This window comes from Pararge aegeria, chromosome 2 (genome assembly GCF_905163445.1).
Source record: "Pararge aegeria chromosome 2, ilParAegt1.1, whole genome shotgun sequence".
NCBI lineage: Eukaryota > Metazoa > Arthropoda > Insecta > Lepidoptera > Nymphalidae > Pararge > Pararge aegeria.
The window spans coordinates 4,019,702-4,083,375 of NC_053181.1; the positions used below are offsets into that span (position 1 = coordinate 4,019,702).

Below are 63,674 nucleotides of genomic sequence, written 5' to 3' on the forward strand. Positions count from 1 at the left end.
GTTATTAGTTATTATCATTGACTTTTGAGCCCAACAGAGCGAAGTACTCAAACTCGACATGACGCTCGAGTACTCTTAAACCGAGTATTAAACACTTCTTTTCTTTTTATTTTATGCATCAGTCAAACATATTAAGTATAATCCGATAACATAAAAAATCAACACAACTTATACGCAACCTTTTACTGTTGTAAAGGACAACACAATCCGTGTATACACACGCCCTATATACATCGACTCTTATTTAGGGCGCGTTCCCACGTCGCAGTTTAGTTTGCGGCTGATTGTTTTTTTGGAGTTGGTTTTGCTTTTAACTAAAATGGTCGCTGCAACGTCTGTCGGGAAGGAGTAAGTGTGGAAGCTCTGCGAAAGGTTGAGCAAGAAATCGGGGAGAATGTCATCGGGTACGTAATCACGGTTTTAAGATACTTTGGGGCTAGGTGGATAACAACTATGACTGCAAGTCCGTGCCTAAACCTAACCATGGGTGTAAACACCGAATACGGAAAGTTGCAAATAAGGGTGAATGTTATAACAACGTACTCGGGACGTCTCTTGAGTAGATCGAGGCAATTTAATCAGCCGCAAACCTATTGCACGCCTTTACCACTTTCTTAACTTAAAGCACTAAATATTGGCTGAAATATAAAGGCTAGCGCACACAGGGAAAGGAATTTCGCAGCGCTGCTCCTAAAAAATCTAGATAGGTTCTAGCACTTTACACATAGAAGTTGGTGAAGTTTTTCTCTATTAATAGTTACGGTTTGTCTCGGTGTGCGTTAACCTTTTCAATGCCTAACTTTTAAATGTAGTGAAAACGAATTATGTCAAAAAAAAAAGTTTTAAATTAATGCAATATTTAAATACAAAATTTTAACACTTTCAACTAAATATATATAGTAAATTCAATTGGATTCTAAAGGATTTTACTATTTAAACCAAATAATCTAAAATCTCTAAATCTACAGAAAGCTTGATATAATTGGTTTTCACAGTATATTAGCGATATATACAAATACCGATGTGTGTGTGTGTGTGTGTTTTCGTTCGATATTTTTTCGTTGATAGAGATACAATAAAACTCTACGTTAATAATAACTCTGATGTCATTTAACACGAGGCAGGTTTACATATCGACGAACCTAGGTACTAAAAGTCACAAACTGGGAGTTAATTGGCTTTCGACGACAGATAAAATAAAACTCTTAAATAATCATAATAATGATCTCTTTTAACTCAAGGCAGGTTTACATATCGACGAATCTACTAAATGTCACAAACTTTTCCCTAATCGTCTTTCCACGTCTATTTTTATATTTATCTAATGTAAAAGTTTCATCAATCAATGTTTAAATTAGAACAAAATGAAAATAAACTTCATTAAGTGTTTATTTTTAAACAAATGATAAGGTTTTAAACTAAGATTTTCGTGGTTAATCAACATTTCTTAAATATAGTTCAACGGGTATTTTGGATTTGTCGATATTTCGACTGTCGCTCGTTTGACCACGATCCATGCAACTGCGTCGAAATATAGACAAATCCAAAATATTATCGTGGTATGTACCCGTTGAACTACATTTAAGAAATGTTAAGGTATAAAAATGGCCAAGATGTAAAGGCATACTATATATATTTTCCATTTTTGCACATTTTATTTATTTATCATTTTATTTATCATTGTGGTAATAATTTGTTATAAGTAGTACAAGCGATTAGTAGATATTTTTCTTAATGTTATGGGCTTGATTCGTCGTTAAATCAACATGTGTATTATAAGCCTCGTTAATTCAGAGAACATAGCAAACATAACGTCGCTATGTAAACCCACGATTTCAGTATAATCAAACTCTATGCATGCACCAGTTGGTCAGCAAGCGCAGAACTTGCCTGCATTTGCTTCTCGATTGTTCTCACCATTAGCTATCTTGTGGTCGAGCGCAAACTTCTCGCCGTCTTTGTCGTTGCTTTGTAGTAATTTGTCGTTTAGAAGAATCTGAAATAAATAAAGTCACATGTACAAGACAATTCTCAGATGACTGTAAATGTGGGACTAATCTAATTAAACACAAAAACACAATAAATGCTATATTTCCGTCCATTATCCGAGGGAAATTGTTTTTATTTTATTGCTCAACTAAAAACAAAAGCTTTTGTTAAAAGTATGAGTGCATATATACATAAAATAGATTTTTTCCATCTAATCAGAAGGTAATCTGGTATGTCTATACTAATTCCGTTGTACACAGATCGAATTAGATTACCAATTCTAGAAATAGTTTTAATGCTACCGATGCTGTGATAAACTTAGAATTAAGAGCATACAGAATCCTTATTCAGCCATTATTTCATGAAGTGCATTGTGTCCAAAAACAGAGAAGACCCCCCGAACACGTCTCCCTTTTCACACAAACTTTTCCTGTTCTTCTCATTTTATGTTAAACGTTTAGAACAGAGGTAAAATAATTACTTTCGACTGCTAAATTAATGAAGTGACTAAATCCTTGTTCGAGAAACACGAGCTGTGTGTTGAAACTTCAATATACATTAATAAATAATTTATATACAACGACAACGCACACATCGCCATCTAGCCCCAAAGTAAGCGTAGCTTGTGTTACTCGGATGAGATGTTTGATGAATATTTTTAATAATATAAATAATTACTTATGATATACATATAAACACCCAGACACTGGAAAACATTCATGCTCATCACACAAACATTTTCCAGTTATGGGGATCGAACCCACGGCCTTGGACTCAGAAAGCAGGAACTGAAAACTGCGCCAATCGGCCGTGCGATATTAGTCCGAATATTAGTCGTGTACACGGATTCTGTATGTTCTTCTTCTGTAGTGTCAAAAATCAAATCAAAATCTTTTTTTGCCATATATTTAATTGTTTTCTTTGTGTAAAAGGAAAGCACCACTTTTAAAGTTGGCAATTCAGCTTAGTTGATAGATTTTGGTACAACTGAATTTTCACCATTGCTTTTCCACAGTAAATATTGTGTACATTGGTCAATAAGCTTAATAAATCCGTTACAACCAGAAAATAATGAAATAACCTTCCTTTACCCTCTAACGAATCAACCAATGTACTTGATTTTTGGCATAGAGTTAGTTCAAATAAAGGAGAGTAACAAACGCTACTTTTTATCGCAGTATAACAAATGGTTCCCAAGAGATTTGTTATAAACGCGGATGTCACAGCGATATATTTATTCTTTAAGCTCGACATTCAACGCTCGTTTTGTCAGAGAAATTCAAGGGCCTAATCGCTTGAATTTATCATCCATATATATTATGTTAATTTATTAATAGCAATCATTTGATTATCGCACAGTTTATGTATTACACAAAAGGTTGATATATGGCGTCTAATATTTAAATTAGTTTTTTTTTTTTAACAACAAATTGCCTACGTTCCGTTTAAGATGAATTGCTTTATTATCTGTGTGATTTATTCAACACAGTATGCTCATACTGGTGCATTTTGACTGAATCGGAGACAAGCAGAAAAATACTTTGAATTACAAATTATTGGAGATGCCTATTTCTATTTTTTATGAAGACTATCAAATGAAGTTTTTTTTTACCCAGAAGAGCTTTTTGTGGGCATCTTAGACCAGCGTGCGTCACTACATAAGAAAATAAAAAATGTTTTAATTGTGTCACTTTTGGGTGCTCCTTTTTATTTCAATAACTTTGTATTGTATTGAACATTAAAGGCAATCTTAAATACTTATAAATTATACTGAAATTTTATTAAAACACGTTCATAAATAAATAAAAATAAAATTTTTATTAAATACTCTTTATTAAATACTCTTTATTAAATACTCTTTATTATCACACAAAAAAAAATACAGAAGAAGATTAAAAAAAAACACAGAAGCAGTATATTTTCTGCGAGTAGTCAAGTAATAATCGGAATGCGCGATTTTGTTCACCTTCTAAGAGCTGTTTTAGTTTACGCTGCTAGTTTCGTATCTAACTAGAGTTTAATTACCACTTACTTATGTTACTTTCATTTCTGTTTCTTTTGAGCATAAATGACTTTAAACCTTATCTACCTATCTTCAACATGTAATAGCAATAGATACATATATGATAAATTTTGAACACTCAAACAACTACGATATACAAACGTGCAATAAGCGCACTCCGGCATAGCGTGCTTCGCGAAACTTTAGAGATTTGAGCTTCAAAAGCTAAAAGTGTAAAATTTTACCTTCTATTTGATTGCATAAAATGGAAATATCGAAACTTTTCCGTTCAATGTAAACCTTACTTTACAACATTTTAGGGTTGTCACTTCTAAATCTATACTAATATCGTAAAGCTGAAGATTTGTTTGGTTGAACGCGCTAATCTCAGGAACTAATTTTCGTGTTAGATAGTTAATTTATCGAGGAAGGCTATAGATGTCACGATATATACCATTCCGCAACGAACAATAAGCGCGGATCATAAATAAAATGTTGCAAAAAAAAAGGAAAAAAATATACCCGGCTAAGCTGCTTGTGAGCTTTGTGAGATGAATGTAGATATCACCTTACATTATTGTACAGAATTAGATATGAAATAAAAGCCTCTGACAGGTCTATGTCATGTTGAATAAAAAAAGTCTCCTTCAACAAAATGGTATAGTATTCGAACGATGTCGTTTAAACATTTAGAAGGCAATAAATAATTTTATCTGTCGCACTTAACGCATTTCTATGTAACTTAAGATAACTTTTTATCATCATCTTAATATTTTCAACAAGCATCTAAATTATTTCAAGGTTGAATCTATTTTATCTTAAAATAGATTTTTCACTCTCGTAAACAATTCGCCCCGTTCAAAGTAGGGCTATGCACTTTTGAAATTACGTCTGTCTGTTCGTAGTGATTCTACCACCGTGCACAATTTTGCAAGGCAAATTCTACCGAATGAAGCCGGCAAGAATCTTAGCAGTTGCCCTTTTACGAAATAAACATTTTCTAGTTTTACGTTCGTCAGTCCTTCTCGTGTGACATAAAAACTTTCGAAATTAATCAATTGTACGGTAAACCAAATGCTAAAAATGTATTTCAAAATTTAATTTTCATCATCGGCCCACTACGGGGCACGGGTTGAGAAGGGATAAAGGCCTCAGTCCACCACGCAGGCTCTGTGCGGATTGGTGGACTCCACATACATTTGAGTATTCCTCTCATTTATGCCTGAGAGTTCTACATAATGTATGTAGAACTCTCAGGCATAAATGAGAGGCTTACTGAATGAACTTAGAAAATTTTAGAGGCGCGTGCTGGAATTTAATTTCGGCCCCCCGAACGTGAAGTCGAGCTCCTACCCACTGCGCTATCATCGCTTTTAATTTTTTTTTAATTTGTATGTCTTAGTGATGTTTAGTATTTATGCAAAGCGAGGCTATGTTATTCTCTTCAAACTGCCCAGGATCTTATTTATTTATTTATTTATACACTTTATTTGTACACCATAAATAGGAAAAAAAAACAATGGACACAACAAAAATAAACTTAAAAAGTAAGATACAAAGGGCGGCCTTATCGATTAGTAGCGATCTCTTCCAAACAACCTCCCAAGGATCCTCTCAGTTTGTCTCGCATCGCGATACTATTCCTTATATAATCACAGTTTAAGTTTTGCCAGCCGATTGGCGCAGTGGGCAGCAACCCTGCTTTCTGTTCCCAAGGCCGTGGGTTCGATTCTCAGAACTGGAAAATGTTTTTCAGTGTCTGAGTATTCATGTGTATTATTCATAAAAATATTTATCAGCTATTCTAGTACCCATAACACAAGCTGCGCTTACTTTGGGGCTAGATGGCGATATGTGTATTGTAGTATATTTATTATATTACAAGCTTCTCTTCGGAATTGGGTCTAATGCTTCGCTCGTTAACAATTTTTAATCCTACAACGGTAACTATTTGAGGGGTCGGTATAGAAAATACATGTCTGACATGCATACCAAATATAAAAGCGGTCTGCGCGCGGTTTAGCTCGAAGGAATCGGAATAAAATTAGCCTGTGTTCTTTCCATGTTACATGCATACCAAATTTCATCCAAATCCGTTCAGCCGTTTTTGCATGATTCAGTAATAAACATCCACATTTTCACATTTATAATATTAATAGAATTATATTGTAAAGCGGGCGTTATCGTTATGAATTAACAAATTAATACACCTTTTGCACCGCAGATAGAATTTACAAAAGTAGTATGAACAATATAAATACAATAGAGGAAGATAGGCAGAGGGCACAATTTGGAGGCCTTATCGCTACATAGCCATCTCTTCCTGGCAACCAATGATTATCGCTTATAGCTAGTTGGAAGCATCTACAATAGGTCTTCTGGAAATATACAATATTTGTATTTGTATTGAAACGCCTAGTGAGATCGTGCCTTAAATTATTTCCCACATAATGACACTTAAGCTCGATTGACTATAAAATAAACTTAATACACAAAGGAGCTATTGTGCTCCTAATAAAAAGTAATCGACCGAATCCAGGTTTAACGTCGGTGTTACGAAATACCAACATTGAGAACTAAATCGCTTAGCGGCACGTATTTGTCGGTAGGGTGGTAACTTGCCACGTCACCAGACCAGTAAAGAGCAAAATTCAGAAATTATATATTCCCAAATGACCTGTGACGGGAACCGAACGTTCCGGGCTCATTTACTAAATTGTTCTTAAATTCACAGCGCTCACCTTTGCGTCGTGATCGAGGTCTTGCCGAGTTTTGAGTTTTAAGTTATACTAGCGAACCCGCGCGACTTCGCCCGCAAATGTGCCAACTAAAAAAATATTCTTATGTTGTCGCGGACTGTTTTATAGAACTTTAAAGAAACAACAATTCCGACATACTTACTACACACTTCCGTCGTTTGGCGTAACGTTTACCGTTCACGCATCGTACGCATCAGAATCTCTCAAAAAGGATATTTTTTGCAGTTTTTGCCCGATATTCCAATATAAATGAATCCTAGCTAGATCGATTTATCGCCCCCGAAACCCCCTGTATACTAAATTTCATGAAAATCGTTGGAGCCATTTAATTATATATATACAAGAATTGCTCGTTTAAAGATATAAGATAAGATTTTGGAATTCCATCTCTTAGAAGGCTACTTTAAAATTTATATTATACTCAGTAAAACTTTTTATAGTGATAAGAATGAATAAAATGTTTCCCTAAATGGTTTTAAAGTTTCATTGACAAAATTAAAAACTCCGTCCAAAGGGTCTTTTGATTTATACCTAAACATTTGTTTTCGAAAGTATTTTTTAAAGGAAGGTCATTTTTTACGAGTCAAATATGTAAATGTAACATAACAAATGTTGTTTATTTGCTCAGACCAGTGATGATGTTATTAGAAACGTCTAGAATCATTCTCAATGAGAATCCTCTAAACTGTACCTAGAGTAATTAAATTTCATCATTTTCATCATTCATCATCATCATCATTTCAAACGATCGACGTCCACTGCTGGACAAAGGTTGAAAGGATTTCCACAGTCCCGCGATTACTGCGACAAGACTTCACTGCGTATTGCCAGTGACCCCAACGTGTAATTTTCATAGGTCCGTGCTACAAGACCGCACATTGCCACTTTAGCTTATCTCTTACTATATCGGTAAGACACGACGCGACGGCTCAACACGCAAAAACAGTTATTCTATAATATTTTATATTCATGGGGAAGACTATTGTCAATTAGTTAGGATTTTTATGTGTATCACAAAAATGCATGTTTTAAAATAAGATCCCTATAAAATTTGAATATCCTTCGTTTTTTCTAACGACAAAGGTTGTTTGGAAGAGATCGCTTTAGCGATGAGACCACATTTGCAAGCCCCGTTTTCTATTCTAAGTTACTTCTATATATAATATGTGTTTACTTTATATAAAATGTATGCGTGCTATAGAGTTTTTAAACAATCATAGAACAAGAATTCACACATAATATGAATAAGTTAAGTCAATAAGTATAAGCTTGCCTGGTGGGAGGCTTTGACCGTGGTTAGTTACCAACCTACCAACAAAGACGTGCCTATAAGCGATTTCGTGTTCCGTTGCGATGTCGCGTGGTAACCGATTAGGGGTATAACTATCATCTCCTTAACCGGTTAGCCCGCTACCATCTTAGTCTGCGTAGAAACTTATCACCATGTGAAATTGCAGTCAAGGGCTAACTTATAGTGGAATAAAATAAAAAAGTATTTGTTTTTATACTAGTAACAATTACACAAGCTCGTCGAAAAGTTTCCAGTAATCTCTCCCACTGCCCGCTGAGTGCCTCTAACTTCTAAAGTAATACAGGACTGTTTTTGGTTTATACGAGTATTAACTATATTCTGTTAATTAAAGTGTGCATACCTGTTTCGACCGATCATAACCAATCTTTTGGACTCAAGTAGCAAATGGCAAGAAAGTGGGTTTGCATCGCATTTATTGTTTAAAACGAAAAAGCGGTTGTGTAGACCGCTTTTTCGTTTTAAACAATAAATGCGATGCTCCCGCGCAATAAATACCTGAGTTAGATTTTGAACTCTGCGTGAAAGTTCTATGGCGATGCAGCTTTCGCTGAGCTGTATTCTATTCAGTAGGGAAAGCAAAAATCTAATGGTTAAATTACCACTTTACACATATATTCTCAAACGCCACCTTACGGCATGTAGTATAGGTACTGTACAAATTAAAAAAAAACTATTTATTTATTTAAGCTCTAAAACGGTCTCTCATCGTACGAATGACGAGTTCTGAGTCCAACAGAGTGATATAAATTAGTAGGACGATGACGTATTGATATGGATATATAAGGATAGGTCGTGAATAATATCAAATTACGTATGCAGACGTTATCAATGCACATAAATCTGATAGATCAAATTAGTATAAAGATAAGAAAAAGTGTAATTATATAGACTGGATTACGTAATAAGAATCTACATTTAAATAAATTACTCGATAATTTGAGAATAATACGATATGCTGGGTAATTTATTAAGCGTGGGAATTTAACATTTTATTAAAACATCTACAAATCTATAAAATATTTAACGATTTGCCAATTATGCAGGTTACATATTTATATGGACAAAAGCAAGCAAACGGCCTTTCAATTTTTAACATCGTCATCTTATCCCACTGCTGAGAATAGACTTCTTCTCTCATAGGAGACAGAAATTTAGAACTTACACTCTCCAGCACGGCTTTCATGGACAGAAGACAAATATTATATTCACTGACATGGGATAGAATTAACGTGTCCACCAAAGCATGTACACAGGCAACAGGACACGTTTACCCACGTTTATTATAACACATATAATATTTGGATATTATTTCCACTCGTGCCTTCGCGGTATCCTTTCCCCGGTGAGCTAAACGGTCTCCTGCCCATAAAGGCTCGACGACACTACGTTTGGCAATCTTAAGAGAGAATCACGACGAGCACAAGTGATGATATTATCCAGTAGGGCTAGTATAGGGTATAGTACCACGAGATAGTTAACTCTAACTTTTACTCGACCATGATAACGTTACCATTATATAGCAAACTGTGCTCTCTCTCGAATCTAAACGCATTTACAGCCTATTTTTTATTTATAGCAAAAACAAAAAAGCCTTACCTTATTAACTAAAGATCGTGCTGCCTCTTCAATATTTATGTTTTCCTTTGCTGAAGTCTCAAACCATCCCGCGAAACCCTTTTCCCGACAGTATTCGTCCATTTTTGTGGGTGAATTCACTATTCCCTCTTTTTGCTGGTCACACTACGGAACAAAAAAAGATGGATGTCAAGATGTAATATTACCTTTTCCCTTAACTAGTGGTAATGAAACCTGCACCTGTCGGTTTACAAATATTACCAGAACCTAACATTTATGACAAAAATTATGAATGACCTATTATAATGCTTCAAAGGTTTAGCCGTGATAGCCTAATGGTTAGACTTCGACCTGCCTTACGGAGGAACGGAGTTTGATCCCCAGAGCACACATCTCTAACTTACGGGTTGCATTTTTAATTTAAACAATTTATTTGTTTATTTATTCAACGCATCACCAACAGAATCACACGTAATACATTAACGTATAACAAATACTCGTTAGCTATGCGAGTGCCTGGCAAAACGCAACGTGATTCGTTACGTACGCCGTATTCGTAACTAGTAATCTGAATGCTGAACACCAACAAATTGACATATTTAATATAAGTTTAGCTAAGTTCATAAATTATATTCAGAGTAGTTAACTAATAAGATAAAAAATATTTTGTATTATAGATCTGCAACTGAGATAATAATATATTATAGGTACAAGGGAATACGGAAACCCGAAAAACGTTCTAGATCTTTGCGGTGACTTGTTGGCTATTATGACCGCTGCAGTTTTAAGTGGGAGGTCTCCGGTTTGATGGGGGAGTTAATAATTTCTGGATTTTCTCTGGTCTTGTCTGGTGGGAGGCTACAACTGCAGCTAGTTACCACTCAACCGATAAAGAAGTGTCGCTAAGCGATTTATCGTCCCGTTACGATATCGCGTATAAACCGATTAATAGTAAGGGTTTAATAAATGTCTTATCCTTAACAGTTTAGCCCGTTACCATCTTAGACTGCATCATGACTTACCAGCCGGTGAGATTGCAGTTAAGGGCTAACTATATTATCCCTATGTTCTCAATATCCTAAAAACTCACACAAAGCGATTTGCATCTTAGGCTGGGGTTTAAAACGCCCTCCCGAGTTCTGTGTTTCTTAATTATTACAACCTGGGTATCTTTAAAACTAGAGTGAATAGACATCTTCTAGGCATGCGTGACCCATCTTAAGCCACATCTAAACTTTCCATCACTTTTTTTTTTATTTATTTCAGTTTTAATCACACATAATATACATCACAGGTCTTAATTTAAAGGTGTAAGCATAAACTCAAAGGAATTTTCCCGTACACCCAGCCGTTGATAAATTTTTGCTTTGTTAATGTAATAGATAAGTATATTAACATTCACAATTCTACAAAATCGCTAATTCACACTGCCATTTAGAATGAGCGTAGGCCGACAAAGATAAATGTAAAAACTTTTTGTTGACGTTCCATAATTGAAGAGTTATATACAGTCTCTTCTAGTTTAATTGTGGTCAAGCGCTAGTGTATTTAGGTTAAAAAAAAAACTTCAAGCGGAAAAAACAAGAAAATTCAGTCACCTTGTTCGCCAGTAATATACAGGGTATGGGCGATCCGTCGGGCAGCTGCACCTTGGTATCAAGGTCGTTTTTCCACTTGACCACCGCGTCAAAGGTCGCCACGCGGGACACGTCGAACACTATGAAAGCTCCAACGGCCTCTTTGTAGTAAACCCGGGTCATGTTGCCGAAGCGTTCTTGACCTATCAAACAAATGGAATGCTTGTCATCGAATAGTGGTTGAAATAAAAATAAACTGTAATAAGGGGGCTTTCATAAAATACGTGAGATGTTTAAGGGGGGAGGGGTCAAGTCAAATCTCATCTAATCTTACGTTGGAGAGAGGGTCTCGGCAAATATCACGCAATTTTTTCTCTGATTGAAACAAAAAAAAATTATACTATGTTGGTCCAATTGTCTTTTTACAATAAAAATCCAGCGCGTTTACGTAAGAAACCCACATTTTGAATAATCTCACGTGAGATCGGGGGATGGGGGAGGGGGTCGAATAAAATCTCAAGACATCTGAAAAGACATTTGAGGGAGGGACGGACAGAAAATTTTAAAAAACACCTCGCGTAATTTATGGACGCCCCCTAAGTCGCGAAGCGCAAGGTCCTTGAATTGCGACACCGCACCGGTACAACTCATAGTAGGGCAGCCCTCAACGCGGTGGACAGACGAAATCAAGCGAGTCGCTGGGAGTCGCTGGAAACAAGCAGCTTGGCACCACCAGTAAGTCGCGAAGCTGCAGTGGCAATGAGTAGAGCAAATAGCACAGTCCCAAGGTGCTGGAATCGCGACAACACACCGGTAAACTCATAGTAGGGCAGCCCTCAACGCGGTGGACAGACGAAATCAAGTGAGTCGCTGGGAGTCGCTGGAAACTTACGGCTTGGCACCATGGATTTTGGAACTCCCTACAAGCCTATATTGCTATTATAACCCATTGCTGGACCTACGATGATGAATACAAAACGGTGTGCCATAAAAAAGCTTGGCCATAAAATAGTTCTTAATTTCCGTGAGGTGGCCATTTACTTGGTCCGTCTATTAGAGAGTCGTTAGGATAAACGATGAAGAAGAAGACTCCTTGATTGACCTGACTTGAGTAGTAAGTCTGTCCTTTGTTCAAAGGTTACTCTCATCATCGTCATTATCATAGCGATCCAGTACAGGGCATGGGTCTCCTCCCACTATGAGAAGGGTTTAAGTTCCACCACGCTGGCTGGCATTGGTGGACTCGACGTTTGAGAACATTATGTAGAACTCTCAGGCATGCAGGTTTCTTCACGATGTTTTCCTTACCGACGAAGCAAGTGATAATTTTAATTACCTAAAACGCACATAACTTAGAAAAGTTAGAGGTGCGTGTTCAAACTCGGCCCCCCGAGAGTGAAGTCGAGCTCCTACCAACTGCGATATCACCGCTTCCCTGCGCTAATTTAATGCCAGAATATAAATCCTTCAAATCTTACACTTACACTAAGCCCACCAACCCGCATTGGGCAGCGTGGTGGGTCTAAGCTCTAAAACTCTCTGTCCTATGCGACAGGAGGCCTGTGCTCATCATTAGGGGACATTAATATACTAAGTGGGGAATGTAACATTTGTGTATATAACTCACCCCTAAGATGTGTTAATAAGAAACCATTAATAACAAGGACATGAACAATAGCAAATAAATAATCATCAAAGACATAAATATCCAAGAAAACACTAATCCCATGTCATCCATATTTTTATGGAAACAATTAATGTCGGATATGCTGTCAACCATTGACATTTTATCGTTGTTTATGACTAACAGGTGAGAACAAAAAGTATTTAAGTACTTCCTTAAATCATAACTGACATCTACAAAATGGCGGTGAAGTATTAATAGGTTGGGAATGATTATGCGTAACTGGTTTATTATGGTTATAATTGATGGACCAAGCAGGATAGCTTGATTGTAGGTCGAAAACTCCTCGCTATTCGCCCTAAAAAATGCCTTTGAGGCGTAGGTTTTAAGCCTCATGTGCCTGTAATTTTATCGGCAACCACTCCTCTCAGGCAGGAATACAGATATGCTGCATGAATGAATGAATGAATGAATGAATGTATGAATGATTAATTATTTTCTTCGCATTACTTATTTAGGTACAGTATGATGCTTACGGGCTCTTTTGTTACACAGTTATGATGTGGGGACTGATACTTGAACTAGATAAAACCTGTGTCTCAAACCACCAGGCTCGTTCCCTCGGATAAAATATGCTAAATGAGTAAGTTACTTAAATAAATAAATATGGCGCAAGTTTTTCTCCGAACGAGCTCTGTCGATATGACAGCTGAATGGTGCAGTTGGCAGCGACCCTGCTTTCTAAGTTCAAGGCCGTGGGTTCGATTCCCACAATTGGACAATGTTTGTGTGATGAACATAAATGTTTTTCAGTGTCTGGGTGTTTATATTCATCAGCTATCTTAGTACCCATATCGCAGGCTATGCTTACTTTAGGGCTAGATGGCGATGTGTGTATTGTTCTAGTACCTATTATTTATTTAATATTTATGAATGAATGAATACACTTCTATTGTACACCACATAAAAATACAAGAAAAAATTATTTAAAATAAACAACTAGTTTTATACAATAAGGCGGCCTTATCGCTACATAGCGATCTCTTCTAGGCAACCGATGGCGTAAAACACTGCCCAAGACGAGAGGTAGGTGGTGCATATAAATATATACATAAATACTATATATAAATTCAAGATTCATAAGCACTTTTGAAACGTCAAGTCTGTCTGTTTGTAGTGACTCTACCACCGATTCGGCAGGCAGATTCAACCGGCAAGAAAATCGGCGGTTGCTCTTATCCAACATCAACAATTTACATTTTACAATTTAAAATTTATTTTTCTATCTTATGATAAATGAAAGCGTATGAAGCCGTATGCTTCTAAGCAACCTTTTCATTAAGAAATTCATCAATTGTATAGTAACCTCGATGTAATAAATGTGTTTTAATATTCTTTATTAAACTTATGATTTGTTAGGTCCAAAATTACCTTAGGAATCATATTATAAAAGCGTATACTCAATCCCACAAATACAAATGTAGATATGCAGGTGTCACTAATTTATGACCATTTCTTCTTTTATGTATAATAAACTTCTGAACAATATTATATAAGCATACTAATAATTTATATAAATTTATATCTACTAGCGTACCCAGCCTGCTCCGCCGGGCTAGATTTTGCTTTATTTTTTTTAAACAATAAACTTACATCATTAAATTTTTAATTTAAGTCTTATAATATATTAAATCATTTATTTCTCTCCGTATTCATTCTCTTCTATTCACTTCTGGAGCGGGTGAAGATCATTATCTACACCCATGTACACCCAACAATAGAATATGATCATAGTAAATAAAAGCTGTATTTGACAGTTTGACAGTTCAAAAATAGGAGTGCTCCGATCGTCACCAAACTTTACAGGATTACTCGCCAGGTCAATCCGGCGATCAATTTCCCTGAAAGTTTCATTGAAATCGGTCCAGCCGTTTCGGAGCCTATACGGAACATACCCACACACTTTCTCTTTTATATATATAGATAGAGATACAATGAATATCAATAATATTTAAATATACGATGTTGATAAAGGAAAACTAACCTGCTATATCCCATAGCTGCAGTCGTATTATCGTATTCGCGTCCCAGTTAAGAACTTTAAGGGCGAAGTCGACTCCAATCGTCGCCCTGTAATGCTGGCTGAAGAACTGATGCACATATCGCTTAATGATGGAAGTCTTCCCTGTGCCCAGCTCCCCGATAACCAGGATCTTGTACAGGTGCTCCCTCCTCTCAGCGCTAGCTGTGGCGTGGGCCTATAACAAAAGGAAAACTGTTAGATAAGAATCTAGCTAATGAATTAGTGCATATCGGCTAAGCTTTTGAGAGAGCTGCTATAAGGGCTGGAAGCGTGCTTAAAGTTTCAAGGACACAAATTTATTTTATACTTTTTTTATTAACCTGATGTGTAACCTAACCTTTTTTTTGGGTACGCTGATGACAGCACCGTTACGGAGAGGTACTTGTCCAGCCCTAGGGCCAGTGCTAATGATATCCTTGAGCATAGAGAGTCCTTGGTGGAGCGTATTAACTTGACTCTAAAAGAGGTGTCTGATTGGGGTGACGCCAATTTGGTTAAGTTCAATGCTGCCAAGACGCAGTCGTGTTTATTTTCCGCAAAAAAGAGCCCTTTCACCTTGGCTCCCACTTTCCGGGGTGTATCCGTACCAATTAGCGACCATATTGAGCTCTTGGGTGTCAACATCTCATCCAATCTCAATTTTGGCAAATGCATCGAGTCCAAAGCCAAAGTGGCAGCTAAAAAACTTGGTATCCTCAATAAGGTTAGGCGGTACTTCACGCCAGGTCAACGCCTCGCACTGTACCAGGCTCAAGTGCGAACCTGCATGGAGTACTGTAGTCACCTGTGGGGTGGCTCTGCCAAGTACCAACTTGAAGCTTTGGATTCGGTGGATCGTCGCGCCAGGAGAATTATAGGCGACAATTCGTTAACGCAGGCGAAACTACATAGTCTCCAGCACCGACGCAATGTTGCCTGTTTATCGGTTTTTTACCGGATATACTTCGGTGAGTGTGCTCAGGAACTTCACAATCTTGTTCCCCCTTCCCCGTTTTACCACAGAACAGCGAGACACCGAGAGCGGTGGCATCCTTATGTGGTTGATATCCCATCAACACGCACGAAACGTTTTTTATCCACGTTTCTGATACGTGCCGCTAAGATGTGGAACGCCCTCCCGGTAACTGTGTTTCCTGCCACGTATAATTTAAGTACCTTCAAGGCTAGAGTGAATAGGCTTTTTCTAGGCAAGCGTGCTCCAACCTAGACCTCATCATTGCTTTCTAACGGGCATGATTGTCGTCAAACGCTGGCCTATCGTTAATAAAAAAAAAAAAAAAAAACCTATTAAGAAACTATGGGGTGTTTTAAGTTTGAAATATATGTGTCTGTGTGCGTCTGTCGGTAGCATCATATTTCCCGAACGGACGGATGAATCGATTTTGATTTTGTTATTATGTTTGAAAGATAAATGTCATAAATCGTTAGTGTTCATAACATTGTTTGATGGAAATCGGTTCAAGATGGCCACCACAACAAAATGGCGAATTAACGTAAGTGTCAAATGAGAAGAGTTGACTAGTTTAATGTACACTATATGAAACGTCGGGGGTTTTTTGAATACTTATTTATTGATATCCTCAATTTATTACAACACAGTTACGGAAATCGACAGGAAAAGAAATAGAAAAAAGTGGAGTACAAATGACGTTTAAGTATATGAAAGTATCTTTCTTTCAGCATTGACTGAGTAAATAACAGCTTTATTTCGGAAAGACCCATTCTAGACTTGAACATACCGAAGTCTGCTCTTATCGGCCTCCCTGGCGCGATTGGTGGTGGAGACAATTCGGGATTTTAATTTACGAATTTTAGGCCTGACTCGGGAATCAAACCCTCGTGATCTGTAGCAAGGCAGATTACTATTACTAGGCACCCAAATACCAAACTTAAATTTATGAGTTGGCAGGCAGCTGCTAGTACAGAATACAAACTTTGCACGTCCTATTTACGTCTGATACGTCCGTTAGTTAATTCACGTCAATTAAAAGACAATTTACTGTACGCTTCCGAACCAAGAATTTATTGATGCTTCGACATACCGGTTATTCTCGTAGAGGCAGCTTGTTATCTTTTATCATGATCACAGCGGATATATATATTATTATTATCCTCATTATATTATATGTATTATATCATATATATATTATAAGTATTTACGTATATTCTTCACATAATAAAAATCATCAGTCATCTTAGTACCTATAAAACCAGCTACAATTACTTTAGGGCTAAATAGCGATGTATGTACTGTCTTAGTATATTTATTATATATCCTCTCAAACAGTGGCGTGCATAGAGGGCATGCACAGGGTATGTAGATGATATCAATTGAAGAAATTCTCCAGTACGAGTTAAAAATACTTAAGGATAGGCTTTTTATAACAATAACAATGCCTATCATTAGGTTTTTAAACTCGTACTGCACGCCACTGTTTGAGAGGATATATAATAAATATACTACGACAGTACATCGCTATCTAGCCCTAAAGTAAGCGTAGCTTGTTTTATAGGTACTAAGATGACTGATGATTTTTATCAACTTTTTCAGTTATAACATCACGAATCCTTAATCATTTATCATAGGAGAACGAAATGTATTTAATTGTTAACAAAATAAAAATACTTAAATAATGTGGTTTAATTCTTAATTTAACATATATTTTTAATTTAAAATAAGTATATTATTGCAGCTGATTTGGACTGATTGGAAACCCTTAAAATAGTAACACATAAAATCAGTATATGGTGAACGCTCAAGTTTATTGGTTCAAGTATCAGTATTGACGGCCGACTGGCGCAGTGGGCAGCGACCCTGCTCTCTGATTCCTAGGCCGTAGGTTCGATTCCCACAACTGGAAAATGTTTGTGTGATGAACATGATTGTTTTTCAGTGTTTGGGTGTTTGTCTGTATAATATAAGTATTTATGTGCATTATATTCATAAAAATATTCAACAGCTGACTTAGTACCCATAACACAAGCTACACTTACTTTGGGGCTAGATGGCGATGTGTGTATTGTCGTAGTATATTTATTTATTTATATTATTATAATTATAATAGGTGCAGGAAAGTCGTGACTTGTTATTAATAAGATGTAAGATATCATCATTCAAATCACAATAAATGATAAATATTATATATTGTAGTGTATAACTACAATATATTAATTACTAGTTGTTGCTCGCGACTTCGTCTGCGTTTGATTTTGTTTTTAAAGTATTCAGTATCGCTAAGCCTTAAATGAGTATAGTAGTATATATATATATAACATGTGACTGTCAATTAATTATAGACAAAAAAATTGCAATAAAATAAAATTGCGACTATAATTAAAGATCTAAGCTACCCTATCTCTTAAGGGCGCTTGTACACGCTAAGAAAAAACGCCGGGCGTACCTAAGAATTCGTGTCGTAACTAGAAAATAACTGTGTACACTGCTCGCAGCGGTGCACGAAAAAAAATCTTGTCTGCGCAAGACACGACGCGGCGAACGTTGTTGCGGAGCGGCGGGGGGGCGGTGTAGTAGGGTTGAGCCAGCCCAGTTTTTGTTGTGCGTTGTGCGTTTGGTGTGGACGTGTATTGCAGCGTAGAGTACAAAATGGCTGATGAGTTACTTATAACTTTAGTAGAAGGACGACCGGTATTGTGGGACAAAACTTTAGACATATATAAAGATAAAAGACTCACATACGAAGCATGGAGAGAAATATTTACTATCTTAAACAAAGACTTCGACGAAATGACAAATGTCAAAAAAAATGAATATGGTAAGTACATACAACATATTACTATCTTTTTACAATTTTCAAAAATACAGATTACTAGATATATTCTATATAGCTATATATTATTATAAATATTAATCATTGTCGTTACCCACATTAAATACATCTACAATAAAAGATTTAAGTTGCAAGCAATCATAAGTTCAATAGCGCTAAGTAGCATACGGACACGGCTTTGCTAAAAACGATAATGACTAATACTTATAATAAAATACGTATAAACATGAAAAAAAATATAACATGTAATTGTTTATTTAAACAATATGGCAGGTAAGAATAATTCCTTGTTTCACACTTTTTGGATTAAAATTTAGTAGTCGGGTTTTAGTTTTAGAACTTATTTTTTATGTGTATTTATCTTGCCATGGCAGTGATCCTTCATCAGAGGAAAAATATTCAGTATATTTTTGACGAATTTCGTCTGCTGTGAGATTATTGCCTTCTAAATGCAATGGACTATTTAATCGGTCTCGATTGATTAAAGGCTCAACGTGACCTTCTTCTGTATGAATAAAATTTTGCAAAACGCAAGTAGTTTTTACAATAGCAACTGTTAAATCGAGACTTAAGTTTAAAGATCGGTGCAGAATTCTCCATTTGTTGGCCATTATTCCAAATGCACACTCGACGTATCTTCTTGCCCTTGTCAAGCGATAATTAAATATCTTTTGTTCTTTTGTGAGTTCGTTACCACCGTAGGGTCGAAGTACGTTAGCATGAAGTGCGAAAGCTTCATCAGCTACAAAAACATATGGTAATATATAGTTAGTATTTATTATAGAGCATGGGGATGGTATGTTTAACGTATTGTCAACAAGTTTTTTCCAAAACTGTGTTTCTTTGAAAACATTTGAATCACATTCTTTACCATACGACCCTACATCAATAAAAATGTAATTGTAGTTGGAATCCACAATAGCCATGAGAACAATAGAAAAGAAATGTTTATAATTTAAAAACATTGATCCACTTTCTTCGGGTTTAATTATTCTAATATGTTTCCCGTCCAGTGCTCCAAGACAGTGTGGAAAATTGGCATTTATTTCATATCTTTGTGCTATATTCAACCATTCTTCTTGTGTTGGCATCCGCATATAAACTGTAGATAATTCTGACCAAATATGATGAGTAACTTCACGTACAATGTTCGCTATTGTTTTTATTCCGATTCGAAAATCGAAATGAAGACGTGCGAAGGTATCTCCAGTTGCCATGTATCTGTAAAAAATTGTAACAATGTCTTAGAGCAAGAACACACTTGCAACTTGCAGTGCGATTAATTGCAAGTGTGTTCTTACTCTTACAATGAGGTCATTTCCTTTTTTATATGAAGTTTATGTCTACTTGCAATAGATGGTACCTACTTTCTAACGGTAGTTCGTTTTTTGTTTCAGCAAAGTCTACAGCAAAAAAATGGACAAGTTTGCGAGATAGGTGGATGAAATGTCACAGAAGACTTAAAGAAATGAAATCGGGATCGGGTGCTAAGAAGATTCGTAAATGTGATTTTTACGACGAAATGTTATTTTTGACAAAAATTGTAACACGCCGAGACACTGAGTCAAATATACCCGAAACAACAAACGTGGAAAAAAGTCCCGTAGAACATACACCGATCGCGAAAAAAAAGAAACAGGATGTTAGCGAGGTGGACAAAAATATGGCAGAATTTATAAAGGCTGTTACCAAAGAAGAAGAGAGCCGTGCCATGTCATTTTTTAAAAGTATAGCTCCGAGTGTTGATAAGTTCAGTGATGAGGAAATGGTGGATTTCCAGTTTGAAGTTTTAAAACTTGTGCGTTCTACGCAACAACGAAAGGGAAGTGATGTTCATCATACTCGACATACCGGCCCATCATACTCGACTCGACCAGGTTACAGTACTCAAAAATCTACATCCATTGAATTTGACACCGAAACTATTAGTAGTGTGGAAACATCGCATACAGATGAATTTCACTTTGACTTTTCTGAAGAATATGAACATGTGGAGTCTGTTGAATTTGGAAACATGTAACACTTCAAAGACATTTATTATTGTATAACGTTCAAATCAATATGCTTAAAAAAATTACTTACCTTAATGTTACGGCCAATCTAATGTATGGAGGAATACTTTCTCGCATTTTGGTATTTTCATGTCGTATATTATTTTCTATTGTTGTCAAAAGCTTGTCAAACGTAGACATTTTCATGCGAAAATAATCCACAAATTTTTCCTCATGTTGTCGCATGACACGGTAAAGGGTAATGAACCCGCCAAACTCATTTTTCTCTTGTATAATTGGATGAACCCAGTAAAGTCTCTTGTTTTTTGTTTCCTTTTTTATTTTGTTATAATAATAATATGCAATTATCATTCTTTTTTGCTTTGTAGTTAACATTTATATAAATAAACGAAACTCACTGATTACACTTGTTATTACTTGCGCGCCCTACGCCCGACTGTCGACTGCACGAAAAGAATCGTGTCGTGTACACGTTTCCATTGGTCTTGTCTGCGGAAGACACGAAAAGTTTTCGTGTGTGGAACAGACAAAATTCTTGTCGTCTACACGAAAAATTTGTCTTGTCTGTCGCAGGAACGGCAAATTTTCTTAGCGTGTACAAGCGCCCTAAGTCGGACCAGACTGCTCACGGAGTGCCAATTTAATTTAAAATCGGTTAAGTAGTTTAAGAGTCCATCGCGGACAAACATCGTGACAGGAGATTTATATATATTAAGATTATGACATGCAACACACATCTGAAACGATAATTACTTCCTTGTTAATTTAAATGACTGACTGCATTCAAAATCTACATGGTGCTTTCCGATAACCTATTACGTAGATTGTCGCACTCGGGCAGAAAACTATCCGAAAATTATTAAGGTTGTGTGAGCTATAATATAAAGGGCTTCTAAAGTATGTAATTATATTTTTTTTTCTCTTAAAACCACCTATAGTTTTTCATTTCATCACATGAACCCATTATCGGCCCACTACAGGGCACGGGTCTCCTCCCACAATGACAAAGGGTTAAGGCAGTAGTCCACCACGCTGGCCCAGTGCGGATTGGTGGACTCCACACACCTTTGAGAATAATAGTTCTCTCTTACAAACTAAGTTATTGTTTATGATATTTATTTGTGAGGCACTTAATTTAAACATTCCAAGGCACGGAGGCTTCGATTCTACTGTTACCGGTTTGTTCTTCAGTTTGGACAACGGTTACGCAAGATCCCTTTTTAAGAGAAGAATGTGTTCGAAAGTAAGTAGTAAGGTATACAAACAAATAAGTGAGCAAGGTACAAAAGTAAATAAATTGAAGATTGTTATTGTTTTCACAATAGACCATATGTTTTATTTTATTCTTGTTTGCCCTTCACTGCGATGTCACCTAGTGGTCAGAAATTATGCAATCTAATAGATAAAAATGCAATATATAAAAAAAGACAAATTGACAAAAGAACAACGTGGTTCTTTGTAATTTATTAAAATAATGGGATAGAAAAAAACAAATCTACGTACAAAAATATACATATGAGTATTTCAGTAGTTTTTTTTTTTATAAATAATTATTTATATATGTATTAAAAGTAAATTAATTATAATAAAAAAATAGACGTAAATACAGTATTTAATGTTTCTTGCAAGTGAAGGTAAAAACCCGTTAGTAAAATTATGAAATTTAATGTATGATGAACACAAAAATTGCCAAAAAATAATTATTTCGAAATGCGACGTTGCCTACGAAAATCGAATCCGGTTATGTTAACGTCTCTCTTATTTCAAATAAGTTACTAGATACTGTACTGTATACTGGTATATATTATGAGTACCAATTTTTATTCTTATCTTGTGAGATAAGACCGGATTAAACAGTTGCTTTACAGATTAAGCTACGAAACATTATTTATTTAAATGACTCCATTTATAAAAACTTACATCATCCAACTACTTGAAAGCAAATAGTGATTCTTAATCCATACTTATATTATGAGGGTAAAGATTTTTTGTTTGTTTGTTTGTACCCAATAGTCTCCAAAATAATAATAGATATACACCCATAAGCACAAATATGTTAGTTGGTCTTGTCTTACGATCATTGGCAACAGGGCAACGGATATAGAGATTTTGGAACCGAAAGTAACATTGGCTACTATTTCACTTTTCCATAAAGTAACGTGTATTTCACACGAAAGCGCACAGGTTTTTGATAATTTTTCTGTTATAATATCTTAACGTTAAACCAGATGTACGTATTATTACTGTTATTGCCTACAGGGATAGTTTAGAGGCCATTTAAGGCTTATTTTGTATCTGATTTGAGATGTACTGTTGCTATGGAATACAGCTTTTTTTATAGTTCTGGTTGACGGACCAAGCAGATTCCGCTTGGTCAGATTCAGGCCCGCCTGATGGTAAATGAAAAGTATTTTCTATAAACAGAGCAAGATATTTACATTGATATTTTAATTGCTTAAAACGCACATTACTTAGAAAGGTTAGAGGTGCGTGCTTGGATTCGAACTCGCCCCCCGAAAGCGAAGTCGAAGTCCTACCCACTTGGCTATCGACGCTTCAACCGTAAACTTGTCACTTTTATCAGGTGTATTTTTAGATAAAGGGATGAGGGTTTGTTGCTTCTTTCATCAATCTAGCAGCTGATTAGCAGCAATTTTTATTTTTCCACAGAATTAGAAATATACGGAAACCATGTCCACAACTAATATTGATGCATCAAAAACCACTTCAATTTAGTAGTGTTTCTCGAGCAGGCAGTTAGTCTCTCCTTTTCATATAGCAGTTGACAGTAATTATTTAGAGGTAAACCTCTAATGTTCTAAACGTTTAACATAAAATGGGGAAAATGTGAAAAGTTTGTCAGCTAGCAACATTCCGCAGATGTTTAGTAACATGTGCGGGGTGTTTTCACTATTTTTGGTAAAAATGCACTGCATGCTAGAATGGCGGAATGAGATTTCTGTATTTTCTTAATTCTATGGGGATACAGAAGTTACATGTCCAATGTCAATCCACGTTCTCAAAGTATTATTTACGCTTATTTATTAACATGTCCATGATTAACATTTGTAAACTTAACGATGCTAATCTAATAAGCCCAAACTGGATGGGTTCACGTTAACTAAAGTAGGGGTTTTACGAGCAGCTTCTAGCTACAAACATCATCAGACGAGTTCATCTGTTCGATATTATAACATTGTCAAATTATTTATTTATTTATTTATTTAGCAACGCACCCCGTGAAGACATTACAGTTGCCCAATTCGTCTCCCCGGGGCTATTAAAAGAATGTATGAACGAGTAATTAATACAACAAATTAAATTAAATAAAAACATAAAAATACGCTATATAAAATTATGTTTAATTGAGCCGCTAAGTACGATATTATAACATTGTCAACGTAGTTACACACTTAGTTTCAACTCAATCGGATACCAGCAGTGATATAAACAAGCTTTTAATGCTGGTTCGATTATTATTAGTGCCTAATAAACATTGTCACCTAAATAGTGATCATTGCCAATCTAATGGGCCCAAACTCATTGGGCTCACGTTAACTAAATTGGAGATTCTTCGAACAGCTTCTTACTCCACTAAGAGACAAGAAAGAATTTGATGCCAGCAAGTGTATAAAAAGCCTGATGTATTTTAAACAATGGCATTTAAAATCCCTGACACAAATTTTCCTTAACTTACTAAGTAATTTATGTTTTTTATACTCACATTTCTGTTAAACTTTGGTGGCATCTCAGTATTGTTTTGATATCAAAAAACACAAAAAGAACAAGTATATAATATCCAATTAAACACAACCGTCGCGCAAGGAAGATGTTTACTAAAAACACTCATGTCCAATGTCCCCTCTACTTTTACCACATTACGAGTTTAATTACGTTTTCAATTAATATTAAGTGTACCTCTTTATTATTATAATATGTTGTTAAATTATCCTTTATAATCTGTGATATCCAATTTTAAAACTATCAGTCTTTATTTAACTTAGGTTTTACTACAATTTCGTTAATTTATTTTGACACTTCCGTATCCAACATGTCTGGTAAAACTAAAAACAGTTTGTTTAAATAATTGTGAAAAATATTTCTAAAATGTTTATATTTCAATAGTAAAATTATATTTTATGTTTGTTTCATAAAGTTTTTAATTGTACAAGTAACCCGTTTTAAGTTTATACAATGTACAATGCCACGTTAAAAAACAATAAGTAACTGACAGTCACTTTTACACTGTTTTCTTGCAACAATACACGTGTTAACTGTTTAAAAATACGAATAAAGTTATTTAATGAGTGCAACAAGTACGTTTCGCTTTCAATAAATGATACTATTGAACTGTTTCATACCCATGATGCTATATATTATGTCTGATGTGACTGGCGCTTATCGGCCACTTGATAAGAGGTACTTAAGTATTTGTCATTTAAACTAACTTAGGGTTGCCCCAGAAAAAATATTCTAAATATGAACGTTTGAGAGAGTGATGGCGTAATGGTTAGAGCTACAGCTTCATCCCTTTCGATTGGGCCGAGTTCGATTCTCGGCACGCACCTCTAACTTTCGGAGCTATGCGCGTTTTTAATTTGGGGAATTAAAAATTATCACTTGCTTTAACGGTGAAGGAAAACATCTTGAGGAAACCTTCCTGTAAGTTCTACTTAACGTTCTCAAAGGTGTGTGAAATCCGCATTTGGCCAGCAGATGGACTAGGATATAAGCCCATCTCATTCTAAAAGGAGACTGATAATGAAATGAAATGATGCCTGTTACTCGATCATGCCTGAACTGCTGAGCTAATTTGGATGAAACTTAGTGCAGAAATAGAAGAGAGAGTGTGGAGTAGAACATAGTTTATCCCGAAAAATGTACAGCTCCTGTGGGATAGATTTACTTTTGTTATCACAGAGCCAGAGGTCCACATGTTTTGAGTTCAGGAGTCAGATAATAATCTAGGCATACATATCAAAACTTCCACGCAAACGAAGTCGCAGGCAAAACTAGTACCTTAGACATACATCTATAGAAATCTTAATAACAAGACAGACATAGAACATGTAACATAGACACAGACATAGACACAGACATAGAAATGTGTGCCAGTGTAACCACATTGCCTTTTTTGAGATATAGTAGCATTTAGGCACCCCTAAAAGCCAATAAAAAAAGTAAGATAAACAATCGAAGATAAGCAATATGGAGTTTTCAAATATAAGGCTCGATCGAAACGTGTAGAACCCTGTGGTTCAGATCCAGCTTGAAGAAAACCTATTTGCTGCGTAACTTGAAGGGAACTTTAAAAACTAATAAATAAAACGTGTATGTAGTTATGTACACTCGTTAGAAGTTTTGTTTCCTTTGGCGTAACGAGATAAAAATATAAGTCTTTTCAAAAATTTCATCTTGGGCCTCATTCTACGTTTGTACAAAAAGGATTTTAATACATTGAAAGTTTTATTATAGCGTGATATCAGTTCGTTAGTTAAAGTTTATTTAAATGTCACAAAAAATATATAATTAAAGAAATGGACATTTCTTTAATTATATAGAAATATTTTTTATAATAAACATAATTGAATTTGGAATACTATTATACTCATTAGCGGACAACATTAAAATTTAAGATTTATGTACAATTTAATCAACTGAATGCGCCCGCAGACTTTGACAATTGAAAGTGTACACTGTCAAACTTTATAGCTAACTGTCGGTAATTTGTGACGGTGTGCGCGCGCATCGTAAAAAATTACTCTCATAATTTTTCCCTAACGCACCAAAAGAAGTATAACTTCAATAAATTAGTGTGAACACGTTGTTGTTTATTTTTTTTCAGTGCCAACCCTACTTACACCGCCGACGTGACGTTGTAACTACGCTGTTTATTTTGTGTATAATATTATCTTGGTAATACTTAGGGCATTATACAAATATATCTTGCTTACTGGTTTACTAAACAACTTTTAACTAGGTATTTTAATGCTATAATCTAGAGTTATCTAGTCTAGTAGATTATGATTACTTTAAGTTTTAGTGTCCCGAAAATTGGTCTTGAAGTCTGGTGACCCAAGAGCAGGTCTAGCGATTCAAAGGGGCGCCAGCACTTTGGGTGCCATGCCCATAAGTGAACAGTTAGACGGCTTATATTTTATGTAAATATTACTTTTGGTTTGTAGTTATTATAACTTAAAGTCTGAGTTTTAGTAAGTTCAAAATATGTTTATTCAGGTACATCCCATTTATAAAGAAGCACTTTTGCACGATCACTTTGGGTTAAGTAGGTAGGTTAACTTTCGAGGGGGTTGAGTTCGAAATTCGATTCCCGGCACGCAGTTATTCATCTCTTTTCACTCACACATTTCGAAGTTTGTGCGTTTTAAAATTTAAAAAAAAACAAAATTCTAAATTCATTTATTTCAAGAAGGCCTGTTTTATAAGCACTTTTAATACGTCAAGTATGCCTGTTTGTAGTTACTCTACCATCGTTTTGGAAAGCAGATTCTACCGAGAAGAACCGGCAAGAAACTCAGTACAGTGCACTTTTCCAACATCAATATTTACAATTATTTTTCTATATAATATAAAATTCATCAAATGTATAGTAACCTCGCTGTATTAGATATGTTTTTATACATTTTTTAAACGTAGGCAACGGTAGGTCCAGAATTACCTCAGGAATCATGTTGTCAAAGCGTATACTCAACCCCAAAAAAGGGTTCAAGCAATTAATATGACACTGGCTTCAACCGTGAAGGAAACCTGCATGCCTGAGAGCTCTCCATAATGTTCCCGAAGGTGTGTAGAGTCCACCACTCCGCATATTTGGGTCCCAAATATTATCTGTATTTACACTTTTATTTCTTTTTTCTCTTTTTTTAGATAGATGAAATCAAGCGAGTAGAGTCGAGTTAAGAAAGGCATAGGTGTCAGTTAAGAAACTATTTTGAGAAATTAACCCTCTAAAGGTCTAAAAGGAACCTACGTTTCAAATTAAGAGTTCATGTAGGCTTTAAACTTCCTGAGATTTCGTAATAAGTCTGTGAGTGAGTCAGTGGGTTTCTCTTTGTATATCTAGATTAATTTTTTTCTCTAATTTTAGACAGACGACACCAAACGATTCGCTATTATAGAATATATATATATAGCAGTATAAGACCATGGAGTGTGGGAATCCCCATTAAAGATCCCCATAAAAGACTATCTATTAACCCAGTATTAACGCCCATCGCGTCGATTAAAATGATAATGACGACACTCCATCAACAGATGTTGCACATCTATTTACAGTTTCTTGTTAAGTATTACGAAAATACATTAATAATGAATACCGGGCCCTTTATCACTGTCTGGATTGAGCAGGTAAGTTACTTAATAGTTATTTTATAAGATTTGAAATCATAGGCTCAGAGTCCCTCTAAAGAATGATGGAAGGTTTTGGTACTGACAATAATTCATCGTCATCAACAGCCCATTACAATCCACTGGTGGACTAAAGGCCTTTCCCAACTGGAGGATTTAACCATAATCACCACGTTGGGCACGCGGATTGGTGATCGAACTTTATAACAAGACGACTGTCCTTTTAGTGGAGGCCTATGATACGGTGGCCTGGATCATGAATTATAATATAATATTAGTATTTGTACTTTGCGTAAGAATTTATATTTTGGTTGACCCCCAACGAGGTGGACAGACGACATTAAGCGCGTCGCAGGTAGCCGCTGGTTCCAAGCGGCACAAAACCGTGGAATTTGAAACTCCCTACAAAAGACTTATGTCCAGCAGCGGACGTCTAACGTTTGATATAATAAGGATGATGATTACTACTAGACTAACAAACAGTAGGCTAACTAAAGCCAAATCTTAGTACATACCTCGGAGTTAGTATGTACACATGCACTGCTTTGTTGCAGTTCACTAAGCTCATTGTTATTCCTAAATCGGCCGACGCGCTAAATCGCTTCGTAAAGCTTTGTCACTAGGATAGTAAACAAGTGTCCACGACTCGGTCAAAACTTTCCTCTAGTCTAGACATTCCTGAACCAACTTTAAAACAATAAATTGACTCCTGCCGTAAATCAATTCCTGCGACTTAAAAAGTCAATCTTTGCAAAGTTTTTTCGGTCGGCTCAGAGACTACTTTCCCGGCATGAGAACCAGTCAAACTGGATGTTTCCTCCATAATTTTCGGTTAAATTGTAACTGAGATAAAGGTTTAATTCTCTCGCGGAGTGCATCACACTTAAGTAACCTTATTTTATAAAAGTACTGTGTACGACTTACAGGCTGGCAGTCATCACATAGCTGTACGGTTTGACACAGAATTAAGAGCGTTCGGAAACCTCATTCAGCCATTATTGCATGTGACATGTGTGCAAAAACAGTAAAAACGCCCCGCGCAAGTTTCGCTTCACAACCGCGGAATTTCGCTAGCGCGCAATCTTTTCCCATTTCCTCCATTTTATGCTAAACTTTTAAAGCACTAGCGGTAAAATAATTACTGTCAACCGCCTGTTCGAGAAACACTACTAAAGAGGGGTATTTGATGCTTTAATATTACTAAGGTACACGGTTTCTGTATGTAATTTCTGTAATAAGTTGTCAAATATATACAATTTATACATTTGACAACTTATTTAAAGGTACCTTTCAAAGAATAAATCGTTCAAAGATAGTTCACCAAGGCGAGTTACCGATTACTTGCGAGGTCGTAGTTTTGGGCATCTATAGGCATGGAATTTCGTATCGCAATTTCTAAAGGATAATACACGTTTACATGCTTTATAAAAGATTTGTTTTTAATTTCCGTAGTCCCAATTATTACTGAAGGTTATTATTAATCCACTGCGCGTTATTTTGTAATTTTTAAATCCAGATAAAACAAATCAAACCGAACATTGCGCGGTCACCAGTATTGTTGGCATGATCAACGCTACTACGGTGGCCACCGACTACGCCTTATTGTAAAATATTAGACCTTTGTTAATACACATGGTTTAGAACTTGCTATAGCTACTGGTTTTTTATACGCAAGCATGGATTGGAATTAAGTTAACTATCATCAAAGTACTCTTTATTGTAGGATTCTTAATTTGTGTTTTTATTCGAAATAAATTCTATAATTATTCATTCTATTACGATTTCATCAAAATTTTTAGGAAAAAAAAAGTCACGGCAAATGGCAATCGATTTTTATATACCTTACTTTTTCTCCCTCTTAGCACGTTAACAATGTATTATATTATGTACATTTCTTCCCTTATATTAACATGCCAGCAATGACGCATTTTCAACCTGGTTTTTAAGAAAGAATAAATGTTTTTTTGAAGTAAAGGTCTTTTGGGAAAGAAGGGTGATAGCTTGCATGGAGAGTCGGTTATTTTAAGCATTGTATGTCCGTCGGTTAAAGTTACTAATATAATGATCACATGAGAAATGAGAATAAGAACAAAGCCTGCAGGCCGATCCGTGCTGGGATTACAATTAAAGGTGGAATTTACATTTATTTCGAGTCACTTTATTCAAGTAGGCCCATAGGGGGCCATAGGTGGCACTTTTGATGCGTACATTACATGAGAATTACACGGTAGTGTGATGACGGCGATAACCATATTCGTAAACTACAAACTAAAGCTACGAGGGTTTCAAACGCGTCCTGGTCTAAGATGAAGCCCACAACAAACAACCTCTCACATTGTCATTTAAAATTATTAGAAGAGCAACCTGGTTAGTGCAATGATTAATAATAACAATGATTATCGATTACGTAGTCCTTTAAACTATAATAGGTTTTCTTATAAGCTTACGTTTAATACAAACTTTGAACTTTTTAAGAGACATCTCCAAGATGTTAATGTGTAGTTTATTGTAATATTTTACTTATAGTAGAATAATACCTGACATTCATTAATATATTAATATACCTGACATTGTTAACAGCATACATTTAATGAAACAGGGCTGGTAAGTATCTATTTTTAATCATATTTCCGTAAACAAACTTTCCATATTCAAGTGGATTACATTTTATTTACGCATCGGAGTTTACTTTACTACCGAAAAAAACTTAAATTTTTCACGTATTTTCCATTTTTTTTAAGTTTCGAAAATGCTTAGTCGCACTTCTATTTAAAATACTTTTCATTAATGATCAGCGTTTAGTTATACCTACATCCGAATTACGAACCCGACATTGACTGACTGGCAGATCTAGTTTCCAATCTCAACTTGAGTAAAAGATAAAGTAACCACTAGATTAACCGCATAGACCCTTAAAGACAGCTTAAACCCTTCTAGACCAAAGCTTTCTATATTATAGAAAGCTTTGTCCGGGAGGGTAATATTCATCTTTGAACTTAATTTAAACACTTTAGTAATATCTCAATTTACGTCAAAGATATAAATAAGAAATTAATGCAATAAATTTTATCACGACTTCCTGTTAAACAAATACAAAGTAGCAGAAGTACGTATTATATAAGTAGCTTATAAGTAGTAGAATTTTATTTAATGAGAATTGTAAGGACATAGTGTTTTAAGAAATCAAATTTGCATGCCAATCGATAACGATTGTAGCACTATTATACTATTGTACCCACCAAGTATGTAACTCAATCTGCAAATAAAGAAATTGAAATAGAATAGCTTACCCCATGGAACTTTTATATAACCATCGTCATAATAAAATAACTATCATGAAAATTAAGCTTAATTTGCTATAAAATTAGCAGAAACTGTATGGTGTAATTTATAATTTCTTGAATCTTTATACTCCACACCAAATTTACGCCCTACAGGTAACACATTCAATACTTTGTAGATGTAATGAGAAATTTACTATTCATTGTAATATATATAAGCAATAGAAAATAAAAAGCTTTACCAAAGATCTAAATGATGAATGGGATAAAAAGATTATGTAAATTTTACTGTTATTAAAAAACATGTGACTGAACTAAAGCAACGAGAACTATGTAGGTACATCTACCTCAATCTTTTTCCTATTCAATATAAAATAAAAAAATATGCCAAAACATATGCTGAAGATTGCTTTAAAAATATATATCGCTGACTTAGCACAGCATCAGTTATATCCGAGGAAATGGTTAAATACCATGGTTCAATACCCATTTCCTCTTCTCAAGAAAACTTTATATTCAAGAACTTTAAAAGTTTTAATATAAAACTTATTTTAAGATTAAACGTAAATACAATCATCTCAAAATGCATTGGTTTAAACATCCTTATAGTATTTTTAAAAGACTGCTATAAATTTTTAATTTCCAAAATACAACTTGTAGTGCTCCAAAACCTACTTTAATTAACTTACTAGCTGAAATCCAATATTCTTCCACCCACGACAGTTAAGATATAGGTAATTGACGTAATTACAGATACAAACGAAGAAATGTTTCCTGAGCACTCATTTCTCTTAACGAGGGCAACAGACAGTAATCCAATTTTCGTTCATAACCGCCCTCACAGTTACATAATTAGTTGATGCTTCATAGACAATGCCGTGATTTGAAATAATTAGTTACAAACATGGCTTATAAATATATGCTATGTTTGTTATGTTTCATGCACTACAAAACTAATATCAATATTGCAATGATTTGTAAGAAAGATCCATAACTACAAACAAACAATTAAAAGTATATTCGAGGTGGGGAGACGCAGATGAAATTACTGAATATGGTAGTAAAGCGTTTTAATGGAGAGAGGTCGGAGAATAAGAATTTACTTCTTGTCTTTATCACTATTCTACGAAGGTATCATTTGTGAATAATAAACGAACGAATAATTTAAAATTTACCGGCTGTGATGATAGGCACACCAAGTTAAATTTTAAATTCTATGTAATCAAACTAATCTTAAAGATTAGTTCACATTCCGATGCATTCGGCAATGTGAAGCTTTGAAAATAAAAAGAAAAATTTATTACAAAATCACTTGCAACATATAGAATCGTATGTAATGCTATTATGTCATAATGTAATTTCAGCTTTGACCATAGGTAATACAGGAGCAATATATGACCCTTTCTTGAATTAGCAAAATATAATATATCCAATGATTTGACGTGTTTTAATTCTATCGCAATTTTTTAATACAAAACTTAACTTAGGCAGTTAAAAATCTCATTAATAGGTATAACTATTAATAGGTTTACCTAAGGTTTAAATTTCGTAATGTCAGGTTAACGATCCATGTTAATAGAATCGTTATTAACGATTATAAAGAAGAACCGCAAGTTATGTAGGTAGGTGATACTTATCTGATAATAAGTATTTATACCTAACATAAACTTAGTAAAGAAGCCTTAAACGTTACAAGAGGTTAAAATATTATAGTTATCCGATATAGTACAATACTTCGTAGCGTAAACATAAATGTATAATTGGATTTTGGTTAACTTAAGCACGAAATAAACGATCGCTGGGTCGGAGGCGCGGGCGATCCGCGGTTTTAACGCGGGCATATAGCCGCATCGTGTGTTCAGAGCTTTACGACGTTTAGTAAATCGGTTACAAGTAATTTGACATTCATAGATCATTAATGTTCCTATATTAAAATGCAATTAACGATTCCAGTTTATTTACTGTAGAAATTGCACAACTGCTTTTTGTTAATGCTCGTTTAAACTAATGATTCAATAACTTGGTTTAAGATGATTCAAAAATATAAAGTAAATATAAATTATTGCGAAAGAAGACAAACATGATAAGTATTATTTATTCTTAAGAATGGATCTTCATCTAGAAAAAAAACAAATGGAATACTTAGGTATATACTTAAATAATATGTTATACGCTGTAATAGGTCAAAACATATATTATGTAGGCACAGAAAGTTGAACACAATAATATTCTACTGCGCAATTTATTATAATTTGTTGTATCATATTAAGTCTATTTTTATAAATGTTTTAATATATTCTATTTCTAGAAATGATAGTAATAATACTCTTTAAATCTACAAACAGTTCTTTACGCTATGTGTACGTTTAAATGTGAATTAAATACTCATTTTAATCGGTTCACTCAAACAAAGCCATACATATATAAGCAAAAGGACTCATTAAACGCGAGATCACAAAGACTACTGGACTTATGAAGCATACATTTTGCAAGTATGTAGTGAGGTAGGACAGTCAGCTTGTATTTATGGTAGTGGGCTCTAAGTAGATAGTCGCAATATTGTAGACACAATCGATATAATTCCGAAGATTTTGAAACTTCCAGATTTATCTATCAATGATGGACATCAGAATAAACTTAAATTGATATATAAACTGTATGTAGTTTTATTTAAAGTAGTTATACGCAGGATGTTGGGCACAGTGCCGTAGATTTCGGAAATCCCACAAAGATAAGTTCAGCTGCGCGCTGGGCCGACGGGTTGCTAATTGCAGTCAGGGCGGGCGACCCATCTCCATGCGGCCGATATTTATGGGTTATATTCGCCGGGTAGCTATGTTGCCCTGGTATTATTTGCCCCTTTCGAGGGACTTAAGCCCGCCATCCTTGGCTTTGAGACGGTGTCGGTGTCGGTTTTTCGTGTCCGTGCAGTATCCGTGTTACTCCCTGCCTCATTATGAGTGAGGGCGATCTAGTGACAGTACGGTTTCCCAGTACTGTAACTAGATGGCGCTCTTTCGATTCCATACAAATCGTAGTAAACTTTTACGCGATCGAATAAGTAAGCGTAGGTAGAAAATCTCAAACTTGGCACTAGAAGTCGATGCCTATAAGTTGATATGACGATTGTCCTCGAGCCAGTTCTTGAAATAATTGCCCATTATAGTGAGCGGCAGTTATCGACACCGAATTGCACAACCGTTGACACCGCAAACTTGTAAGCCTATACAGGGTGTCTCGTTACGTATTCGCATCAGCGGTGACCCTCAACCGCATACTAGGGAATCAAGCGGCTTAGACAGTTAAATTCTAAATTCAACATTTATTTAAGCCATGTTTTTTTCTATCAATATTATCATAACAATCTACTACCGGCCAACTACAGCGCACGAGTCTCCTCGCACAATTCCAAGTATCGGATCGGAAGACTAAACACGCCTTTTGAGAACATTATAAAGAACTCTCGGGCACGCAGGTTTTCTCACGATGTTTTCCTTCGCCGTTAAAGAAGGTGATATTTTAATGGCTTAAAACGCACATAACTTAGAAAAGTTAGAGGTGCAGACTAAGACTCGAACTTGTCTCACCGAAAGTGAAGCCTAAGTCCTTATCACTAGGCTATCATGTCTTTATTTTGTTTTAAAGTGATAATAATTGATAGACCAAGCCGATGGCCTGATGTAGAAAACCAAATTGGTATTATTACCAAATCTGTAAATAATCCGGCCAAGCCTTTCAGACAGGAATAAGTGGCGGTAGTATTTCCCCGGAAGTGCTCTATCAAAAAAAGTTTTACCACTGCTAAAACCACTTCATGGGAGAGCCGCAAATTCAAATTTATTTAATTTAAATCGGTTTAGAATAAGTACTTTAGAAACGACTAGTTTGTCCGTTTGTAGTTACTCTAACACCTCAAAAAATGTGTGAAAAAGTTTTGTATGTACAGATACCTGCAAAAAAAATTTGATAGTAATATATTGCGTATAAAAACGGGATTAAGTCACCATAAAGTTATGTTCAAAATATTGTGCATGTTAATGATTGACGCCGGACGCAAGTTAAATAATCAATCTTATTAAAAATCGTCGATAGCAGATTGAATTAAGTAGCGCTAAAAGTGTCTAAAGATATCTAATTAGTATTTGCTACAATAACATATATTTCCTATATTTCCTACAGGAAAAAGTAAGGAAAAGAATAGAGCTAGTAAATGAAATTTGCCATCGGGAGATTAATTTCAGATATTAATTATCAACACCGTGTAGGTACGATCTTCGTAACTACGTAGGCCTACATAACATATTTGTAGCGGTGATAGCCTTATAGTTAGAGCTTTGGCATGCACTCCTAGCTTTTTGGAGTTATGAGCGTTTGTTATTTATGCAATTAAAATATAATTTGCTTTAACGCTGGAGGAAGATATAGATCGTGAAAAAACCTGGATGCCTAAAAGTTCTCTGTAACGTTCTTAAAAGCGTGTGAAGCGTGTGAATCATCACTGGGCTAGCGTGGTAGACTACGGCCTAAACCCTTCTCATTCTGAGAAGAGACCCGTGCTCTGTAGTGGCATTCTGAGAGGAGACCCGTGCTCTGTAGTGGTGGTAGTAATGGGTGAATGATGATAAATATGATACTTGAAGGGTACAAAGCTAGAACGATTTATACTGTCTCGATCTTAAGGTTTTCAGGATAACGTGATATTATAAACTGCAACTAATAAAACTATATGTAGGATTTTCACATTAAAATTAAGATTGATTTCTTTGTGTATCTTATAGGATGAAAATAGAGCGATGTAAAGTCAAATTCAAATATTTCTTTATTCGAATGTGCCTATGCGAATATGTTTAAATTCGTATAGATGGCACTTTTGATGCGTCGATTACATACAAAATGTCTACGTATTGTATTACTGACACACTCAGAATGTTATCATTTTATCTTCTCAAATAATTCGTAGTTAATTCTCACAGTACAAGCTTTTGGTTCTTGCGTCAAATAATAAAGCTTACGGAATATCACTAAAGATAATAAAAAAATAAAAAAAGCTAAAGAGCTGTTTTTAAAGACCCTTTAAATTAAAAACTTTAAACACTCTATTTCATCTTTAACGATCCATTATCGCGGCCAATTACGTGCTCTAGATTGAAAAATGTTTAAGTCGTAGTCCACCACGCTTGCCAAATGCGAATTGGTGGAATTAACATACCTTTGAGAACATAATGGAGAACTCTCAGGCATGCAAGTTTGCTCACGATGCTTTCATTCACCGTTGAGTGATGTTTAATTTGCCTAAATTAAAAACGAACATATCTAGACAGAATTAGAGATTCGTGCTGAGAATCGACCGCATTCCCTCCGAAAGACAAGCCGAAGCCCTAACGAGACTGCCACTGCTTATATGTTTACGAACTCTTTATGAATCAATTAATTTTCTTATTTATGTAACAAATAAACAAAGTAAATAAAGAGTTAGAAATTCAATCGGGATATTGGCATAAGCTTTTATATATATATATATAGATACTTTTTAAAATTGAGGAGATTTAAATGTTTTCTCGATAAGCTTTGTCATTGAGTGTTGAAATGTTAATGCTTCTCACAAAGTCACCTTATTTTGCCCTTCACATTCTATATTTCGAATAAATATTTATTTATTGATAAAATATGCTTCTTTAGCTAAGTGGCGATTATCAACTCTAGTAATAAAACATGAGGATACATCCTCAAACTAAACAGGCCATTATAGTTTCTATGTCCCTTTTCCAAGTGGATATATAAGGATAAATCCTCAAACTAAACAGGCCATTATAGTTTCTATGTCCCTTTTCCAAGTGGATATATAAGGATAAATCCTCAAACTAAACAGGTCATTAAAGTTTCTATGTCCCTTTTCCAAGTGGATATATAAGGATAAATCCTCAAACTAAACAGGTCATTAAAGTTTCTATGTCCCTTTTCCAAGTGGATATATAAGGATAAATCCTCAAACTAAACAGGTCATTAAAGTTTCTATGTCCCTTTTCTAAGTGGATATATAAGGATAAATCCTCAAACTAAACAGGTCATTAAAGTTTCTATGTCCCTTTTCTAAGTGGATATATAAGGATAAATCCTCAAACTAAACAGGTCATTAAAGTTTCTATGTCCCTTTTCTAAGTGGATATATAAGGATAAATCCTCAAACTAAACAGGTCATTAAAGTTTCTATGTCCCTTTTCCAAGTGGATATATAAGGATAAATCCTCAAACTAAACAGGCCATTATAGTTTCTATGTCCCTTTTCTAAGTGGATATATAAGGATAAATCCTCAAACAAAACAGGTCATTAAAGTTTCTATGTCCCTTTTCCAAGTGGATATATAAGGATAAATCCTCAAACTAAACAGGCCATTATAGTTTCTATGTCCCTTTTCCAAGTGGATATATAAGGATAAATCCTCAAACTAAACAGGCCATTATAGTTTCTATGTCCCTTTTCTAAGTGGATATATAAGGATAAATCCTCAAACTAAACAGGTCATTAAAGTTTCTATGTCCCTTTTCCAAGTGGATATATAAGGATAAATCCTCAAACTAAACAGGCCATTATAGTTTCTATGTCCCTTTTCTAAGTGGATATATAAGGATAAATCCTCAAACTAAACAGGTCATTAAAGTTTCTATGTCCCTTTTCCAAGTGGATATATAAGGATAAATCCTCAAACTAAACAGGCCATTATAGTTTCTATGTCCCTTTTCTAAGTGGATATATAAGGATAAATCCTCAAATTAAACAGGCCATTATAGTTTCCATGTCCCTAATTAAGTGAGTGCACAATTTTTGTGTAGTCTAATCGGAATTTTAGCCTTTGAGGCAAATAGTGTAAAAGTATCAGGTGATAGCGGGTTAACCTAGTTGGGGTATAGCAGGTATCATTGTAAGCGTGGGACGTTATAGGCAGCGAATGATGACATCCGCAGCCTATTGACGTGCCACTAATGGGCAAGGGCCTTGTCTCTCATAGAAGAGACGGTTTGAAAGCATGGACCCTACAGCTACAATGCGGGTTGGTGGGCTTTAACGACTGTTATCACAAGTTAGTGATAATAGCCGAAACCGACGGCTTAATATGCTCTCCAAAGCCAGGTTGGGCATTACGAATTTTCTAACTTCGAACTGGTACTGGAAATTATTTAAGTGAAAAAAATACCTGTCTTTTTCGGCCTGGACCGGGATTTAAACCCAGGATCTCGTAATCCTTTGTTGCATTACTTGCTTACCACTAGACCAACGAGGCTGGTTATTCAAATAGTGTAAAAAAAATACCTATATTTTTGCATTCAATATTAGTGGCTAAAATAATTATAACTAATCTAATAAATCTAATAAATCTTCTCGGTAGAATCTGCCTTCCGAACCGGTGGTAGAATCACTACAAACAGACAGACTTGATGTTTCAAAAGTGCTTATATTAGGCCTACTTGAAACAAAAGAATTTTGAATTTTGAATTTTTGAATTTTAATGCAAAATTATTATTCATTCAGCTGCTCTGAATCGAATTATCGATAGAATATGTACCAAAGTCATAGACGACTATTCTATACTATAGACCATAGTGAACTAGAATGTTTTACTATCCACCTTCCAGACATCAAACAACACGTAAAAAAACCTTGTTTTTTTTCTTAAAAAGTGTCCTGTATGTTACCTTGAATAAGAGCCCTAACTGGATGGGTACACTAGTTTGAATCCATTATAATAGGTATCCTTCTTGTCAGTCCTGGGTCCGAAATTCGCACTCAATATTAATGATGCATATTCAATTAGGTACCTACGTCATAAAAGCAAAATACCTTAAGTAGTCTTGTTAAACTAAGACAGCGCCACAAAATTTAAAAAGCAACGACACCGAAATAAAATCCTTTGTACAATCCGAAAACATGAATTCGGACGTGCGTCATTTGCAATATTTCAATAAAGCTTTAAAGGATAAATTAACATTTGAAATTCTAAAATCATTTAACATAAAAATCGGCCGCATCTCAAAAAACTACTTTTAAATTCATTATAACAAAAAATATATAGAATACAAAACACTAAGATGTCAAACCAGTACGTAAATAATAAAAAAAAATGCCGCGATCGTATAAAATAAAAAAAGTCGTGTTTATGGAGCCTTAGAACATTTCAAAAGTAGTAAAATGTGATGTTAGAGATAACAATTTGGAATTTATAATTTGTTTACAATTTCTTTAACCTACTTTTTATCGTCCAATAGTATTTAAAATTATCGGAAATGTTTTTAAAAGATTAAAATCCGGCCGAATAATCACAACGTAGTGCATAAAATAAACCTATTATAACGTAATGCTTTTCAGTAATAGGGGAAAGTAAAATTATAACGGTTCATTGACCAGCGATTATGAATGAAAGTAGGTAACAACGAAGCTTTAACTTAATAAAACCTGGTTTAATGAAGCGGTTATTTATTCACCTTTAGTTTAGTGACGAGTAATATTTTTGACGACCGATATTTAATATTCGTATACACCTGCATAATTTAGGTAAAAGCCTACCTATGGCTATAGAACACTTGTCTAAACAAGCACTGTCTCATTGTTGAAATGCAAAGCACACGGGCAGGCAAGCTTGGCGTGTACTCACGAAGGGCATACTGGAGGGTCCTTCCTTGTAAACTATCGTGAAATGAAACGTACAGGATACAACAGCGACGTCTCCGCGCTGAAGCCGCAGCACTCGCACACCGTCAGGTAGCACTCGTCAGCTGCGGTCTCCTCGAAGGTCATGGCGCGCGCGCATCGCACGGGCAGACTGCGCCCACTGACCGCGCACGCGACGTTAACTCACCGATTCGTCGTCGTTCTCAGCCTTGTGCTCCGGCTCGATGAGGTCTCCGTAGGCCGGCATCGTGTCGGCGCACCCCTCCTCCTCCGTCTCGTTGTTCTCGGTCGACTGCGGCGGCGCGGACGACTGCGCCGCCAGAGCGAGCCGCTGCCGGGCGAGCGCCACCGCCTCCTCCAGCGACCCCACCTCACCCCCGCCCTCCTCCGCGTCCTCATCGTCGTCGTCGTCGTCGTCGTCACGGTCCTCCGACATCGCGGGGGACGTCTGCGCGACGAATGCGATGCGACGCTTCAAGGAATCTCCGGGTCCCGACTCCTCGATCGGCTTCTGAATTTCAGTTTTACTGCGCCTCTTCCAAGCCTCCTTCGTGAAACACCGCATTGCCACCGGATGCTCGACCGCTAAAGTGATGAACGGAGGCTCCGGCGATCCGGACTCCGGAACGGGGTCGTTAGTATTTTGCTCCGAATTATCCGTGGGGGGCGGCTCCTGTTTTTCAGGTTCTAAACTCATTTCGAGAATCGGTTTTTCGTCGAGTTTCGAATCGGATTCGAGTTCGATGTCGGGGTCCATATCCAGCTCGGGGTCCATGTCGGTCGAGGAGGGCGTGGAGCTCTCCACGCGTCGCTTCCCGATAGTGCTCATTCGTTTGAGCAAGCCGGTTTTCTTCTTGCTCGCCGACGGCGAGCTGTCAGTGCTCCGCGACGACGCGGCGTTCGCCGAGTCTGCGCGTTGTTTTTTGTTTTTCCTACGCATAGTGCGTTCGCCTCGCACGATCTCACTGTCCGATACTGAGGATTTAGTCGAGCCGCTGCGCTTGAGCGAAGCGAAGTGGAAGGGCGAGCCGGAGCGGAAAGACGAGCGGAGCGAGCTCAGGGCGCGCTTGAAGCGGGTGGGCCGGGAGCCGGGGCTGCGCTCGGGGGCGGAGTGCGGGCCGGGGGACGCGGGGAGGAGCGGGGGCTCGTCGTCCCGCATGGTGGTGCGTCGAGCGCGCCGCTCTGACTGCCGGGCGCGCAGGGGGCCTCGCCGCGCGCCGCGGCCTTGCGCCTGATCAGCGCGGAACCTCGGATAAACATTCGACAAGGTCCAGCGCGAGCCAATCCGATAAGGGTGGCGGTGGGCAGATACACCAAAACTGACACTTTAACCTAATGTAATTAATACATTAACTTTAATTGGATATTAACCTAAGTTAATGGATGTTTTTCTCGTTTTACGTCACCAAATAAGTGGGATTGAATTTTACGGAACATTTCAATATTTTTCATGAGAAATAATATTTACCTCAACATTTGGAACCTGAGAAGTTAGAACGTTGCCCAACCTGAATTAAGATCCCACGTTTCTTACAATTTTTTCATGAAAGTATTTAATTATCTCAACAATTTGACACTCAAAAATGTGATATCGACTGAACCTGCATATAGATCATATGATTCTTATTTCCTTATGGGATGTATAGAAACACGCACATAAAATGGGTTTACCTACTAAAAAATGTGAATAAACTGGAACATAAATAAGTTTATATATCTATTATACTTAGGTTCTTGAAACCTAATCCTAGTTCAGGTCATATGAAAATAATATTGTATTATATAATTGCACTTCGGATTTAATATTATATTATATTCTGTGCTACAGTTATCAACACACTACGTTAACGTAGGCAGCTTCTCGCTACGTCTAAGTAGCAAGGCATTATGCAAATTAAATATTGATTGCTTTATGGTTAAGTTATTATTAGGTAGCCCATTAGCTATTTATGGAAATAAATAATTGTACCTAATTTATAGCTTATAAATAATAAAATAATCCATAATCGACGAAAACAGTTTGTATAACGCTGTTTGTTTTGAGAAGTCGGTAAAACCTGCTACAACGCATATAATTTTAACCAAATTCCAAAAAAGGGAGTATTCCATTAAAATTTTCATATATGAATGTACTCAAGCCGATTTCTTAGACATTTCTTTATGTAAATAAGTGCTACTATATAATCAATTTGAAGGCTGTCATGTTGGGTCTACCACTGGTTTGGAAAGTATATAGGTGCTTCCGAAAATAAGCCGGCGAAAAACTCAGCAGTTTAAAGTTTAACAGTATTCTACGATCATTTTAAAGTTTAACAATATGTTTTCTTTCTCGTCAGAGATGAAGGCGGAGCGGGCTTCTTCCAAGCAAAGTTGTCATTATAATAAGAAAGAGAACACATAGAGGACTGGCGTCTCCACGTTGCTCCAGAGTTTCCAATTGGCTGTTAAGTTTAGGATTATCAACTCAACCTGCCCGAGTTTAGATACGATCATTTGGAAACCTTGTAATAAACTCAACTGTCTTATATATCAAAGACCTTAAAGACTATAAAAGGTATGTGACTAGCGGGCAAGCATGAGAAACGCTTAAAAATATTAATGATTGGTACTTAAGCTGTGCCCTGTGGTTTTACCGTCGGTGAATAGGTCTATACGCGTATTTTTTAATGCAATTAAGTTTGCAGAGTTTTGGGGCGCAGGGAAAGCTGCGGGTCGCAGTTAGTATAAATCAAATTTAGAGGAAGTTTTGCTATATCAATAGCGTGAAATTTAGCTTTTCATTAATCGCGACATGGAATTTTCCAGAGTAATCCAGGGTATTATTTTTCTCCATTCCAAATTGAAGTCAAATTAAGTGAGAAGTTTTTGGTTACTGAGTAACAAACATCCATACATCTTAAGAAACTTTAATGTTTATTATACATAGCAAGCTAGTAAACTTGTTCTTTGGTATTTAAAATTCGTTATTTCTTACAATTATTTATACCTACCTTATTTTTTTAATATACCTACATACGTTTATTTTACAGAATTTATCATTTTAAATAATTAGATAATTTGCATAACATAACAATAATCGACTTGTTGTAGGACTAAACATTTAAGAATAAATAACGAAAAAAAATAAATGACAATGCAAAAAACAGACGTTAAATTACATTGTAGGTGTGCTAAAATAATAGGACAGTTTGAATGTATTATTCTGCTACATGTTTCCGTTATAAAGATGATGAAATTAAAATAGGACAAAATCCATATATTCCAAGAAGGCTTACTATTTTTTGTAACGTCAATTATATCTGTTGTAGGAATTCTACCAACGTTTCGAAAGGCATCTGCTACCGAGAAGAAGCTGGTAAGAAACTCGCCAGTTGCCCTTTTTCAAGACCATTTTACAGTTTAACAATATCTTGTGAAAGATGAAAGCAGAGCGGTCTGCTTACAAGCAACCTTGTAATTATAATGTGTCCACCTGCCAAATTACGCCAACGATGAAGGTAAAATCGTGAGGAAAGAGGGTTCTCCATAATGTTCTAGAAAGCGAGTGGAGTCCACACTGGGCCAGCGTGGTTGACGGCCTTAACCCCTTCTCATTGTGGGAGCAGTACCGTGACCTGTAGTTGGTCAATATGATGATTACACGTATATTATTAGGATGTTATTTCCACGCGTGCACCATTGCTAGGCGAGTTGATAAAACTGTGAGAGACGACCATATTTCTTTACCCCGGGAAAAATGACTTCTGCAGATTATAATAACGTTTAATTCAGATAAAAAACCATAGCTAGAACAATAATAATTATCTTATTTACTATATTATACATAAGGCCAATAGGCCAAACCTATATATAATGAATAATTAGGAATCTCCTAACTAAGGTAAGTAATATAATTTATTATGCCATGGTTAATAAGAGGGCTAGAGTTTTGAGATACTTCCTTTAACATTCCTGACATCGATAAACATCCAAAAATGTCCCGCCATATACGGTAACGCGATACAATGAAACAATTCAACATATTCTTCCTCATTGCCTTTTGACCCCACGGGTATATGCCGAACCATATACCGTAGCGAGTCACGCTGCACTTGTGGGGACTCAGCTAACGGAAGAGAAGCCATATGTACACCTACTTGAAGTTTTGATATCGACCGTACGATACTGATTGAAAAACAACTATTGAGAAACCCCAATTACTGTATGCGTTTATTTGTTTGTTTGTTACCAAAGTTGTAGGTGTTATTCCCAACGATTTGGCTAACCAACTCCTTATGCTTTAAAAGGTGATAGCCTCGGGAAAGGCTTCCGGAGTTATTATTCATTGGTCGCAATGGGTAGTGACCCTGCTTTCTAAGTCCAAGGCCATGGGTTAGATCCCCACAACTTGAAACTGTTAGTGTGACATTAATGTTTTTCAGTGTCTGGATGTTTATCTGTATATAATAAGTATTTATGTTTATTATTCATTAAATATTCATCAGTCATCTTAGTACGCATAACACGAGCTATGCTTACTTTGGGGCTAAATAGCGATGTGTGTATTGTCATAGTATATTTATTTATATTTAATTTAAGCAATTAAAACACAACTTGATTCAACTGTGAAGGAAACGAGGACACCTGCATGCCTGACAGTTTCTTCACAGGTTTCTCAAAGGCGTGTGAACTCTACCAATCTGCACTAGGTGGATCGTGGTGGAATACGGCCTACACCCTTCTTATTCTTTGAGGAGACCCGTGCTCTGCAGAGGACCGGTATTAAGTTAATGATGATGATGACCTTTTACGCTTATGGGAAAGGGGAATAATAAAATGAGATGCTCAAAAATAATTTATCATCATCATCATCAGCCTATCTCAGTCCACTGCTGGACTAAGGCCTCTTCATTTGCACGCCATCTCGGTCTATTGCTAGTTAGCTGCACCCAGTTCTTCTCTACTGCCTTTACAATATCAAAAAATAATTACCCAGTAATATTTAGAGGTTATGGCGCTGAAACGTGGACGCTTATGAATGTTGTGATCCACAAATTTATGGTCACTCCACGAGCTATGGAGAGGGCTGTATACAGGGCTGTTGGGAGTATCCCTAAATGATAGAATTTGAAAATGGGAGATCCACGGGAGAACCAAAGTCACTGACATAGCCCAAACTACGAGGTTGAAATGGCAATGCCCCATTTCATTGCTTGTCGTCGGTGCGATGGCCGTTGGATCATAGTTCTAGAGTGAAGGTCACGAACAAACAAGCGTAGTATGGGACGCTCACCAGTACGATGGACCGACGACATAAAGAGAGTGGCGGGGAGTCGGTGGAGGAGGAAGGCTGAAGACTGGGAGTGGTGGCGCTTCTTGGAAAAGGCCTATGTTCAGCAGTGCTAACGTAACGTTGGCAGGCTAAAATGATGATGATGATGATGATTTAGCGGTGTCCCTGCCTATTTACTCTTTTATTATGACTTAAGCAGCTCTTAAATATTTTTGTTTGTTTTTGCGTATCTCGGCGACAAATTAAATCCGTACCTAACTGGTTTGTTAGTAACCGTCTATGGTTGTGTAAATTTGGCCTCATGCCTACATGCGATAATGTAGTTGACAGATTAACGCGCTTCCCAATCGTTAATCTGTCAACTACATTATCAATAATATAGTATCAAGACAAAATAACTGGGCATAGTTATTTTGTCAGGAGTTCCCAAATCCACGGTCTTATGCCGCTTACATCCGCTTGATTTCTGCGACTCTTTTGGTGTCATCTGTCTTATTGATGGGGGCCACGCTGCGTTTACCGATCTGGGATTGCCTTTCCTTTAAATTTCCACCACCGTGGGAACCCTGCGTCAGTCGGTTCGAGCAATGGGTTTATTTGATCACGTAGAAGTACCTACTCCAAGCATATCCCTCTACATAGCCCACTGAGTGAGCTTTCTTATCAAGAAGTAACTGACCATATTAAGTCAAAATTCTGTCACAGTGGATACAAATATTAATATCTAATGACCTCCAAAATTAGGTCAATATATACATACCCGCGTTTGAGTAAAGCGCTGGGTCTTAGCTCTTTAATGTCTCTAGCTTAAAGAGTACATTGGCGAAACACTACTAAAGTGGAGTCAGGTACACGGTTTCTATATGTTCTTAATTCTGTGGTGGTCTTACAGACTTTAACTGTTATTGCACAATGTTTTGCAACCCGGTGATCCGTTTCGTTATTTAATCCAACGTAACTCACGTATGTGTTTAAAGGAATGCCATTAGTTATGGAAACCGGTTTTTGAACATGAAAAAACGGGTATTTAAAAAAATCCTATAAATATTCATTAAAAGACCTACGCACGTGCCTCGAAATAAACGTGTAAGTAAATCCAAAGTTTTTACTGTCATTTTCAAAAAAATACCTATAGCATGAACTTCACTACTAGTGGCCCATTGCCGGCTCACGATTGACACGTGTCTCCTCTTAGAATAAGAAGGGTTAAGAACTTTGGTCCACCACGCTGGCCAAGTGCGAGTGGTAGACTACAAACGCCTTTGAGAATTTGGTATCCATAATTCTCAAAGGCGTTTGGATTAGTTTGGCTCTCAGGCATGTAGGTTTCCTCACGACGTATAGTGAAACTAACTTATTTTCTTTATGAATCCTATCCATTGTTTCTGTACATAGCATCCTCATCAACCCACTACCGGTCCACTACAGGGCATAGGTCTCCTAGAATGGGATTGGTTTCGGCCGTATTTCAACAACCTGGTTAAGTACGGACATTGTAGAACTCTCAGATTAACAATTTGCAAACGCTGGCTAAACTGTATGAGACTTGTAGATCGAAATAATGTACCTACTATAGTATTGTACATCTTAAAAATAAATAAATAAATAAATAAATATATTACGACAATACACACATCGCCATCTAGCCCCAAAGTCAGCATAGCTTGTGTTATGGGTACTAAGATGACTGATGAATAATTTTATGAATATATACATAAATACTTATAATATATAGATAAAAACCCAGACACTGAAAAACATTTATGTTCATCACACAAACATTGTCCAGTTGTGGGAATCGAACCCACGGCCTTGGCTCAGAAAGCAGGGACGCTGCCCACTGCGCCAATCGGCCGCCAAATAAAAAGGTCTACAATAAAGTCCGCGCTGGTATATCTTTATATCCAAAGCGTAAACATTTTTATCTTTTGCATTTCGCAAAAGAATTGAGTTATTTACAAAGCTATTTTAAGCAATACAGTATTAATCCTAATTCAATTAAATACAAAATTTACGTTGTTCATGTTAATTTCATGTAAATCAAAAACGCCCTTATCATTAAAATGAATCAATCAGAGATGATAGAGGCGGGTGCGCGCGTCATTTAATCTCCCGAAAAAAAAATCTAATTACATACGGCGGGCCGCTTTTTTATTTTTTCGTTCCACTACAAGTTAGTGGTAAGTGATGATGCAGTCTAAGTTGGTAGCGACCTAACCTGTTAGGGAGTATGAGAACAATACCCCATAATCGGTTACTACACGACATCGCACTGGAACACTAAATCGCTTAGCGGCACGTCTTGTCATAGGGTAATAACAAGCCTCGGCCATAGCCTCCAACCAGACCAGACCAGAGAAAATTTAGAAATGATAAATTCCCAAATTGCCAAATTTTAAAACATAAATTAAAAAAATATATATAAGTACCTAAATCCATATGCGATAAGTAGGTATTCTGTACTATTTGAATTATAAATTACACAGTTAAATACTATAATCAATTTGGTTTTTGTACTCACTGATAAAAATAATGTGATAGCACGCAAGACATTCTTTATACCTACGTTTCATAACTAGGTAGATACGCCACGGGAAGTATCAATGAAGATTATTGACGGTCATTTGGTATCTTTCGAGAAGCATGGCTATATTATACCGTCAACAACTTAATTTATTCAGCCGATTACATAACCTTTAAGGTTAGGACAGAGCTCTATATTAAAAATTATTATTAAATGAATGTTTCATTTAGTTGCGTAATAAACTGTTATTTAGTTAATCTGTGGTTTCTTTAACTGTTATATCTACGAAGCACCGATAGGACATTTAAACCTGTTAATCCAGTTTTGAACGAATAACGACCCACAGCTGGGCAAAGGGCTCGGCTCTGGCAGGAGAGTTTTTGAGCCCCGCTACGCTACTCCAACTCGGATAGTGGGCTATAACAATTATTATTTTCTCAGATAAAGAAGCTACACAGTAGAGTATGTTAAACTGTTTTGTTTTATTCATATTTTTTTATTGAAGTTGACATATAAATTTGTATCTTTTAATTAAGTATGTATGTATAGAATAATAAATAAGATTTAAATATTAGTTTTAACATAACGTTTAACATTAAATATTCTAAAATTCAATTAATTTTAACAATATTTGAGACTAATGAGCTAAAATAATTGATAATAAAACAATTCAACTGTTAAACTTGATTACACAAAATTCTACTTTTCTAAATATAGATGGTAGAAATCGACATAAATTTTATTAATGAATTCTAAATATTGTGCACAATCGTTTACCATAATCTACCAACTCTACCTTGATTGTAGGCAAGCATGTCATTGATATCGGCAAAGTTACGCCTTCTTTTAACAGTTTTCTTTTGAAGTGAAACTTCTATAGAATCGTTGTGATTTCAAACCGGATGCAACGGAAAAAACGACAGGTAAGAGACACAGATACAAAAATGTGTAGGATGAAGCCGGCAAAGAATGAGACAGAAATACATACTATTTTATCTGTTTTTTTACTATTTAAGTTACCGAGGAAACCGAATAATATCTCGATAAAGAAACAAACACATAAATGTATAGGACAGAGTGAGATAGACAACATTATACATTGTTTAGTTACCATGGAAACTAAACAATAAACCTTACATTTATCCCAATAGTTCTAATTCTCTACATCCATCTCAATCTGTCGTCACCCAAAAAGCATGTTGATTGATTGCTGGTTAGGTTAGGGCGTGAAGGAAGGACCAACAAACAAACACCCTTTAACATTTATAATATGATTATTCAGGATAAGCTAGCCCTCGAGGGAGGAAGTGAAAATGCAGTGTAAGATGGTAGTGGCCTAACGTTTTAGGGGTAAGACAGGTACATTTTAGTGATAGGACAGCCGATTGGCGCAGTGGTCAACAAACCTGCTTTCTGAGTCGTGCCAGTCGAGGCAAGGTCGTGGGTTCGATTCCCAAAACTGGAAAATGTTTGTGTGATGAACATTAATATTTTTTTAGTGTATGGGTGTTTATCTGTATATTATAAGTATTTATGAACATTATGTATGCAAAATATTCAGTGATCTTAGTACCCATAACACAAGCTTCGCTTACTTTGGGGCTGGATGGCGATGTGTGTAATGTCGTAGTATATTTGTTTATTTATTTATTATTTTTATTAAATCCCTACCCTTAAACGAGTTTTAAGCGGCATCGTGCTGAAACGCTTAATCGCTTGAATTTGTCCTTGTCGGTACGATTGAATTCTTCCAACAGACGAGATCAGAGAAAATATATTATCAATTCCCAAATTGTCCCTTGAAAACCTGAAAACATACACTGAAGACCTCAGCGCTCTTTATTGCACTAGCGACTTTTTTTTAAGGAAATGAAAGAAGTGGATATTTCTAAAAATAAAATTATTTCCGTACAAAAACAGATTTAACAAGATTAAAGGTTTTCACTACGTACGTCTATTACCTAATTACGAAGGCTGTCATGCAGAACATTTAACTAATTTACCAAATTACTTACAGGTAAACGGCCATTAGACTGAGCGTCCCAAGCCTCTTCGGCCGCCATTTCCAGTAGGTACACAAAGTTCACTTACACTTTACACTTATAAGGTTTATCACTAGGTACCTATTTGATTATAAAAATAGTTTGTTCAATTTATTATTAATTATTTAATAGAATTATATCACTAGTGACATAATGTTATATTGTTATTTTACATCACTTAAAACCAGTGACCGGAGTAGATAGTGCACTAATTAACGATAGTAAATTTTAGATATAATAGCACACTCTACTTAACCCTTTTTCGTTTCGTATCGGGAACAGTATTTTCACGCTCCTATCAACAGCAGTTCCAATAAAACAAAGCTTAAACCAAATAGCTTAAAATTTATTTATTACTTTACCTATTATATAAATATTTAATTTACCTATTATATAATAATTTTAATTCGATTCCATTTATCCCTTTTTTCAAGTTTCAAATTTATGAATTCCACTCAAATTTAATGACATATCCATTTCATGAAATTCCGGAAAATTGCGCTACCTATTCCGATCACGGCTGATAACATTTAACTGTCAACTAAATATTTTATTGGTGAATACACAAGTGAAGGAAGAACAAGGCTCCTCTTTTAATAAAATACTTATCATCAATATTTTATAAGAGTCTCCTAAATTGTAAACCCTCAAACTTGACATTACATTTACACATATGTGTGGGAATGTACACGTGTGTGTCAATTATTGTTTTAATATTATCTTGGATCTTGTAATATTAAAACAGAAATCTTTTATCTTTTTCTATCGTAAAACGTGACCTTGAACTTAAATGCAAACACAGCTGATGGTTAACATCGCGTATTCTTTTAGGAAAATTGTGTAAAGTTTTTCATCTAAAGAGACCAGGAAAAAGTTGTAGAAAAAGTCTTAATATCATCTAAATACTTACCGTAATCATACCTACATACTGTATACATAGCCTATATACAGTAACCTTAGTAAGTATTTTACCTTATAGAAAGCTATTAAAATAGTTTTATTTATCTACATTATAATCTTATTAATATGATGATAATTCAAATCAGATTTGTAAAAATACTATAACTAGTACTAGTGTTGTAATACTAATACTAATGTTGTAAAAATTGGGTAGTTAAGTACTGTTTCGATGGCCAGAGAAGTGAGAACAAATAGTAAATAGTACTACTTGGTTATAAATTACTACTGTACATGAAATCTGAGTGTTACGTACTTTTCTAATAAAAACTTCCGATCCATATGATAAATTTGTCATTTTGTATTGAAGGCAAAGTAGATAATAATATTAAGATCCATCAGAGGTTCATCAATTAGAACTATAAATACAGTCAAATTTATAAAAAATAGACTGTCAATTTTAGTTAGGGATTTGTGTGAATCTGAATTATAACCAAAATTCATTATAATTACCGCGATTTTAATCTTCATTATCTACTGGCATGCAGTGGCGTGCACTGGGTTTCTTACCAGCTTATGCATACAGCTGAAAATGCAAAAATCCTCCTCTTATACGGGCTATATATCAATTTTAGGGCAGGCAGTGCTTTTGTGCATGTATTACGTGCACGCCACTGCTTTCGTGGTAAACGTAGGTAGTCCAGTTTTTTTCCAGTTTTCCGGAAAGCTCTTTTAATTTTTCTTTCCATAAGGGGTAGTCTCCAATTTAATGGTCAGTTCTCTTTAATAAGAATTAAAAAAAAGAACTAGCTAGATCGGTGCGTTCTTATGAAATGCGCTTATGGACAGTGTTAATTTTCATTAATATCTAATAGATATGTTTGTTAAAAAAATATTAAACAAAACAGTCAACTGTATTCATTCGTTTCGGTGTGTTTAGAATTTGTTGAACTTTAATCTCTACTCTTATTGAGTTGAATGCCCCTTGGCTACACCCGTATGCCGTTACGTTTATCTGTCAAATTTATATGGTGTTACACTCAAAAATCATGATGGCCATGCTAAGTGAAAGACCATCGCCAGAGAAACACTTCGCAGGATATGCAAGGAACGCATCCTACAAAGTTCCGCCATGTATCCATCAACCTGAGCCGTTAAGCCTCATGCGCCTAAACACCAGCAAGCACGCCTTTTAGACCGAAGAACAACAATACAACGTAGAAGCCACCGTACGCACAACACGTACAAGCACAAACGCACTGCATACCCAAATTTTTTAATATAGCTCGTATTGGAGGGGATTTTTTCCATTTTACGAATACCCTGCTTTATGCATACCCTGGTCAAAAAAACCTGTGCATGCCACTGCATATAACATATATATTTATTTTTTAAGTTCACCACTGCACTTTTTACAACATTAGCAACGTACTATAAATTACGCGTTGTTTTATGTTATTTTTAATATAAATCACGTAAAATCTATAGCAGGTATAGTAAGTTTTATATATTTATATTCACCAATAAAATCAGTTTAGTCAACAGTAAGTAGACATACCTATCTACGTATGTCTATTTCCCCTCGTATATTTAGAATAACTAATGATAGGGCAGGTAATCGGTTTATTTTCATTTTATCAGATGAGCCTTATCAGAATGCCGCGCTGTGATAAGAGTCACGCATTTCTTTATTTCATATTGTATTCCATACTATATCTTATAGAACACAGCTTTGGTAATACCAAATGAGTAGGTATGCAATTTCTTTATTTTATTCCACTACAAGTTAGCCCTTGACTGCAAACTCACCTGGTGATGATGCAGTTAGGGATGATGGTACCTAGTCATACCCCTAATAGGTTTCTACGCGACATTGCACCGGAACACTAAGTCGCTTAGCGGCAGGTCTTTGTCAGTAGGGTGGTAACTAGCCACGACCAAAGCGTCCCACCAGACGAGATTCAGTTTGAACAGTTTTTTTTTAAATTATATGTTTTAATTAATTCCATTACGAAGAGCTCTCATCAGGCATGCAGGTTCCCTCACGATGTTTTCATTCACCAAATTGTTAAAGCATGTGATATTTAATTTCTTAAATTAAAAACGTACATAACTCCGAAAATGTTAAACGAGCGTGCACCCCTTAAAAGGAAGCCGTAGCCTTAACCACTAGGCTATCACTGCTATATGAAATATACAACGTTTAACGGAATAACGAAATAATGTTGAAGGATGCATAAGTTTATTTCAGAAGGAATCACCCTGTAAGAATATTAAATCAAAAGAACCATATTTAAATTTCCATACAAACTAATTCAAAACATTCTAAGTGTTTATGACAACCCTATTGAAGAAAAAAGACGGTCATGCGAATATTACCTACGCTATTCGACGCGTACCTAATAAAGTGACAGTGTAGTGAGTCACATGATTTTAATTTTGCATGTGATATAAGGGCTGTATCTGATTCCTTTTAGTAAAAACTATGGCATTGGTTTACTCAAAAACTATTAGGTTTTCGTATTCCCAAATAAGTCTCAGAGATAGTACATAATGTACCTCTAAAGCCTGTGGAGTATTAACTCTTTGAATGGCGGTTAGATAACCAATAATAAGTTGTCGAAGCGGAATAGCCCAGTGGGTTGGACTTTGACTTCACTTTCGGGGAGCGAAGTTTGAATCCCAGCACCTCCAATTTTTCTAAGTTGTATATACGTTTTAAACAATTAAAATATCACTAGCTTCAACGGTGAAGGATCGTGAGAAAACCTGCATGACTGAGAGTTCTTCATTATGTTCTTAAATGTGTGTGTGGAGTCCACCAATCTGTACTGGGCCAGCGTAGTGGACTACGGCCTTAACCCTTTCTCATTGTGGGAGGAGACCCGTGCCCTGTAGTGGACCAGTAATGGGTTGATATTATATGGCTTAATACTTATTCGCCTTAGCTGGACGGATACAGGACAGCACGTTGCGAGACGTGTTCCTTGCATTCCCTGCTAAGTTTTGCTCTGTTTATAGACGATGATTTTCCGCATTTTCATCTCGTGAATCCTTGGAAATATTATTTGTCGATCGTGAAAACTAGGTATGCCAAAAGAAACGGAATAGGTCCATCTTCAAGTCTCAGGCATGTTCTGCCGCGAGTCACATAACATGACAAAAAGAAGAACATTTTATAATATTAATAAATAAATATATTACGACAGTACGCGCATCGTTATCCAGCCCCAAAGTGAGCGTAGCTTGTACTATGGGTACTAGTATAACTGATGAATATTTTTTATGAATAATATAGATAAATACTCATAATTTACAGATAAACACGCAGACACTGAAAAACACTAATGCTTTTCACACAAACATTTTTCCACTTGTGGGAATCGTACCCACAGCCATGGACAAAGAAAGCACGGTCACTGCCCACTGCGCTGTCATTTTATTTAAATAATTTAGAAGAGAATATTAAAATAAAACTTACCTGCAGGCGTTTTCCATTTTTAGTGACCGGCATATTAGTGCTATTCTTTTGTTTATTCCTCGATTCAAACAACTTCTCCTGTTGCAACAATTGCTCGTGTACAGTCCGTTTACTTAGCTCCTTTATCATTATTCATATTTTAATTAACACTAATTTACTATTTATTTTCAATGATATTATTTTCAACTTGCAAGCGTCCTAGGTTTTTTTATGTCACTCAGTAAATTTTTTCGTCACAACTTGATTTTTAAAATGGATATTATAAAATACCCTTTTTAACAAGATGGCGACAATAACGCGTTTGTTCTTAACAATTGACGGAACGCAATAATTTGTTATCACAATTGAACGGTGGAGTAAACATTTGCCCTCTCATGAGATAAGGGGACTAATAATAAATGTCTGTAGAAATGATTTTAGATCTTTCACCGAATGTACGTACGTTGCCGGCTGTTTGGTCGATTACAAATAATAATACGCTCGTATTCTCAATGTAATTAATTATTTGTGCTAAGTTTATAATTATAGAATAACGCATATAAGCACATAAGTTACAAATAGGGGTTATTGTCTATATATATGTATACAAATTCCATACCCTTTTTTTGTCCTTTGAATGCCAAATTAAACGTATGAAATAGGGCTATGATTTTGTATAAAAATTTAACTTAACGTGAACGAAGCCGAGAGCATGTATATATTATATAGTTATATAGTTTATACCTACATATAGTTTATACTTACATAAAGTTTATACCTTTTAGCGAAAAGGTTTTACTGAACGGATAAAAGTACCTCATACATTAGAGGGGAGATTGTGTAAGCACATCGTGTTCATTTCACAACTAACGTATGGTTTCATTTATTTAACAGCTACGTAATTCAAAATAAGTTTGGGGTTGATAGCGTTAGGATTTTCTTTTTCCTCCGTCACTTTTAGGGCTTCATTGAGTAGGTACCTATAATACAGAATAAAAGTATACAGCATGCGAGGTTTAACGCAAAAGGTATCGACAGATTTATCGAAAATTAATCAATATCAACATTGTCGGGGAATTTTTTTAAATGTATTATTTACTATGTATGATTTTATTTGTTAAGTACCTATCTATTTTAACTAGCTAGGTTAGGGCGCCGCGCCGTGACAAATTTCTTATCTTGTGAGTGCGCAGTCAAGAGCAGTCAAGAGCTAATTAACTTGTAGTTGAATAAAAATATAATAAAAATATCCACACCCGTGTGCTCGGAGAGTAGATAAAGCTGTGTCCTTTCCCCGTGGAGAAATTTTCTTTTGCCCATGCTGGTAGTGCTGTAGTAAAAAACGAACATCCAGGCAAAGGTGATAAAACATTCTGATTGTAGATACGAGTAGCAAGCGGAATAGGCATGATGACTCGGGTGAGATGGAAAATATCTTATTTTTGCAGAAATTTATGATTTTGATGATATGAATTGCAAATTATATTTTAATAAATATATTCCACGTGAAAACGTTCGCCTGGTGTCATGGCCGTACTCTTCTTCTTCTTCTTTTGATTTATGGCTTTTCGTAGATGGCCGTACTCGTGACGACATAGACAAATTAGAGCTTTAGTAAGTCCATGTTCCCTAGCTAAAGTTTATTGACTTTGGTATTTATAACCAAAAAATTAGCAACTGATAGTTTGAAGGCACATACTTCATATTACGCAGAGATTTTCGAAGTTGAAGCGGCAAAAAATTATGTTTATATAGAAGTGACATCATAATTTTGAATTCGGCGTTTCAACTGTCATAGCGCGGACGGTTCGCTAGATTTTGCAGTTCAAAAAATAATATTGAAAATAAATACCAATCTCACTTTAGAATATAAATGAAATTACGTTTTTCAAAGCAGATATAATTAATATTTTAGGGATTAACTAGTTGTTACTGCCATCATGCCTATGCATAACAATTTGAAAGTCGATTGAATAACGTCTCATAAAAGTGATAAAAACATTCATGGGTTAACTCTATTTGCCTAATCGCGGTCATCAAAGTTAATCTTCATAAGTATTCATTTCTAGGCCTCGTAATTTTCCGTCGTTGACAAATCCCGCTTACAATGTTGCAAACGTTCAATTGGTGATATAACATAGCGACCTATTGCACGTTACAGATAATAGTATGCCTATAGATAATAATGTGCACCTCAACATAGTAATTGCCAGGCACGCTAGTCACTGAAGGTTCTATGCCAAGTCTCAAGTCAATTGTCCAGTTTTTCTTACTAGTCTTTTTGTATTATTTAACGAGACGGAAAACACCAAATTCTCACCCGAGATTGTGGGTTAGAATGGGGTGTGTTTCCGAGTTGAACATACCACTTTTCATATCGTTCATGAGGAAAAAAAATTCTGTAAATGATTTCACTTCTAATCATCGTACCACTTCACACGCAATTTGTTGTTTTTTTTTTTTTCATTTTTCCCATGAACAGACTGCACGAAGAAATAAAAAATAACCCCTGACAAGTGACAAGGGATAAAATGAACGTGCCTACCTGCTTGAGTACGGCAACAGGGAATAAGTTTACCCACATTTATTTCGATAATATTTCTACTTGTGCGCCAATATTCGGAGAGTTCATAAAACTGTGGGAGTAAATTTTTTTTTAAAAAATCTAGCCGTGCAGAACAGGCAAAGATCATTAACCATATAGCCTATTCGGCCTTATAAAAATATTTGGTCGTTTTTAAGTAAGTATTCCTTTTGAAATCTGAAATACATTGGAGATTGTCTGTATAATGGAATACAGCGATTTCTTTCGACATCTTGAACTTATTTCAGCCAATTTACAGAAAACTTTTATTTAGGTATTATATACTTATGGATCACTACGTCCATTAGTTAAAATCGTAAAAAAATCCGTAGTTCGTGCGCGACGTAGATCTACACCGAGACCTCGGTCTTGCTACCATAGCCCAGTGCTTTAAAAAAATATCGAAGTCCTACTTTGAGAAAGCAGTCCTACACCCCAACTCCCTAGTGGTCGAAGCGTCCACTTATGCCCCCGCCCCCGATGTCGAGCTTAGGCTGCGACATCCGAAGCATGTCCTTTACGACCCTGACTGTCAAATTACTACCAACAATGTGTCCCAACAATACACAAACACACAGCCAACCCATGATTAGTAGTTGGTGGACTTTTACCAACAATCAGATTAACGTCGAACCGAGCCGAGGTCCAAACCCTCGCAGGAGGCACCCTTGGGTCGACGTCTCCCACTCTCCCCCCGATGTCGTCGAGCCCTGGGGCTCTTCTTATGGCAAGAAGAGCCCCACTCCCCCGGTGACGCCGTAGCAGGTATTTATCGGCAAGTGTCCATCCGAAAATCGTACCATTAGTGATCGATGGTTATCACGCGACATCTTCGACGTAGCCCAATATAGTTAAAATACTGGGTAACAGCACTGTCCCTAGATGGCGCTTTTTCTATACCATATTAATAGTAGTGAACTGCCCGTTTTCATTAAGCCTAGGAATCACATTAATCGGATGCCTAGTGACTTAGGTGATACCAACAGAGAAAAAAAATCACGAATCGTAAGTGTTGTCCAATGACGTTAGGCGCCGTCTAAAGTTACGATACCGATTTGGCGGATCGTCAAGTTTAGGGGACTCATGAACTGACCCTTGACAAATGAAAAAATATAAAGATGGTGTAGTTTTAATCCAAACGAAAAATTAAACATAGGTATGATAATACAAACACAAACTACCACACTTTGTGGCAAGAACCATAGACAAGTTAGGTTATATGAGTGAAAATCTAGTGAAAGGTAAATGTATACAAAGGCATCTTCTTTGATTAGGCGTTTCTTAGGTATTTAGGCAATGGGTTGTCCGTCTTTAGTGAAAAAGGGCTTAAATCGCTTGGCGGCACGTTTTTGGCGGTAAGGTTATAATTAGGCACGGCCGAAGCCCTCCAGCAGACTAACAACACATCAGATTGCAAAATTAGGCGCATAGCAATAAATAAGGACCCAGATAGCTTGATATTTGGGTATACCTGTTAGATGCAATTTTGTTAAAGGTTTAAAGTAGAAAACTCCTTGTTTAGTTTTCTTCTTACCTAACCCAAACAGGAAACTAATCGTGATAGATTTTAGTAATAATGTAGCCCAAATTCACTTTAACTCACAAATTCCTTTAACCGCTTTTTAATATCCCATCAAAAACAGTCCAGCCGTCCTGCAGATAATCCCGGATAAAACAGATAAGTAGGTATTAATGTTAAGCTATCGTACAAAAAATCCATCATACGCGTATAATTTGTTTAATTTATGGTAGATAAATTATGTAGCAGTCAAGCGCAAAGCTGCCACAGACAACCAATAAAAAGTACCTCACTCAATGAAAAAAGAATAGAAAGAAAAGACTTACCATCTTTGAATTTGGAATTCTTGAGGCAATCCTTTTCCGAGCGTTCTTGTTCTCCACAGACGATGAAACTGCTTTCTGACGTCGACATGTCTCTATTTCCCGCGCAACCACTGCGGCCGTACCCGCTACGCTACACATATCGTATCGAATAGAAGTGATAAGGTTATGTTGTGTATGTAAATGTACTTTGTATTTACTTACGATGCCGGCTTGTCGAATGCCGTATAATCTAATCGTTACCGTTTCCTGTACCGACTGTTGGCAGAGGAGATCTTTACCAAATATAACCTAAGTTTTGTTTAACTTGAACTTGTTTAACTTGTGTAAACTTGACGCCTCTTATTACTCTTTAGTGATGTCCTTTACATACTGTATGCCCTGGTAAAGGATATTTTAGACATGTTAGTTAAATTTAGCGATGTGACACTACGCGCCACAGAATCGGCACAGTTACCACATATCAGAAAACAAATTCAATCCGTGACCCCATTTGAATTGAACTCTATTAAACATAAATAAGCGGTAATAGCCCAGTGGGTAGGACTACGACTTCACTTTCGGAGCGCCGAGTTCGAATACCAGCACGCACATTTCTCAAGTTATGTTTGTTATAAGGAATTAAAATATCGCTTCAACGGTGAAGCAAAACATCGTGGGGAAACCTTCATGTCTGAGAGTTCTTGTTCTTTCATAATGCCGTCGAAGGCGAGCGGAGCCCACCATATCTCACTGGGCCAGCGTGGTGGACTACGGGTTTAACCCCCCTTCTCATTGTGTGAGAGACCCGTACCCTGAAGTAGGCCGTTAAATGTTGATATGATGATGATGAGACTTAATTGTCTAACATTGTTAAAACTCCGTAGTTATATCTTAATCAGTATTGTGTAGGTCAGGTCAATATAAACCATCAATCATAAACAGGTCCAACTTTCTAGCTACATGTTGATTCCTGCATTCAGGAAACTTGAATGGTGATTAATCTTTTGACAATTAAAGTGAGCTGTCATTGATATATCACCCCGCAATCTTGGTCTACGCTGGCATCTCTCATCTTAACCGATGTTGACAAAAAAGAAATATAACACTTTAAAAAAGTTACCATTGGCCTCTTAATCTGTCTTTAAACTTATTATGCCGTGTTACAGGTTAAAAAACTAGGTGTAATATTTTGAAAAGAAACGGGTAGTATTCGTTTATAAGATACGCATGACAAATAAAACACATGTACTTAAGTCTTTAGAGTATTTATTTAAAAGTGAAATGAATGGTAAAATCGGTGAGATGACAGGATGCTAATTAATTAAAATAGTTTAAAATCTATATTTAATCTAGAGAAAGGAAATAAAATTAAAAGTTAACAGCTTTACTTTTAAGAATTCAACAGAACGCGCGTTCATGTAATTTACTATTTAAAAAAACAATTAAACATCCATACGCAAATGGCTGTCAGTTTTCATCGAATAGCGAAGTTGCAAGATAGCCATCAAAGAAATTAAAATATCAATTCATACTCTTAAGGGCACTGCACACGTAATCATTTTCAAGTCTGATGGAACGGGAACAGAATATTTAAGTTACAAAAAAACAATACAAATCTTTTCTTTCAACAAGGCTTTCAACTTGCCTTATGGGAATATTTTCGGCGATGAAATATTTAACCCGCCCCGTTCATGCCGCGTATCGCAACTGTCGCAACTGTTAGTTGCAAGCTGGTCGTATGTAGTTTCACGTCACTTTTGGAAGCATGGGTACTTAATGCAGAAACGGTATGTAGTCGACTACATAGCACCGCCAACCCAATCCCGCGCATATCACCTGCCATCCTTGGTTGTGCTGCGTTCAATACGTTGCTTTTAAACAAGTACTGACACGTGTGTCATAACTAAATTCATGACTAAAATGTTATTTTTTTTTAACTAGTCCATGTTTTCATAACAGCGACCTTTAATCCAGGCCCTTGATATTTTAGCTTCAAATTTCAATTTCAATTTTCAAAATAAAAAAAAAACCCTTAATAAAAGTGATTATAATTATATTACTAAATGCCTGTAAAGAACACTTTTCCAACAATCGTATAAAAATCTCGCTAAATAGCAAATCAGCAATTTGATTTTATGCAACTGTCGGAGTGTGACGTATCCCTAAAAGATTATTTCCTTAGTGGTTTTTTTTCTAAACATTTTTGTGTAATTTTACTTAATTTTATTGTACAATTGTAAATTTTTGTCCATCCATTTTTCCATTCTTAGGAAGTATCTATTTTTTTTAGATTTGGATTCTAAAAATTGATTTGCGCTTGAGATTTTATTATTGAAGGATCGATGTTGATAAAATCTCTACACAAAACTTTATGGTTTGACAAACTGTAATTAACAGTCAGGGCATAAAGCGTGCAGATAATTTTCCCCCCGAAAGAGCCATAAAATAAAAAATAAAAACTTTAGTAAAGAGAGGCAGTGATTTTATGCTTGCTCCGAGTGCACGCCACTGCATGCTACTATTAAGTTTGGTACAAGAATATTAATAAACGTGTCCAGTAGAAGCATAATCATTAATTTTGCAAGCTCTACGACTGTCTTAAAATACACATAGGCAAGATTGCTATTGTCATTTGGTATACTTCTATCCTACGAGGTAGCCACATTTCAAAACATATACAAATAAAAATAACGTACAACAATGGGCAAATGTAACACAATAGGAACATAGCTAGCACAGCCATATTTTAAATAACCTACTGGTTGATTTGAACCATTTGTATTTTGTCAACTCTGTGATAAAAGGAATTATGGTCACTTTTATACACTACTTAATCTAAACTCATATATCTTTCTATATATATATAAAAGAGAAAGTGTGTAGGTATGTTCCGTATTGGCTCCGAAACGGCTGGACCGATTTCAATGAAACTTTCAGGGAATCTCCGGATTGACCTGGCGAGTAATCCTGTTAAGTTTGGTGACGATCGGAGCACTCCTATTTTTGAACTTTCAAATACAGCGTTTATTTACTATGATGATATTCTATGTTTGGGTGTACATGGGTGTAGATAATGATCTTCAGCCGCTCGTGAAGAGAATAGAAGAGAATGCTGAGTACGCTAGTATATTATAATCCTCACGAATAAAGTAAATAATAAAGCAACTGTCAATGAATACATAAAAATCAGCCAATCGCTTAAACTTACGCGCAACGCTACAAAGAGTATACGTACAAAACAAAACTGTAGTTTTCTCATTTCGTTGGCTAATATTTAGACAAGAGTATTAAAACAGTTTGAAGTTGTTACATAACTGCGATTGGTAAATCAGTTGTACACAACAAAACTAAACAAAAATGACAAGTCTAAAATTATTTTTCTGTTTCTTTATTATTGCACTCCAAGTTAGCTGTGCTGCAATCTCACCTGCCGGTGATGATGCAGTCTAAGATTTTAACGGGCTAACCTGTTCTTGGTATGGAAGTTGTATTAAGCCCATACCAACGCAATGTTTACACGCAACATTGGAACTCTAAATCGCTTAGCGGCACGTTTTTGGCGTCCTAATCAGACCAGACCAAAAAAAAATTAGAAAAAATTCCAAATTGGTCCAACCGGGGCTCGAACCCGAGACCTTCCACTTAAACCGCGCACAACGCTGCGCCAGGGAGTTTCGAAATCTATTCTTATGTTGGTAAGAGGATAAGAGAAGCACAGCTTGTTTTAGAAATGTCAATTATTCAGTTTCTAGAATTATGTTGCCAAATCTGTAGTAAAACAACCCTAACTAAACTAAATTGACAAGTCTAAAAATAGTACCATGTTTTTTTTTGTCTTTGATTCCACATAATATAGACTTTACAATTTAGTATAGACAATAATTGTGTACCTTACAATATTATAACCTCGAAACTCGTAATTTGTGATGATTACAAACATTAGAAAGAACTGAAAATCAGATAACCTAGAACAATTAAAAAAACAACTTAATTAACAAAAGAATATTAGTTAAAGGTAATAAGTATTGGAAAAAAACTTAAACAATAGGTAAACTTACAAAATTTAAATAACTACAATTGTGATTTTTTTGAAGTTATACTTCTTTAGCTTTAGGAAAAAATCGTCATCAATGTAACGAAATGCGCGCGCACATGGTTACACGATTGTAGCAGAATAAAGGTAGTTGTAACCAAGTGAGAGGGGAGTACATCGTTCGCCAGCCCACTTTTTACGATGCGCTCGCACACCGTCACGAAAAACCGACACCCTGAAGTTAGTCGACATTTTAGTTTTTCAAAAAAAGGTGTGACAGTGTAAACTTTCAATTGTCAAAGTCTGCGGCCTCATTCCGGTGATATAATTGATCCAATTGTACAAAAATCTAAAATTTTAATGTTCAGTGAAACTTTGCGGTCCGCTAATGAGATAACTAGATAATGCGTTATATTAAAACTTTCAAAGTATAAAATACCTTTTTTCTTTGTTAGTGTCGTTTTTCTACAAACGTAGAATAAGGCTTTAGAAAAAAAAAAAAATCGATTTTTTTTATCATGTTACGCCAAAGAAGTATAACTTCTAACGCGTGTACATAAGTACGCACACACGTTTTTTTTATATTTACTCGCTCAAAACCACGACCTTTTGAGCACATATGTAGTAGTTGTATTTTTTCGATGAAATTGTTAAAAAATTTGTGATGCTAACTTCAGGCGAACTACACAATAATATAGAAATAGTCACTGGTACCGCGTAACTTACATTGTTTAATAAGCGCTAATAATCGTCTAGGACCGCTTATAACAATATAACTTACGTGATATAAAGTTAGTTTCGGCTTTGTAGCTGATAGCGAAATCGATAGTTCGAGTAAAATGAGCACAAGTGTACTTACGCGGTATTGAAAAAATTGAAGTGATGTCCAATTGTTTTGCCGTTTAAAAACTGCATCCACTCGATGTATTATAATTTTTGTTACGCGGTAGTAACTGATGAAATGGTATATTTAATATTCAAATGCCAATTTTTTTACGGTACT

General features: G+C 35.9%; 4 protein-coding genes across 7 annotated transcripts in view; 1 reads left to right on the forward strand and 3 right to left on the reverse strand.

Annotated features, from left to right (window-relative positions):
• Positions 1 to 1,564: 1,564 nt before the first annotated feature.
• On the reverse strand, positions 1,565 to 41,194 carry LOC120631302 (ras-related protein Rab-32). 4 transcript variants are annotated; one of them, XM_039900793.1, is made up of 5 exons: positions 40,223 to 41,194; positions 14,883 to 15,096; positions 11,236 to 11,417; positions 9,659 to 9,802; positions 1,565 to 1,996 (listed from the first exon to the last, which is right to left on the reverse strand). In XM_039900793.1, exons 1-5 carry the CDS (start codon positions 41,192 to 41,194, stop codon positions 1,871 to 1,873), a joined length of 1,638 nt encoding a protein of 545 aa, XP_039756727.1. In that variant the 3' UTR covers positions 1,565 to 1,870. The 4 variants fall into 4 exon arrangements, with proteins under 4 accessions (XP_039756727.1, XP_039756738.1, XP_039756747.1 ...); XM_039900804.1 differs by lacking the exon at positions 40,223 to 41,194 and adding an exon at positions 40,072 to 40,184 and having other exon boundaries at positions 1,571 to 1,996; XM_039900813.1 differs by lacking the exon at positions 40,223 to 41,194 and adding an exon at positions 24,446 to 24,749 and having other exon boundaries at positions 1,572 to 1,996.
• Positions 18,300 to 20,798, forward strand: LOC120631337. The gene is made up of 2 exons (XM_039900834.1): positions 18,300 to 18,694; positions 20,107 to 20,798. The coding sequence occupies exons 1-2, from the start codon at positions 18,526 to 18,528 to the stop codon at positions 20,727 to 20,729; spliced, it is 792 nt and encodes a 263-aa protein (XP_039756768.1). The 5' UTR covers positions 18,300 to 18,525; the 3' UTR covers positions 20,730 to 20,798.
• LOC120631325 (protein ALP1-like) lies at positions 18,738 to 21,321 on the reverse strand. The gene is made up of 2 exons (XM_039900823.1): positions 20,792 to 21,321; positions 18,738 to 19,930 (listed from the first exon to the last, which is right to left on the reverse strand). Exons 1-2 carry the CDS (start codon positions 21,094 to 21,096, stop codon positions 19,057 to 19,059), a joined length of 1,179 nt encoding a protein of 392 aa, XP_039756757.1. The 5' UTR covers positions 21,097 to 21,321; the 3' UTR covers positions 18,738 to 19,056.
• Positions 41,195 to 63,490: 22,296 nt separating the features above from the next.
• The window catches only part of LOC120634276 (mitochondrial folate transporter/carrier), a 21,560-nt gene continuing 21,376 nt past the window's right edge, over positions 63,491 to 63,674 (reverse strand). The window contains exon 6 of the mRNA XM_039904769.1: positions 63,491 to 63,674. This exon is cut by the window's right edge and continues 590 nt beyond it. The gene's annotated coding sequence lies outside the window, so the exon portion shown is untranslated.

Bases quoted from the DNA above. Each gene is read 5' to 3' on its own strand.
- LOC120631337 (XM_039900834.1), top strand. From the start codon at position 18,526: ATGGCTGATGAGTTACTTATAACTTTAGTAGAAGGACGACCGGTATTG. The intron at 18,695-20,106 runs GTAAGTACATAC...TTTTTGTTTCAG, and splicing joins TGTCAAAAAAAATGAATATG to CAAAGTCTACAGCAAAAAAA.
- LOC120631325 (XM_039900823.1), bottom strand. From the start codon at position 21,096: ATGTTAACTACAAAGCAAAAAAGAATGATAATTGCATATTATTATTAT. The intron at 19,931-20,791 runs GTAAGTAATTTT...AATTTTTTACAG, and splicing joins AGATTGGCCGTAACATTAAG to ATACATGGCAACTGGAGATA.
- LOC120631302 (XM_039900793.1), bottom strand. From the start codon at position 41,194: ATGCGGGACGACGAGCCCCCGCTCCTCCCCGCGTCCCCCGGCCCGCAC. The intron at 11,418-14,882 runs GTTAGTTTTCCT...TTTGTTTGATAG, and splicing joins GCAGCTATGGGATATAGCAG to GTCAAGAACGCTTCGGCAAC. The intron at 9,803-11,235 runs GTGACTGAATTT...TTTGTTCCGTAG, and splicing joins GTATATTACTGGCGAACAAG to TGTGACCAGCAAAAAGAGGG.